This window comes from Dipodomys spectabilis, unplaced genomic scaffold (assembly GCF_019054845.1).
Source record: "Dipodomys spectabilis isolate Male_0828 unplaced genomic scaffold, ASM1905484v1 ptg000262l, whole genome shotgun sequence".
Classification (NCBI taxonomy): Eukaryota; Metazoa; Chordata; class Mammalia; order Rodentia; family Heteromyidae; genus Dipodomys; species Dipodomys spectabilis.
Genome location: NW_024870939.1, coordinates 277,433 through 349,521, shown reverse-complemented (window position 1 = coordinate 349,521; position 72,089 = coordinate 277,433). Strand labels below are relative to the sequence as shown.

The 72,089-nt window shown below is 43.7% G+C and overlaps 1 protein-coding gene across 1 annotated transcript; it reads left to right on the top strand.

Annotated features, from left to right (window-relative positions):
* Positions 1 to 14,147: 14,147 nt before the first annotated feature.
* Positions 14,148 to 64,009, top strand: Add2 (adducin 2). The gene is made up of 16 exons (XM_042699766.1): positions 14,148 to 14,190; positions 19,029 to 19,146; positions 25,610 to 25,829; positions 27,400 to 27,538; positions 32,599 to 32,750; positions 33,189 to 33,269; positions 35,314 to 35,463; positions 40,236 to 40,379; positions 42,586 to 42,684; positions 46,070 to 46,246; positions 51,516 to 51,773; positions 52,599 to 52,718; positions 54,009 to 54,098; positions 55,978 to 56,125; positions 57,372 to 57,497; positions 62,064 to 64,009. Exons 3-16 carry the CDS (start codon positions 25,644 to 25,646, stop codon positions 62,369 to 62,371), a joined length of 2,178 nt encoding a protein of 725 aa, XP_042555700.1. The 5' UTR covers positions 14,148 to 14,190; positions 19,029 to 19,146; positions 25,610 to 25,643; the 3' UTR covers positions 62,372 to 64,009.
* The last annotated feature ends 8,080 nt before the right edge of the window (positions 64,010 to 72,089 follow it).

Sequence of the window (72,089 nt, the reverse complement as noted above, 5' to 3'; positions counted from 1 at the left end):
AAAAATGAAGAGTGAACAATCCCTCCCATGCATCCTCCAGGACAAATTTCCCCATGTGATTTTCAATACAAAACCTGCTGCCTAGTTAATGATGAAAAGGTTTGGTTAAGGGTGACTGAAGGTGGTTGTACACAGGAAAGACATCCTGTGTTTTCTGATGTGACATGCGTGGGCTAGCCACTGAACAGATGCTGCCTAATGAGGAGAGTGACCCAGGGGAGCAGCCGAGAGCCAGCAGGGTTTGGCAGCATCTCTTGGGGTGGGGCGCTGGTGTGGGGGGAGGTTCTGCTGAGAGCTCTGGTTCTCCCCAGGCATTAAGACCAAGCAGCCGCACATGCTCAGTGTCCCTGGGGGCAAGACTGATTAGAAGGGCCTCAAGTGTCACCTCACTGTCAACCATTGCATTGCATTCACCGAGCCCATTCTAATGAGCATTTCTCAGGACAAATCTAGGTGTTGGGGGTACACTGATGAACAGACAGACACAGCTCTGCCCTCTGAGACTTCCAATGTAGTGGCAGAAATAGCCTGTCTGAGATCTATGCTATTCTCAGAATTTCAGAAAAGTTTTTGCACGATGAGCTTTTCCCCAATATCACGCTTTCCCCCAATATCATGCTTTCCCCGTATCACATAGTCTTTGAGGTTACTTCTGTTTCTACTTCATTGGCAGCCTTCTGCTATGTCTTCTTTTCCTACAAAGAGGAAACAGCCATGAGATGGGAGTAGCTGGGACAGTGACAGGAAGTTCCAGATACACCCTCACTCTTTGGTGCCCATCAAATTCTAAGGACCCCTGTTTCCTAACAGTCCAGGGGCCCAGGCCCTGCTGTTATGTTAAAGGAAGGAGACCCATCCTCTCTGTGTGCCTCTAATTGCTGTCTTAGTAGATTCACATTGATGTTGGATGGGTGAAGTATCTCCCTGGAACACTGGCTTTTAAAAATAGGAAATATTAGCTAAATTTGTAAATGATCAAACTTCAGGCAAAAAGGAGTGAGGGAAGATGTTTAGGTGGCTTGGTGATATTTGGGGCACAAGACTTGGGTCCCCACTCCACATCTGTGGTCAGTGAGTTTCACAGACCATGTCATTGTGTCCTCTGCAGATTCGTGTGTGTGTGTGTGTGTGTGTGTGTGTGTGTGTGTGTGTGTGTGTGTGTGTGTTTTGGAGTCTGCTTTGAAGAGTGTATTTGTCCAAGGGCTGGATGTAATGTACTCTTTCACCACATCAGCAAATCACACTCGACTTCTAACACCACTCCATTCTCACAGAGGCAGAGAGATGAGGTATTTTGCATACACTATCCCAGGGCTGTGATTTGGAAGAGAAATAGGATTCATTTTCTTGACACTATCTTTCACCAGTTACAAGTGGTAACAATTGCCTGTGGGACTCTTGAGAAATTGCGAAGTGTTAATTAGCAGAAGCACTGTGTATTTAAAATATATGGGATATTTAAATAACTATAAAATCAAGTCTACTTTGCAAAGTTACAAAGCCATCTGGTCCAAAAATCTGCAGCCTATATTGAGAGACATTTCTAAACGTTTTTAGAATGGAATTTCATCCATTTTGTGTCCTTAGAAATGGAACTGAAGGCTGGAGGCAGGCTATGAGCTGATTGTGTCAAAGCCTGGTGTACTCCAATTGCTCCTAGGTTTCCAGAGGGCCTGTTGAGAGTGGAAGGTTTCCAGAGGGCCTGTTGAGAGTGGAAGGTTTCCAGAGGGCCTGTTGAGAGTGGAAGGTTTCCAGAGGGCCTTTTGAGAGTGGAAGGACGGGCTGTGGCTGTTCCTCAGAAGTCACATGTTTCAAAATGGTTGACTCCAGTGACTCGGCTCTCCTGAATTAATAGTAAAAAGGAAGCATGCCCTTCCATATTTTGAACAAGTACAGAGGACTGACACTAAGAAGTTCAGTTCCGCCACTAACCATAAGTACCAGTTTATTTTCTTTTTACACAAATCACATCTTTTTTTTTTTTTTTTGGGTCCGGTCGTGGGGCCTGAACTCTGGGCCTGGGCGCTGTCCCTCAGCTCTTCAGCTCAAGGCTAGCGCTCTACCACTTGAGCCACAGCACCACTTCTGGCTTTTTTCTTTTTGCTTATGTGTTGCTGAGGAATCAAACCCAGGGCCTCATGCATGCAAGGCAAACGCTTTACCACTGAGCCACTTCCCAGCTCAAATCACATCCTTTTTGACCTTGTTTTTTTTCATAGGTTGAATGACAAAGCAAAGGAGGGTTGGGTTGGGCTATATCTCAACCAGGATCCAACAAGGGAAATAACTTTTTCAAGTATATCAACAGAAGGAATTTTATGCAGGCATTTTAAACACATAAGAGAAGAGCTGAAAAACAAACAGGACATGGTAAAGTCACCCAGAGAGTTGTCCCAAGGACCTCTCCACCTTGAAGCTGGGGACTAGGATGGCTGTATGGAAGCTGGAACACGGCAAGTCTCTCTATTAGGTGTTGGGGCTATTTAGATGCCACTTGAGCTTCAGCATGAGAGAGGAAATGTTCTGGCATCTTCCTCAATTCTGGGATCAGTGTCTCTCCCACTAGCCCTACCCCAGCAGCCTGGGAGCCTGCAAGGGGCAGTGGGAAGACTAGGCTGGTATAGGCCCAGGAGAGGTCACCTTTGCTGGCCTGTAACTGTGAGATTCAGTGAGAGCTGGATACTCACATATCCTTGAACGTTTATTGGGAAAAATCATACCAACAGGCCCTAATGATCTTTAATGAGACCTCCCTATTCTCACCATCAGAAATATTTCCTATGGTACCTGTGTTTTTCTGCATTGGACTTGCCTACCTGGAAGACAGGACAAGCCTTCAAGGGAAGTGTCTATGTTGGATTGTGTTGGGGGGGGGGGGGGGGGCGGGGAAGGTACAAGCTAGAGAGAAGATGAGAAAGAGGAGACAGGACAAGGATTGTGCCTGTGTGTGGAGTGGGAGAGATGAGGCCCCAAAAGCGAGAGGTCAAAGGGCTTTCCCTGAATAGAGAAGGTTACTGCTTGTGTAAGCTAAACTTCGTCACAAAGCAATCCACAATGGAGTGGTGTTCATAGCAGTTTTTTTTCCAGCATATTTAACACACTTTCACACAAAGCACCTTTTCCATTGAGTGTCTTCATACCTCTGAAACTGGATGTGATATCTGCTCACTGAATGAGGCTCTTCCTTCCAGGACTCAGGTGTGATTTGCAGCCACCCTGATATCAGCTCACGACCCACTCTTTTGGCCTGAGGGAATTCAAGGTGCTAACGCACCCCTCTTCTTTGGGTTTGTGGCTGGGTGTACTTGCTTTAAGGACGTCTTTTCAGCTCTTTCCACTTTGGAGCCATCATTTGCAGACAGGCATTAGAAATGGCCCCAAAAGCTACATGGGAAAAAAAAGCACAGAAGGTTAATATGAGGCTTATATATAAATTATATGTCATGAGGTCCAGACAAAGAGTGCTGCTGCAGCTTTAAGGATAGACTTAAATGATGAGCAGAAGTGAGTTGTAAAAACTCAAGGCCTTTGCTTAACTTTCTTCAATGTGGAGTTGAAAGTGTGTGTGAAGTGTGGAACAATACGTCTTACAAGTCCACTTTTCTTTGCTATTGTTATCCTCAATCCTGACAAAGCTTCTCTTAACACAAGGACCCTAAATTTCCACATTCTTCCTTAAAGGTTCCATCCTCTTGTTTGCCCCCATCTTACTTCCCTGTTAATTTGACCCGCGAAAGATCAAAAGAACCAATGAAACACAGCAGGCGCTTCTTAGAATTGAGGAACCATGTCCTCCTGTTCCTGCTGCTATCACAAAATATAATAGAAGTTTATTTGGCTGGAAGAAGGCACATCTGATGAAAGCCTTGCTCCCTCGTAATATAGTGGAAGGCATATCACATGGCAGGAGAACAAAGTTAGGCGGACTAAGGAGGTAGTTCAATGGTAGATGTGCACAAGACCTTGGGTTTGATCCCTAGCACTTAAAATACGTGTAAATGTATACCAAGTGAAACCTTTTTTTCTTCCTTCCTCTTTGCGTCCTGTCCTCCTTTCTTCCCTTCTCCCTTTCTTCCCCCTCTCCTCTCCCCCACCCTCCACCAGTACTGGGGTTTAAACTCAGGGTTTCATGTTCTATTTATTTAGTTGTTGTTGTTGATTTTTTTTGTTTTTGCTCAAGGCTAGTGCCTTACCACTTAAGGCACATCTCTACTCTTGGCATTTTTCTGTTTAAGATTCTCTCAAATTTCTCTCCTTAAGCTGGCTTTGAACCTTGATCCCTCAGATCTCAGTTTCCCGAGTAGCTAGGAATATAGGCATGAGCCATCGGCACCTAGCCTTTCATTTCTTTCATAGTAAGGGCCTTGCTATGTTGTCCATGGTGGAATCACACTTCTAGCCTCAAGTGATCCTCACACTTCAGCCTCCATTGGTACATGCTATCACACCTGGCTAAACTCATCCTGTTTTGTCAGAAACAATCTCACTGGATAGCCAATCCACTCCTGAAACAATTGCCTTAATCCATTCATGAAAGCAGAGTCCTGATAACCTAACTACTTCTTAGAGATATTATCTCTTAATATTGTTATGATGGCAATTAGTTTTGTTTGGTGTCCTTCCCTCCTTCCTTCCCTTCCTCCCCCCTCCTTTTCTCCTGTTCTCTTCCCTTTTTCTCTTCCTCCTTTCATCCCTTCCTTTCCTTTCTTCCTCTCTCTCTCCCTTCCTCCCCCCTTCATTTTCTTTCTTTTAGAAATAGAGACCAGAACCTCATGCATACTAAGCAATAGCTCTATCTCTTGAGGTGCACCCCCAACATTAAATAGAAATTAATTTCAACATAGGTCTTGAAGGGAGCCTTCAAATCATAACAGAAGACGAGGGGCTAAAGAGAATGGAAAAGTGGGATGCTCATACTTTAATCATTTTTTGGTCTGACTCACCTACAGAGATGAGTAACCCCAGATAAAGAAGGCAGGTAGGTGATGAATAAGAGGTCTAGAATGAAGGATGAGGTGCTAGAGATTGAAAAGACCAAGTAATAAAGGGAGTAGGCAAGGTGAGACCTGAGCCCAGCCACAGAAGCCGTGCTGTCACATGCTGGGGTAGAGGAGCTGGTCCTTGTCTGATCAGAGAGCTTCATGTGGAGCAAAAGTGAGGGCTGACACTGTGAAGCTTGAAAGCCAAGATGACTATCCTAAGAAAAGTCACAGTGCCACTGCTTGCCTGAGCCCATGGCAGTCTCTGGAGATCAATCCCAGTATTCTTCCTAATTGAATCAGAGAAGCACTCAACCTCTTTAAAGTGTCTGCTACTGATTGATTGGAGTCAGTGCCTGACCCAAAGCCTTGGGACTGTCTTGAGCATAGGCCATGAAAAGTCATGGATGATTTTTGTGAAGCATATTAGAAATACAATCCTGTGTTATATGGCATGGGTTGGGAGAGCCCATGCCGTGAAAATTCAGAGTAAGAAATATCTGCCCACTCCTGCACTAGATCAGTGGTAGGCCAGCTTTTTGTTGGTTGGCTGGTTGGTTTATTTTCTTTTCACATTAGCAGTATTAGTGGGCAAAGTTACTCCCACCTCATCCTGGGGTGTTTGTGCCTCTTCTCCCTGTCTACTTCCCTGATTATTGTCTCGTCATGAAAGAGCTCAGGTTACACTAGAGGCAAGTTCTCATCTCCTTTTTGATCAAGGGATTTTCTTTATAACTATATAAAGACAAAAACAATGGTTTATTATTTTAACAGGTGCATTGAAATTAGGAAAAGAGGATTCTATTGACAGGTTTCCCATTCTCCTAGGAGTTGTTCTGATGCTGGAGATATAAGCCAGAGATAAGGAGGGTTTTTAAAAAAATTGTTTTCCTGACTAAAAGGTCAAGACCATCCCCGGTTGACCCTGTTAGAGTGATGAGCTAGAGCAGTCAGAACTCATTAGCATTGCCTGGGTGAGCAGTTCAATTCAGAAGCATCGATTGAGCCCTGGGACAAGTGCCACAAAAGGTCAATGCCTTGCATCCACTCTTGATCCCATAGCTAAAAGCAGAGCTTCTGCATAGTCACAGTGAGTAACTACATCTACAACATCTTCCCCTCCATCCCTGCAGTTTCCTTTGTCACAACGGTGCTGCTGATGACAGGGTGCTTTTACACCCTTGCTACTCTAAATGTGGCATGGACTAACAGCAACGATTTCATCAGGAATCTTTGAGAAATGCAGAATCTTAGGCCCCACATAGACCCACTGAATCAGAATCTGTAGCTAGTAAGATCCTCAGGGGATCTACGTACACATTCATGTTGGTGAAGTTCAGGGGCCCTTCTGGAGGTCAGAAGTCAGAAATCTAGATGTCAGCAGAGGTTCACTCCCCTATAAAGGAGGGTCCTTCCTTGACTCTTCTAACTTTGGTACCTCCTTAGCCACATCATCCACTCTCTGCCTTCATGATTCTATGATATCTTCTCCTATTTGTACTGAGTCTCTCTCTCTCTCTCTCTCTCTCTCTCTCTCTGCTTGTCTCTTATAAGGACTTACCATGGATAACCTAGATAGTATTATATTAACATCCTTATTTGAATCACACTTGCAAGGACTGTGACATAAGAGGTAACAGCTACAGTGCTTGACTCCATTCCTGCACTGTATGTGGAGTCAAGTGTGGGATTGGAGAGTAGAGACATAAATATCTGACACATGTATACACCTTCATGGGGAGCTGACAGGGTAAATGTTGAATCCCCTGTGAAAAAGCCACCCAGAAATGCCGTGAGACATTTCTCAGGAGACAACTTCCAGGGCTGCTATGTAAAAATATGCACACTGTGGAAAACTCGCCCAAGGTCACACAGCTGCAGAGTTCCTCACCCAATAACACAGAGTGGACTCAAATGGGATCATAATGGGACAGGCCCTAGCCTAATGTCTGGAAATAGCCCATGCTGAAAAGTATACATTTATTCCACCTACCAGTTCTTTCATTTAACACCATGTGGGTCCACATTTCCCTGAGGTAGCATGCAGTGGCTAATGTCATGTGAATGTGCATCATCAAAGAAGTTGTTAGACGGGATTTAAAATGTCTCTATCACTTGGTCCATTTTGTCTGTTCTATTCTTTGGACTAAGACATTTCATTTGTTTACTAACTAGTACGTGAAGCCTCACTGAATTTGGTTCAAATGCTCTCTGCCCTTTCTTTGAGTGGTCAAAGGTAAGGTCCCCCTTGTATTTACCCACTTCTTACATCCTTTATGAATTTTAGTCTTAGTGTACAGGCTTTACTATTTTCTTCTCAGATTGAACAATCTCATTCCCTACTCTTGTGTTTCACACTTGTCCCCCAAGAAGCATCAGAAGCCCCTTTCAAGGCTTGAGTATGTCAGGAGATGAACCAGCCTTTCACTGACTGTAATAAAGACATTAAGGAGTTTACTGGAAAACCCTGCAGCCCAACCCAGGCATTCTTACCACTAATGCAAACAGCATTATAACCACAACTGGAGACTCTAGCCTACTGTTCTCCTTCCATTTTCTGTGTTATAACAGAATATTATACCATGAAGAATAGAAGTTTATTTAGTTTATGGTGCTAGAGACTGGGAAGTCTAAGACCATACTTGCAGCATCTGATAAAGGCCTTCTTGTTGTAGAAGGAGAAGCAGATGCTGGCACTGTGATCTTGGAGAAAAATGAGCCAATCTCATCCTTTTACCAAGAGCCCACTCTGGAGATAATGTCCTTAATCCACTCATGAGGACAGTGCTCTGACATAGTAACCTCTTAAAGCTCCTACCTCATAATACTATTACAATGTCAATTAAATTTCAGCAGGAGGCAGGGACATTCAAGCAATAGCAAGTACTCAGAAAGGCAGGTGGAACCAACAATTTAAAATGCTTATCATTTTCACTGTATTTGATGTCAGGGCCCTGCATCTTTTATATACATTTCTCTAATTTGGGGAGGGGAAGGGAAAAAACAAAATGCTTAAATAAGGATTCAGGTTAACCCATTGTAACAATGAAATATACAAGACACTATGTTGAAAGCGAACTTTACAACTTCGTCAGGGATGTGGGAGGGGTAGTTGTGGAGGTGGGAAAGCAAGGGATGGTAGGGGAAAAACAAAGGAGGAGGCAACAATGCTCAATAGGAAATGTACTCGGTACCTTGCTCATGTAACTGTAACCCCTCTGTATAATATTCTTACAATAAAAAACATACTAAAAAGAATAAATCTTTTATCTCAAAAAAATGTTCATCAGCCAAAACTGTGTTTATTACGGAAATCTAGCTGCATGCTTAACCTTCCTGATTTTATTAAGCTCCATCTCACAAATAGGTTGGCATTCCCTTGAGAACATTGACTAGGCAACCAGCCCAGATGCGTGCTTGCTGGCAAGATAGAATCCAGGCAGCAACTTACAAAATTAAGTCATTACAATATCAGTAAAGAATGATTTAATAGTAGCATCTAACATCTATTGAGTCCTTACTATTCCCCAAGCCTTGTGCAAAGCCTGAGCTTTTTGCATACTGTCTCAAACAATCCTGGAGGAAGGACTATTTTTTTTCACATTGTACAAATGAAGAACTTGGGGTTTGGAAAAATTAAGTTACAGCTAGAAGGATGTGGAGCTTGGATCCAAACCAAAGCCTTTAATGTTGGATTCGTACCATGATGCTCCATGGTAGAGCCAGTTTCCTGAGTCTTTAGGGTGGGAAGAGTTTTGGACTCCTCTTGAGTAATTTACCATCCTTTGTAGTTTTTAATTTTAGTTCCTGCATCCCAACATTGAGAAAATACAAGCAGAATTGGATGGCAGATCTGGGAGGACTTTTGGAAGGATAATACCTGTTTGGAATGACCATTGGTTGAATATCTACTATGTATTAGTCCCTCTGGAATCTTTCTATTACAACTTTTATTACCCAGTAAAGCAGCCATTGCATTTCCATCTCATCTTTTCAACTTTGGCCTTCTCATGCTATGCTAGGCTTGTCTCATGACATCATGTTCCTGTTTCACAAGGAAGAGGCTCCTTCCTCGTCAGAACATGGATGTACATTGAATGAAAACATGTTTGGGAGCTTTGTGCATAAGTCTACCTGTATCCAGGATCTCAGAATACAGCACTACAAAGGCAGATAGACAGGTAACAAACCATGTCTGCCAATAGGCTGTTGAGAAGCTCTCCTAAATTCTTCATGGTCTGTTTCTCTTGAGTCATCTTTTGGCTTCCTGACCTTGAAGATGACCTGAAGATAACACTAACATCTAACTTGGGTTCCTACACTTCATCATTTATAAGACACATGTTCCCTACATTAAATAAAATCTCCCAAACTAGAATATGTCCTCTGATCATAGTGATATAACTGGCAGCATTTTTTCTTTCTTAGCAATTTAAGATAATGGTATATCAATCCATTTATATCTTAGATTTTAAAAAAACATGGTAGTGCCAGCATTTGTTTATGTATTTGTTGATAGTCCTGGAGCTTGAACTCTAGGCCTAGTTGCTATCTTTGAGCTTCTTTGGCTCAAGGCTAGCGCTCTACCACTTGAGCCACAGTGCTACTTCTGGCTTTTTGTGAGTAGTTTATTGGTGATAAGAGTCCGGTAGACTTTCTTGCATAGGCTGGCTTCAAACTGCAATCCTCAGATCTCTCTTGTAGCTAGGATTACAGGCATGAGCCACCAGCGCCTGGCCAGTGTTTATTTTTTTATCCCTCACTATCAAATGTCTTCTTTGTGTTCACTGACTCAGTTCCACATGATCAAGTCACCAGTATCTGAAAGTCCCAAATTGTTACGAGGTTTATCTTTCATTCCTTCCTTATGTCTTACCAATAGTTTGTGGCATCTCAGGAAGTTGTGAAATGGAAGGTCATTTGTTAAGGTTTGTGGTTATTATTTCCTTGGATCTGATGTTAAAATAGCCTAATCACTCTACCACCTAGAATGAATTTGGTTGAACTTTATTAAGTCTCCTGTGGAAGAAATACTAATTTTGTTACCTGACTGTAAGATTAATCTGGCTTTCTTGGTAGTTGTCCTTTCATGTCTGACTGTTCACTAGGGCAATTGCTAGGGCCATGTTGGTGCCAAAATTGCATAAAACATCACACTAGATTTCTGAAAAACACATAGTTTCCTGATCATCTTTTGCTACAAGCCATTTTTCCCTGAAGGTTATATTTTTTTGAATGTCATATCTTATGGGACCTGATTTCAACTAATCTGAGAATAAAACTAAAAGAAAATAGAAGCATCTTGAAAAAAATTTTTTAGAGGAAAGTAAGTCTGGAAGACTCAAAAGAATCATTTATCTCTGATAATAATCTGCTAAAACAACCAGAATAAAAATGTCAGAAACTATTTGATAGTCTTTATATAGTGTAAGAAGACATAGTTTCTGAAAAATGGAAGGGAATAGTTGTAAGGAGAAAATAAACAAAAAGGCCTGAAACAAAATTAGAGATTAGGGGAAATATTAAAAAAACAAAATGTTGAATATAATAATTAAGGCTGGAAACATGGCTGGAAGCAGTAAAATATGTGCCTAGCAAGCACAAAGCCATGAGTTCAAATCCCAGTGGTGCCCCATCAAAAGAATTAAAATTTACTGCAATTTTGCTGAATTACAACAATTGAATCCTAGTATTTATGAGGCAGAGGCAAAAGGATCATGAGTTTGAGGGAGACTGTCTGGAAAAAAAATCATTGATATGAAATCTAACAACATCAAATTGTTTAGCATATAAGGAAGGGAAAATGTCAACAATGAAACTAGTGAGAAAAAAAGTAATCAGTCAGAGATTCAATGCATGGATAATTGGTGATCCTGAATAAGACAGTGGAATAAATGGAATGGAAGCAATAACTATACAGTTAATAGTAAGCTATCTCTAGCTAAAGTGAAGGTGTGATTGTAAACTATGTGCCGTAACAGCCACCTTAGAAACAGCAATGCTCAGTGGGCTTTCTTATATTTGGTGGCTACATCATCTCTCAGGCCGGGGAGCATCTACAGGAGCCTCTACATCTACAGGAGCCAAGGCCTGAGAAAGTGTGAAGACAGTACCTTTAATCTTATTGCTAGTCCGCTTTCTGTTACTGTCACAACTACTCTAGAGAAATCATCTGAGAAATAGGGAAAGTTATTGAGGTTTTATCTGTGACCAGTTGACCCCATTGCTCTGGTCCCTATGGCCACACAGTATCATGGTAGGGGTACATGATGGGTGGGGGAAGATCATTCACTTCATGGCTAGGTGCAGAAGAGAGGAAGAGAGTGTGGAGGTTCTACCTTCGCTCTTGAGGGGATATCCCCAAGTGTTCAAAAACCTCCAATTAGTCCTGGATATTTAAAGGTTCTCCCAAACCTTTAATACTTGGGCCTTTGGGAGACATAACAGATCCAAACTGGATCAGGTGAAGCTCATCACTTCTACTGTTCCATGGCTTACATTCCATATGCTCCTGTCCAGAGAGAACAGGGGCTAGGGACTGTAGATGACTAAGTAAGAGGAAGAGTGTTTTGGGGAACACATGGCGCTGTCTTTGACACCGACATGCAAATACTCAAAAATATACATTGGTAGGAATAGCTCTCCCCACTCCCAACATTCTCACAGTAAAATAATGTAAACCCTACAGATTTATCAGGGAGAGCTGTGGAAAGTCAACAACATGTACCGGATTTTCTCCATCTCATTCCTGACATCCTGTGATGTCTCCACAAGGGTATCTGCAGCTCAGCAGTTCCCATGAGAGCCCTCAGAACCTCCCACCCAAGACAGTTAGCAGGCCTGCTTCCCACCATCTTCATTTCCTGGGTCTAGCACCTGTCCCCCTCCTTGCTTCCTTCCTCAACCCCCCCCTCCTCCCCCCCCCCCCCCCCCGGCTCCTACCACCACCACCACACAAACAGCAAATTGCAAATCACCCTGGAGTTATGACTTTTCAGACTTCTCCAAGGGAGCGAGGAGAGGATGGAGTCAGAATATCCTCCTATCCTAGATGCCACGTGTCTTATTTTCTTATGTGTCCAATTAGTAAAACAAAATACTCCTAAATCCAAATAAAATGAAACCAACAAGCAACTTTGTACTTACTGTGCTAAAAGAGCATCTAGGTCCATTTCTGCTGAGCTAGGATATAGTTTATAACATTAGATATGGGGAACATATTGTCCAAGAGCTGCTTTTTAATTTCTTGGTTGTGAGTGGGGGGAAGAAGGGGATGGAAGGGCGTGAGGACTGCCTTGCCGCATGATTCAGTGCGATGCACATCTTTCTTTCTTACTGAACAAATATTCTCAGATTGAGCCAAATAGAAGAATCCTTGTTTTATGTTTATTCTTGATTGAGTTCAAACTTTTCAACATATAGCTTGACTGAGTTTAGTTACAGTTTCACATAGAGGCAACAGGTGACTGCTGAAAAGGATCTGGGACTAGATTTGCAGACATCTAGAAGTGGAGAACATGCTTCAGAGGACGGTCAGCTCAATTAGCCTTTTGCAGAACTTTTATCTGTGTGGTCTCCAAGGTCAGCTGACCTTTTCTACTGGAGGGACTGTGTTTAAGAAGGGTGAGCCCAGCTATCCTGCTTGTTCAGTGATGCCTCTGTATCCCTGGGGCATTCTGAATGCCCCCTCTTTTCCCTTCATGAAGATATGAGGACAATTTGGTTGGTTTTTGTTTTGTTTTTGTTTCTGTTTTGTCGGTTGTGGGGCCTGAACTCTGGGCCTGGGCGCTGTCCCTCAGCTCTTCAACTTAAGGCTAGTACTCTACCACTTGAGCCACAGTGCTACTTCCAACTTTTTCTGCTTATGTGGTGCTGAGGAATCGAACCCAGGGCCGCATGAATGCAAGGCAAACGCTCTACCACTGAGCCCCCTTCCCAGCCCTGACAATTTGGTTTTGAGCCACCTGGGTTAAAATCCAACACTAGAGCCCCTAGGTTGGAAACTACCTGGAACCTTCCTGAGCCTTTATTGGAGCACTGTCTACCCCTCCCCACATCAAATTTTATAACTATCTGCCCAAAAGTCCCAATCTCCACTGTGGGCCTTTGAGAGCTAGGTTTAGGAATTACACCCTTGGATCCCAGTAGTGAGACAGTACTGGCTTGGAGCAGATATTTAAAGAAAGAACTGTCTTTGAATCCAGATGAAGCAATGCTTAGAAGTGAGATCTCACCTTGCATCTCACTTAGCAGCCATGGAATCACAGGCAGGTGATCTGTGGCCATCTGACACCATTACAACCCACCTGTGGAGGGCCCGCCTCTTCCTCCTCATCCAAAAGCATGGCCCACCTTGTCAGAGTGAGTACCAGAGGAGCCGCCATGCCTGACTCTTAATCTTTGTTTGTTTTTTGGTTGGGGGACAAGCTCAGCTCTGAGACTTTTTGCCAAGACAAGAGCAGAACCAAATCCCCAGGGCATCTACCCAGGGATTAAACCTGGGATTTGGGTGGTAGCCGTTATTGATTTCCATTCCCCACTCTTCCGTCAGCCCCCTGGCTTCCACTTGCCTTCCCTTGAAGGAAGATGGAAAAACTAGTGAGAACAAGCTCTGGAACCAAACCCAGGCCCTGCCCTTAACCAGCTCTGTGACCCAAATTCAGTTACTCAGTTTCCCAGAGCCTCAGATGTCTTCCCTCTCATGTCCAGTTCTAGTTCTGAATCACTCCTGAGTACTAGTAGATACTAGGTAATGCCTGTGCTGTCCAATGAGTGGAATGGAACCAGTTCCCAGTCTGCAGTTAGGAAGCACAGCTGGATCTGATCCAGCCCATAACATACAAGTTCTAAGGAGTAAGAGAAGGAAAAAATTATTTACCAATGCACCAGAAATGCCCATAAGTCAGTCCTCCAGGAGCCCACACCAGCCAGCTAATGGGATTTCCAGAGATGAACAGAGACAGACTTTACCACCTCTCTCTTTCTTCCTTTTCTTTGAAACTACTTTTGTCCTAAGTGATCACAACAGTGAACATCTGAAGAATTCAAAAACATGTGAAGACATGATGATAAGCGGAGGTGTGAGGGCCCTCTTTATCTGGACACACCAGACTGGGTGTGGCCAGCCCCTTATTCAACTGTCTCCATGTATTTTGTAAAACAGCAGCAGCAGCATGGCCATGAGTGACTCTAGTGTCATAGTCAAGGATCGGTGAGTTTGAGTTTTGACTCCAGGCCCTTGGCTTGCAGCAGCACTGTGTTTCCTCACCCAGGGCTGACCTGGGAGGGGGCAGGGCAAGGCTGACAGGCTGGCAGCACAGAGTGGTCGTTGTGCCTATGGCAGTGGTGGGCAGCTGGGAAATGGCAGTCTGTGGCATCTTTCCTTTGGGGCTGTAGGTGCCACGTTCAGGTCTGGAGACTGAAGTCACAGGTTGATAATCACCTACCCCTCCTTGGGTACGCAGAGCTTAAGCAGATTTTAGGAAAAGGCCAGGTAACTTGGGCATCTGTTATTCTCCTTGTTGACCTTCTGTTCTTTCTACGGCAACAAGGAACAATCTGTTAAAATATGATTTCATACTCCAGTGGGCATATGTACAGGGAAGAAATTGCTCCTTGACAGGGTGTGTGTTCATGACTTACAGCCCCAGGATGCATGCCAAGCAGGGTCTTTGCTGAGGAGAGAAAGAGGTATGAGTAAGTGTTTAGATTGGTGACGAGTGTTCAGAATGGAGTTCTGGGGCCCTCTGAGCAGAGTGGTAGGTCCTGGATGGGAGAAGAGGGGGAGACAGAAGAGGGTCAGGTGGGCATTTGAAGAGCCCAGAGGGTTGTAGAGCCTGCTATGGGGTAGGTTATGTTACCTATTACTTTGTCTTCCTATGTTCAGTGTTCCATTGTGGAGTTGAACTAATTAGGTATGGTCAGATGTCAGGGTTGTGTTTCAAGGTAGAAGAGTGGCTGGAGGGCCTAAAGGCACCAAGTTTAGTAAGCTATGACATATACACCAGGTCACCTGCACACATGCCACCACCTAGCATCTTGGGCTGCTTGGGGTTCTGTAAACTCACCCAGGCCTTCCTCCTCTTTAGGAACCCAGAGCCTGGGTGGACCTCAGGCCCATTTTGTTGGACTGACCAGATCTAATTTCCTAGTGCACTCTTAGTTACATTGATGGAGTTCAGTTAGCACCCTCTCAACACCAACCTAACCTTGGATCCAGCAACTGTGTGTGTGTGTGTGTGTGTGTGTGTGTGTGTGTGTGTGTGTGTGTGTCTGTGTGTGTCTGTGTGTCCATGTGTCTGTGTGTCTGTGTGTTCATGTCCTCTAAGGTATGGACTCCAGTGCTTCTGTCAGATTGCATGTGGAATGAAAGAGGTGAGCCAAAGATGTGACTGCTTGAAGGAGGGGACTGTGAGGACAGTCTCTTAGGAGATAGAACGCCTGGGCTGAAGGAGGAAAAGGTGTTCCTGGTGGATACCAGTGCCCACAGGGAATCTATGTGGCACCTTCAGGTCCTGCAGGTAGCCCCAGAGCATGACAGGTGGAGAGGGCAGAGTGGCAGTAAAAGGTAGGCCAGTAGGCCATCATCCTACAAGTGGCCAGTCTCAAAGAGAAGGGAGCGAGCAGAGAGAGCAGTCCCCTCAACTGGGGGGTGATGAGTTTGAATTTTTACCATGAAATATGCATTTGGGTTGAAAACAGAAATTCAGAATTCAGAATTTACATTTGGAAAAGGCAAAAGCATACCTGACAAAAAGTCTTGTGGGAGAGCAGGAATTTAATAAAATGGTACAAGGAAGGAACCTCTGTACTTGTTCTTTCTGAAAGTGACTCTGGAAACTGTGGATAGTGTGTGGGAGAAAGGATGACAAAGAAGGAGAGATCATCAAAGGAGAGGAGGATAGATGAAGTCATAATTCAGGGTCCCGGATAAACAAAAATTTTGGACATAAAACCAGAAATCTTGGTGACCAGCTAGATGCACAGGGCAAAAATTGAGAAGAGTCAAGGCTGCCTTTTAAGTCCTTGAGCCTTTTTTTATTTGATGGGATTTGAACTCAGAGCCTTACACTTACGAGGCAGTTGTTCTACCACTTGAGCTATAGTTCTGGCTCTTTCAAGTAGGGTATCAGAGGATTTATGTCCAGGCCAGCCTGGACTGTGATTCTTCTATTTATGCCTTCTGTGTAGCTGGGATGACAGATGCATGCTAGATAGAACCAAGTTTTATTGATTGAGAGGGAGTCTCCTGGACAATTTTCTCTGGGCTGGCCTTTGATTATGATCTTCCTAATTGCTACCTCCTAAGTAGGAGGGTATCAGGTGCCTGTTCTTCCTACTTGGGCATCATGCATGCCTCATATTGCGCCTTGCTTCTCAGCTCTGCTCAGAGCTATGGATGGCTAGAAGCTGAGGTGAGCAGAGTATGTGCTGGGAAATCTCAAGCTGATGGGCAGTAACACTGGGCTTGATTCTGCTGCAGAATCAGAGTTCTCCTAGGCAGAGTCATCAGAGGCCCCCAGAATAGCAGCCTTATTCTTGGAGCTCTTATGGTGGAATCTCAATACTGATAGAGAATGGTATAGGAATTATTTTTTTCAGTGCTTTATTTTGTTCACCAAGGGACAGATGTCTTCCTTCATTTATTTATTTATCTATTGTTCTGGTCCTGGGGCTTGAATTCAGGGCCTGGGCACTGTCCTTGAGTCTCTTTGAGCTCAAGGCTAGCACTCTACCACTTCAGCCACAGAGCCACTTCCAGTTTTTCTTAGTTTATTGGAGGTAAGAGTCTCACAGACATTCCTTCCTCGTCTGGCTTTGAAGATGTCTGTCCTCTTATAGGAGTAGCACATGTTCCTTCTGGGGACAAAATATTGCATTATTGCACATAAGAAATTGCTCAGGAAAGCCGGGCGCTGGTGGCTCACGCTTGTAATCCTAGCTACTCAGGAGGCTGAGATCTGAGGATCGCAGTTCAAAGCCAGCCCGGGCAGGAGAGACCGTGAGACTCCTATCTCCAATAAACCACCAGAAAACCGGAAGTGGCGCTGTAGCTCAAGTGGTAGAGCACTCGCCTTGAGCTGAAGAGCTGAGGGACAGCGCCCAGGCCCAGAGTTCAAGCCCCACGACCGACCAAAAAAAGAAAAAAAAAAAGAAATTGCTCAGGAAGTGGCGCTGTAGCTCAAGTGGTAGAGCGCTCACTTTGAGCTGAAGAGATGAGGGACAGAGCCCAGGCCCAGAGGTCAAGCCCCACGACTGACAAAAACAAAAACAAAACAAAACAAAAAAACAAAACAAAAGAAATTGCTCAGGGAAGTGGCACTGTGGCTCAAGCCATAGAGCGCTTGCCTTGAGCTGTAGAGCTGAGGGCCAGCACCCAAACCCAGAGTTCAAACCCCACAACCAACCAAAAAGAAAAAGAAAGAAAGAAATGAAGTCATTACCCTCGCTCATGTAAGCTTACTGTACAGTAAGCTTTAAAGAGCACTATTTACAGTAAAGATCAAAAAACAAGACACACACATATACACACACACACACACACACACACACACACACACACACACACACACGAAATTGCTCAGGTTCTAACCATTCCAGCCTTAGCTGCTTATGACATGGACAGTCTTAGATCAGATGAGAGGAGGAAGCTGTGCTTGAACTGAAATAACTCACCTGGCTGCAGGACTGGTCTTCAGGGAGAGTAGTGTGTTTATGGGGATATAAGCAACCCCACTTGGAAGGGAGGACTCCCATGCTGGTGAGTACTAGACAGATATAGCATCAAGGGATAGCTATTCTAGCCAAAATTTAAACCACTGGCTGGGCATGTAGTACTAGATATGCTGCATGCTGAGCCTAGTTCTTAGAAATAATTACTAGTGCACTGAATATCTGTACGCAGCTGCAGGACCTGGACAGGCACCTTGTACTCACCAATTCCATTCTCCTTGCTCCTTGTTAGTGAGACAAGCTCCCTCATGACTCTACTAGGAATAGCGTCAGGTCAGGGATGGAGCAGAGCTGAGCCAGAGCTACAGGCAGGGGCACATTTGGGGGACCGTTAGGGGTGCTGCAAGCCCGAAGTGAGGTACCCCAGCATCTGTGAGGCTGAACCATAGGGCTCTCTAGTGAAAATAAAAGTTATCCCTTGAAAAAGAAAATTTTTCCTGATTAATCTTTTGAAGAACTTGGTTCCCAGTAAACTTGAAAATAGCAACATCCCTATGTTTGTAAGATGTTAACATCTTCCTTTAGGAGTATTTTATGATCTATGAACTAGGTGTTAACGAGGGGGGGCTTTCTTCTGCTTGAACTATAGGTGGAATTGTTTTGAATCCATCAATTCATGACCTATGTTAAATCTTAGGCTTTCCCATTTCCTGGAAATGATATATTTTAGGTGCTTTCTACCTCATGGGATGAATCTCAGAGTCACTGACAGCTCTGTTAGTTTAGTGATGGTTAGTGATGTGTTTCTGGGTTGGTAGGGCTGATGGGTGGTAGTACTGGGGAGAACCCTTACTCAAGACTCTCCCAGACAGGTACCTATGCTTTAGTACAATTAGCCATCCCTTTACCCTAGCATTCAGATCCCCAACTCACACTATAGGCATCTCATGTAGAAAGGAAAGGAATGTAACTATTCCTAGAGGCTCCTTTATTTATGCAATTGAGGTTCCAGACCAATTCAGGAACCCAACTATCAGGAAGAGGTCTCACCTCTTGGCCCAGCAACTTGTCAACACTAGCCTTCCTCCCTTGGTCTCTTGCAGGACTTCCTCATTCAGATCCCTCCACCATACAGAGCACTGTCTTTCATCTTAGGCCTCTGCAGCCAGCATTCAGCAAAGGGATGGAAAAGGAATATTGGTCCAAACTATAAAGATAACAAGGGTGACTTTACCCTTTTTTTAATGGACATCATTTATCGTTAAAATAAAAATTCATTTGCAGTTCATTTTTAAGCATCTCCTAGAAATCCATAAAAGAAATTAGATGAAAAGCCAAGACAAAAAAGTCCTGATGTTTGCTGTTTGTATTTTCCAGTTTCTACCTGAACGTGTGATGTTGTGTAGATGTGGCTGTCAGTCCTGAGCGACGAGCAGGGTGTGTAGACGCAGCACTGAGGGTTCAGAATCTTGGACAGGTCTGGGCCAGCCACCTGGTAAGTAGTCATGGCTTTTGGAGGTGATACATACTATGGAGTTGGGTCCATTGAGTGAAGGTGAGCTTTCAGAGACTCAGGTCATTGCTCCACACTCCCGCTATCCTGCTGACATGAGAGCCAGGGAAGTCACTAGGCCCTACCACTTAGTTCTGTTCCATCCCCAGCAAGAGCATGGGCCTCTGGTGGGCACTGCCTGCAGGAGAAAGCTCACTACCTTACAAGCAGCTGTCCTGTCCTCCCATTCCTGAGCTGTTCCTGCGGGTAGGAAATTCTCCATCACTGGCAGTAGTCTGCCTGTCTGCAGCCATCACCTGGCTTTCTAGTTCCAGTTCTCTAGACTTCAGGGTATCAGCCTAATCACTTCCACTAGATGGCCTAGCAGGTGTTCAGAGATGGTATGCTGGAGTGAAGTAAGGACCAGGAGTCAGACACCACTTTGGATGAATTCACTATTGCCTGTGCTATCTTGGACAAGTTAGTTAAGCTCTTTAAATTGGTTTCTTTACCTGAAGCTGGGACAATATTATCTTTCTCATAGAGTGCTTCTGAATATAGAAATAAATCATGAATAGAAGTGGCCTGGTGTGATGTCACTAATTCTGTGTCACCCACTGGTTGTTCTATAGTTCATTCAGTTGAAGAATTGTATGCCCAAGTTAAAGGACCCACAAAGTAGCTACCAAAAAATAAAGTTAAGGTTGTCAACAAAACTGTTCGTACTTCAGACATCAGTCACAATTTAGATCCTTAGGCCACCTGCACTTCTGTCTGCCTTAGCTATAGGTTTGCAGAGTGGTTGGGAAAGGTCCCTATAGCCCCTCTTTAGGTTCAGAAGTTCATTAGAATGACTCATAAAAAGTACTGTACTTAAATAGTTTTATTATAGAAGATGGAAGTCAGAGAGAGCCAAATGAAGACATGGAACAGGGTCTGGGCAGGGATAGGGACATACAGAGCTTTGTAATCTTCTTTTTTTTTTGGTCAGTTGTGGGGCTTGCCCTAGGTGCTGTCCATGAGCTTCTTTGTGCTTAAGGATAGTGTTCTACCACTTGAACCACAGTGCCACTTCCAGTTTTTAAGTGGCTAATTGGAGATAAGAGTCTCACAGAGACTTTCCTACCTGGGCTGGCTTCAAACTGCAATCCTCAGCTCTCAGCATCCTGAGTAGCTAAGATTACAGGCTTGAGCCACCACTGCCTGGCACTCTCTCAATGGCTGTAACGATCAAGACGCTTCTCAAAGCTCAGTGCGTAGGCTTTTACTTTTTTAAATCAGGAGGCTTTAATAGAGAGACATGGTTGATTAAATCATTTTCTCTCTGGTTGAACTCAATTTGTGAAGTGTGTGTGGGGTGGAGCTGAAGTTCCAACTTTCTAGTCATGTGCTTGGCCAGCAGCCACATGAATCACTGTAGGAAACTCAGGTCTCCTTGAAAGGCGCTCAGTATGAACAATAAAAGATATTTCTACTGTCTTGTGTACATTAGAAGAAAAAAAACTCTAAGGATTTTTGAAGTTCTATGACAGGAACTGAAAACAAAGGTCAGGTATTCTCTTTCTTTTACCACACCTGGCCTAACAATCATTGGTCTCTTTTGGACCAGGCTGTTGTGTTCCCATTACCTGATCAGAAAACTTGGCATTCTCATCAATCTTTTTCTGGAGGTTCCTCTTTTTGTTAATATAGCTGAAGACAGGATGAGTCTAAAGCCAGTAGTTTCTGTTATTTAGTGTGTATCTGTTTACAGCTCATTCACAAGCCTCTCATTACTCAAATTCTTAATGCTAAGATGATTGTAGCTCCTAAATGACACCTAATAAGAGCAAAGGGTTAATAGCACCTTTTATGTATCACAGGCCCTGTACTTAAGTACTTAAGATTCATAAAGTCTGATCCTCCTTACAGCCTCCTTTTGAGGCGAATGAGTACAATCTCTGTTTTATATATGGAGAAAATGGTACAGAGCAGTTATATTAGTTGGTCCAAGATCACCCATCTAATAGTGGCACAACTGATATTTGAACCCATTTATTTCAGGAAGGGAAAGGAGAAGCAACACAAAGATTTTTTTGGTTCATAAAGTTACAGGATCTAACCAAGTCCTGTTGTCATGGTGATGGAATCAGGGCATCTACACATGGGCCCCTCCCATGGAGTGCCTGTGGAACAGCCCTATGGGCTGAGCTTTAAGAAGGGAAGGTGTCTATGGACATGGTAGTGTGGCCTTGAACATCTTGTTTCTTTGGAGGGGTGAGTTGCTTTCCAGCCTTCCCAAACCTGTTCTTGAGCAGTGCAACCACTCCACAAAGAAGAAGAGAGAACCCAACATCTTGCCTGGATGGATAGGATTGAGGCTAGAAATGAGACTATGCTAGCCCAGACAAGCCCAATATTAGAGAACCTAAGAGTCTGGGTTGTTCTGGAGTTGGTGGCCTGAAGTCCTAGGGAACACAGGGAGCTTACATCTAATGCTCACATCAAAAGTGCCCACTGGGAATTGCTTGTTGCTGTTTCAAAAATAACACCCAAAATTCAGGTCTTTGAAAGTGCCAAAGACAATCATTTGCCTCAATGAGTCACTAAGCCAAGCATTGGTGGGGTTGAATGAGGGCAATATCCGAAGAAGAATTTGTGTCTGCGTGTTGTCTGCCCAGGAGAGCGTGGTGGTGACCACATGAAGGCACAGCTCCAATGCAATACCATTGGATTCGACCTTGTAGTCCCTTCTTGCCCCCAAGGTCCAGGGATGAGGTTGGATAGGAGCACAATGGAGGTGAAGTTATTTTAACTAACCCTACATACGTAGGATCAACCTGCTCCCACAGGGCCACTGTCAGTTGCACATGTGTGGTCTTTACACATATTTACCTGGGCATCAGGCTTGAGGGACAGGCCATGAAGGAAGCAAGGAGGTCCCTCAGTCTGGATCCCTAGATCCTCCAAACTTTTGCCTTTTCTGAACAGATATATCTGTCTCCAATTCCGACACACCCTATAGTGTCAGAGCTGGAAGGGAGTCCCAGAGGTCATTCTGTTCACTCCCTCCTTTAGAAGGATAAGGTAAGACCAGAGAGGGGAAATGACCTCTCCATGCCCATGCAGCTGTGGAGTGATGAAAGTGGCAAGATTGCAGCCATTTGATTTCTGGGCCAGAGCAAATCTACCCCTGAACAAAGAAATATTACTGACAACTCAATCACCCTCTCTCCATTTTTAGATGAAAGGCCTGGATATAAATGTTACTAACTACAACCTGAAATTGCCCTACCAACCTGCCAAATCCATTTCAATATCTTTGTACAGAGAACTGCTCCCAGCAGTTCTTTTCTTTATCCTAGTTTGTCCTTCCCAACTCTTATTACCAAATATCAACACAACTGGTAAGGGGGGTGGTTGTTGTTTTAGGAACAATCTGGTAAGGTTTTTCAGAAAATGACAGGTTAAAGAACTAAGATCAGAGGTCACAGTTTGGTGGCCTTGAAGAAGTAGGCCAGTGTGGTATATGGAACATGGCTGCCATCTCAGACCAAGTATACCATGTTTGGTGGCAGTTCGACTCTGGGCAGGTCTGGGACAAGTGTCGTATGGTATACTTTGGAGACATGAGACTTTGGGCCATCTTTGTCAGGCTTGCTAGAAATAGCCAGCACCTAGAGTAGGCATTTCATTATTTTACGTTACAACCATGTAGCCCATAATATTTCAACACTGACTGCATACTGGAATCACCCAGGGAGCTTATAAAAATCCAGAGGCCAAGTCAGCAGGGGCAGCTCATGCCTGCAATATTAACTACTCAAGAGGCTGAGATAAAAATTATTATTCCAGGCCAGCTCTGACAAAAAAAAGTTTGTGAAACTCCATCTCAACAAATAAAGAGCTGTACTTCCCACCTATGCAGGAAGTATAAATAGGAAGATAGCTGGTTCAGGCAAAAAGTAAGAAAAAAAAAAAAAAAGAAAGGTGCGAGTGGCTCATGTTTGTAATCCTAGCTATTCAAGGAGGCTGAGAGCCAAGGGTCCTGGTTTGCAGTCAGCCCAGAGGAAAAAAAAATCTGAAAAGACTCTTATCTCCAATTACTCAGAAGTGGAGGTATGTCTCAAGTGTAGAGCAAAAAAGCTAAGTAAGAATGCAAGGCTGATTTTAAGCCCCACTACCAGGACAAAAAAGGAGGGAGAATGCAAAAAAGATGTGAGTATGGCTCAAATGATAGAGTGCTTGCCTAGCAATTACAAGACCCTTTGTTTAAATCCCAGTACCCCATAACCCCTTATTCTAATGTCCAGGACACACCAGATGACTTATATCAGAATCTCTGGTATTCTTAGTTTTTAAAGTCTGCTGGTAATTCCAGTATGCAGCCAATCTTGAGATCTACTGTTCTGGAAAATGGTTCAGGCTGTCAACCAACCCTTGACGGACTCTGACAACATGCCTTCCCTTGAACTTGTTAGTCATTTTTCCCTAACAGGAAACATGGAGTAACAGCAGTAACAACGGCAAGTTCTCTGGTTTTCTATTCTAACCCAATTAGAAACTCATTTGTCCTCTTTGGATTTTCCATAGCACCATCCTCTACCCACCCCACTGAAAGATACTATAAGAGTGGAGAGTGGGCTCCTGACAGAAATGGAAGAAGAAGTCACAGGCAGCTCATATTCAACAACAAGAAGTCCTTCTGGCCACCAGCAGGGCCTCCTTTGTATGAGCTGCTGGCTGAAATAAGGGTTGAAGTTGGGTCATACAGGACTGCAGGAGATAGGAGTCAGCTGAAGGTCAAGTGCACATCAGAACTGGGAGGAATGTATTCCCAGAGTACAAGAACACACATAGTCTTCTCACATTCTGTGAGTCCAAGAATGTTTTTGAAAGAAGAAAAGCAAGAGATAGGCAGGTTACAGATGAGACCCAGAGTTCTAATTCCATTTAATGCTATTTGTATCTCCACAGATCATTCAGAACCTCATTATTGTTGCCAAAGTATATGCTGCCTTTTGCTCTTTTCTCTGTGGCACTGGGTGGTGGAGGGGCATGGCATAGACTTAAGGGCTAGAAGAATGGTAAGCAGAGATGACACTTGAAGGGAGACGGGCTTATCCCAAGTCCTGTGGCTGGGAAGTGAGGGCTAAAACTGCAGTCTCATTTCTCAGAAGGGCAACAGAAGATTTTCTCTCCCTTTTTACTCTTGTACATTTTTTTAAAAGCAAACTTTAGTAGAAATATATCAAGCTTTTCTCCAGTTTGACTCTCAAGACTTCCCTGGTCCTCACTGCAGGGGGTCAGGCTCAATGTATGGAACTCAAGAACATGACAACATGCCAGGCGCAGGTGGCTCATGCCTGTAATGCTAACTACTCAGGAGGTTGAGATCTGAGGATCACGGTTCAAAGCTAGCCCGGGCAGGAAACTCCATGAGACCCTAATCTCCAATATATCACTAGAAAACCAGAAGTGGTGCTGTGGCTCAAGCGGTAGAGCGCTTGCCACAGGGAAAGCGCCCAGGCCCAGAATCCAAGCCCCACAACCACCACCACCAACAAAAAGAACATGAAAACATGACTCTCCTCAAATCGTGTTATTTTTTTGTCTAGAGGAGAATCCATTTTCCTTTAATAAAAATTCCATATATATATATATATTTTTTTTTTTTTTTGTCAGTCATAGGGCTTGAACTCTGGGCCTGGGCGCTGTCCCTAAGCTCTTCAGCTCAAGGCAAGTGCTCTAGCACTTGAGCCACAGCACCACTTCTAGTTTTCTGGTGGTTTATTGGAGAGAAGAGTTTCACAGACTTTCCCGCCCAGGCTGGCTTTGAACCACGATCCTCAGATCTCAGCCTCCTGAGTAGCTAGGATTATAGGTGTGAGCCACCAGTGCCCGGCCCATACTTCTTTATTAACTTGGAAGAAGAATTGGATTCTTCATTTGGAATACCAAAGTTCTAAAGGAAAATGCTAAGCAGTGTTTCCCACATTTAGTAGCAGTGGTCTTTAGTAGCTGTTAGGTTTTCTTTCATTTTTGAGGACACTTTTTAAAAGAAGGGTTCTATCTATATCTAGCTAACTAGTAATGCCAGATATGAAGCAAGGGACTCCTGCATCCTAAACAAATGCTCTACCACTGAGCCACACCCCAGCCCCATTTTAAATGAATCCCAGTGAATAGCCACCCCAGGTTAGGTAGGTATGGCATCACAAAAATGCTCAAAAAGTTTTACACACCATGTTTCCACTGAGGAGCCCTACTTCACCCCCAGTGTGGCCCTTAGTTTTACTGCACCTGATGATTTCCTTCTTGTCCCCTGCCGACCAGCCTGCCTGTCCACTGTGTGTCTGCGCTCTAACCATGGTTTGCTCATACCTCCTGAGAAGTGGCACAGCCCACTGTGAATACTGCTGGACCCCAAGCCTGTGGCCCAACTGGGAGCAACCAACATGTACTTTGCCCTGTCCTTCTGCTGCAGGCTTTGGTGAGCAGATCGCATCCCCAGCAGGAAAATGAGTGACGAGACAGTCCCCGAGGCCACTTCTCCGCCACCTCCCACCCAGGGGCAGCACTACTTTGACCGCTTCTCTGAGGACGACCCTGAGTACCTGCGCCTTCGCAACCGCGCGGCCGACCTCCGGCAGGACTTCAACTTGATGGAACAGAAGAAGCGTGTCACCATGATCCTGCAGAGCCCAGTGAGTGGGCGGTGGAGAGGGCAGGGAGGGAGGCGGCGGGGAAGGAGGCGGGGAGAGGGGCCGGCTGACTCTCTAGGGAACCTGAAAGACCAGTAACTCCTCTTCCCTTGCTCAGGGTTGGTAGCATTTTAGGCCTGCTGAGCAAGAATACCTGGCTACGTGGGTGTTTGATTCCTCCCTGGTCCCTGGTGGATGGCCAGAGCCATCAACAGTTTTGCTGTGAAAGTGGGAAAACAGGACACCGGCTCCTGTTTCTGGTATCCTTCAGAGCCTGTTTCCAGTCTTCTCTCCTGTAACAAGGAACAAGCGAATCCATGTAAACTGGAGCCAGCAGGGGGTTCCCTTTACTGAGCACCACAAAGTAAGACTCCATGTAGGGGTGAGAAGGAGAGGACACAGGGGCCATGGGACAGGGACCCAGGCAGGAAGGTTAACTCGAGATTTGGGGTTCTCCAGACTTGAGATCAGGTGGTGCCTGCCTGGCATGGCTTCAGAGCGCATCCTAGAGGCCTGGAAAAGGGCAGTGTGGCCTGCTGTACTGCTTTGGCAGAGGGTGCTGCCACCCTCGGATGGGCAGGCAGACCAGTGGAGGGAGACAAGGGACTGTGGGGGCTGCGGAATGGGGGGAAGTGGTCTTTAGGCTTGGGAGGCCCAGAGACAAAGCTGGCATCCCCTGCCTACTTGTCAGAATTGGCTCTGGAGGCTAGGCCTAGCTCTGCCTCAGCAGAACAGGTTCAGGATAGCTTGTGAAAGGAATACCTGTGCAAACCTGGTAGAGAATAGACATGGGATGGGGTCTTGATGGCATTGTGGAGGAGGCCTGGAGAAAACTGCCAGGTGCTAAAGGCATTGTGGGTGAGGAGTCCCTGAGAAGATCCCAAGAGTGTCAAGGATCTTGGCTGCATTAGCACCAGCCAGGTTTCAGGGCCTCTGGTGGGTGGGGACTGGAGAAGGGTTCTTTTTGTCCTTTATAGGATCTCAGACCCTAAACAGCTTCTTTCCTCTCAAGTGTTTCCTGCTGCCACCTGGTGGCCAAGATGCCAATTTTACTGCCTGGTGGGGTGAAAAGTGAGGTGGGGTGAAGAGTAGGAGTAGAAGTGACCTCAAAGGTCATCCGATCCTTCTTAGTCTTTCATTAAGCACGTGAGGAAACATGCTCAGAAGAGCCATAAGTGTGCTAGCATGGAAGGGAAAGGTGGCACTTTTTCAAATTCAGTTCTGCTTATTTTTAAATTTTTTTTTCTTAATTTCTATAGTGAAGTTCTGCCTTGTCTGATGGACATGAGTCTTGGCCATAATACAGATGCAGGAAGGACCTGGAATCTGGATTCCATCCCACAAGGAAAAGGGAGTCATTCCTAGTATGTCCTTGGTGCTCCCAGACAGCCATCTGGAGAAGCCCCTGAAACCTTAGTGGACTTGCCCCTGAGGCCTAGATGCTCCCAAGCAGGGCCCTGTCCTAGGTGGCCCAGGAGTAGAAAAGCTCATTATTTAGCAACTATAGCTAAGTGACCTCCCGTTTCCTCTAAGAGAGGCTTTGGGTGGACTAGTCTCTTGGGGCTTTCTTCAGTCTTTCAGGGAGGAACTGGAAGGCCTCATCCAGGAGCAAATGAAGAAGGGCAACAACTCCTCCAACATCTGGGCCCTGCGGCAGATTGCAGACTTCATGGCCAGCACCTCCCACACAGTCTTCCCAACATCTTCCATGAGTAAGTGGGTGCCAAGGGAGCTGCCAGGACCAGAGGAGGAGGGATGGAGTGGGAAAGGGAACCAGAGCAGCAGCATGAAGCAGCTTGGTTGCCAGGCAACGGTGTAAGCCTACAGTTGCATTAGCAGGCCTGGGGGAGCTGAGCAGAAGCCAGGGAGGTGCCTGGCTCTGCTTCTGATGTTACTGAGAATTAAAGACCCGTAGGAGAATTATCAGTGATGCCAGAAATGGGAGGATAGAGGTGACTTCAGGAGATGAGAAGAGGCCATGGAAAGCTATCTCCATATCCCACTGCGCACCTGAACCTGTTGTCATCAATGAATGCAAAGAGCATTCAGGGCTGTGCATAGAGCTTCTAGGCTATGATGCTCTGCTCACAGCCTTTAAAAACAAATGTTAAAAAAAGTTCCACTTCAATATGATTCATACAGGATGATGGCTGAAAATTAGGAAATAGTCTAGAAAGGCAAACAAAAATCACTACCTTGTGTACCCAAACATGGGAAATAATTATTATTAATCATTTGGTATATATTCTGTCAACTTTTTCTCCTTAACATAGATAGGTGATACAAAAAATATAAAAACATGTAAATAGAAATATAAACATGAATATAAAATAAATAAATATAAAAACAAACATAAAAATCACATTACATATATAATTTCAATAGCATCCAACCATTTTTTTTCATATAAGAAAATGTTGTTCTACAATGTAAGTTTTGGTGGATGCATGTCATTTAATCAATTTCCCATTATTGGACTTCCTTTTTGCTATTAAGAACAACAGTGAAGAAAGCATCTGAAACTATTCCCTTAAAGATAAATGACAAGAAGTAAAATGTCTAGATCAAAGATGTTCAAAGATTCATGCCTGCTGGCAAATTTTATCTTTTCTTCATCCTAGAGAAAAGGAAACCAAGTTACATTTCCAACAGTAATACCATGGAGGTCCTCTTCCTCTGTTCTATCTTAGTACAATCACCGTTTGCTTTAGCCTCCTGATCTGACAGATGACAATTTATACTTTATTTTGGCTTAATGTGCATTTAATGCAGTTGGATTTCTTTTACATTTTTAGAGACATATTGGGCATGATATTCTTTTTGGTAATAAGTTGCCTGTTTATAGTCTTTGTCAATTTTCCTATTGATCTATCTTTCTCATAGACTTTTCAAATCTTTATAAATGAATGCTATTTCCCTATTATATGTCAAATGTATTACAATTATTTGTCTGGTTTCTCCTTTGCCTTTTAACTTTGTTCATAGTGAGATGTTTTTGTTGTTATTGTTGTTTTCAGAACTCTTTAATTTTTTGTACACTTGAATCGATTGTTGTTTTCCTTTGTGTGTGCTGCTTTGAGTCGCATGCTGAAAAGTACCTTCCCCAGATTTTATCACCCAGTGGAAAGTTTTCTTGTTTGTTAAAGTTTATTCTTGAAAACATTTTAGAATTATATTTGTTTTATAGAATGATTTTTTTCAAACTCCAACCCCACCTACTTTAACATATCCCCTTTGGGATTATGTGTGCATGGGTGGGTGTGCAGGAACACACATGCATTTGCCACTACCAGGGCTTGACCTCAGGGCCTACATACTGTCCCTTAGCTTTTTTAGTTCAAGGGTGGCTCTCTACTGCTTGAACAAACTCTACTTTTGAATCTTTACTGGTTAATTGAAGATAAAACTTTCTTACCCAAGCTGGTTTTTGAACCTCAGTCCTCAGATATCAGCCTCCTGTATAGCTGGAATTACAGATGTGAGCCACCAGCATACTTGGCTCCCTTTGAGATTTTGGTTGGCATTGTATTGGATGAATAGATTGACTTTGTGGAGAACTTATAAATTTATATTAGAAGATAAGCTTCCTAGGGAAGCTGTAGTATATTTGGTTCTAGAATATTATAGCTGAGAGTAGTGACTGGCACATAGGAAGTGGTTAAAGAAATTTATTATGAATGAATATTAAATCTGTCCAGTCATATAGGATGTTTAAAATTTTGTCTTTTATATCTATCAAAAAAAAAAGCTTAGTATGTACTTTCTGTTTCATTTTCTTCTGGAGATATATAAATTAGCTTGGGTTTTGCATATTGAAAATCACATAATCTGTAAATGGCTATTGGTAATTTCGACGTTTGCCTTTGGTGTATTTTTCCAGTTCTCACATTATGTCTGTAGCACTTTCAGACCTCTGTTTAATAATAGATTAGAGAATAATCATTCTCGTCTTGTTTTTGCCTCTAATGGAAATTCTCTTACCACTGAATTTGAGATAATTATTCTTTATCATGTTGAGGAAATATCTCTTTATTCTGGTTCATTAATGAGTCTTTCTCAGAAATGGGAGTTGAGCTTTATAAAATGCATTGCAGGCACATATTGATTTTTCTTTCCTTGAACAGTTGTCAGGATGAGTTACAGTAAGAGACCTCTGACTATTGAACTCCTGTTTTAAATTTCTGAAATAAATAACTCCTGATCTTCATGCATTTTTTTTCTAAAAATACTCTTCTGGATTTGATTTGCTAGAATTTTACTGAGGATTTTTTTTGGGGGGAAGGAGATTGGTCGTGGGACCCAAACTCTGGGCCTGGGCGCTGTCCCTCAACTCTTCAGCTCAAGGCTAGCACTCTACCACTTGAGCCACAGTGCCACTTCTGGCTTTTTCTGCTTATGTGGCGCTGAAGAATCAAACCCAGGGCCTCATGCATGCAAGGCAAGCACTCTACCACTGAGTCACCTTCCCAGCCCCTTACTGAGTATTTTTGTGTCCATTTGCATGCAAATGATTGTGTAGCAGTTCACTTCTTGGACAATCTTCATCTAGTCTTTGTATTAAACCTTGCAGAGTCAATGAGATGATGTCCCATCTCCACCCTGCTGCTGTATACTCCCACATTTTTGTTGACTAGTTCTGATGTTTATTTATGGATCTTGCGTATGCCAGTTCTTGGATTTACTTAATGGTTCTTATCATTTCTCCTAATTTCTAATATATCAGTTTTGTCTTTATATTCTTGTTGTTGTTGTTGTTTTTGGCTTTTGAGACAAGGTCACACTATATAGCCCAGGCTGGTCTCCAAGTAACTCTGTAACTCAGACTGGCCTCAAACTCATGATCCTTCTAACTTCAACTTTCCAAGTGTTAGAATTACAGATGTGTGCTACCACATCCAATTTATTTATTTCGTTGATTGTTTACTTGGTGGTATTTAGGTTTGAACTCAGGGCTCTGTGCTTGCCAAGCAGTACTCTACCACTTGAGTTATACTTCCAGCCATGGTTATTTTTTTTTATTTTTTTATTGTGAAAATACTGTACAATTACAGGGTTACAATTACATGGGCAAGATAATGAGCACATTTCTTATCAAGCATTGTAGCCTCCTCCTTTGTTTCCCCTTCCCATCCTTTCCCATCCTCCCCCTACCCCCAGCCCTGGTTATTTTTGAGATAGGGTTTGCCTTCTTTCCTGGGCTACCTTGGCCTTCAATCCTCATAATTTTAGACTTCTCTCTGCAGTGGGGATAGCAAGTACACACCACCAAGTCCAGCCTTTTCTTTTGAGATGTGATCTCACGACCTTTTTGGCCTTCTGAGTTCAGCCTCCCTAGTGGCTATGATTACAGGACTAAGCTACTGGTACCCCACTCCAACTCTATTTATTCTCTTCTGTAACATTTCTTTGATTATTTTGTTCTTTTCGTTTTTACAGAATTGAATAAAACAAAGTGAATTGATTTTTTAAAGTTTAATGATAAACATTTAAGGCTCTGGATTTGGGTGGGGGAGATTTTGGGTTTCATCGTATGAACTTTGATCCATCTTATTTCCTTTGTTGCTATTTTCTACATAGTTTGCAGTAAATACTTTGGTACTAGAATCAAGCCCAGGGTCTCATACGAACATATTCTGCTACTGAGTTTTCCACTCAGCCTATTTTATTTTTATTCTAAAGGCTATCAGGGAGTATGTTTTATAATTTCCAAGTATTTGAAAATGTGCCCTAATATTCAATTTCTGTGTTGGAGATTTATTGAGTTTTTTGTGGTCTAATTATTTAAATGATATATAGTCATACGCAATCACTACAGCATAGCATTTAATCTCTACTTCCATTTTCATTTTGTCTTGTCACAAATGAAAGTTGTATTTGATATCTGTTCATTATTTTGTATTTGTGATCATTTTTGCTTTATGTATCTTGATGAAATATTTAGAGCCTAAGCATTTATTATAGCTCATGATGAGTATGTAGCTAGGATCTTAGAAGCAAGGGCTTGTAGAAAGGAAGTTTCAGGTGTCATGAGTTAAATGCCAAATAGATGTTCTCTCTTCATTCGCCTTAGAACTCACTTCTTTCATTCGTTCATTCATTTATTCATTCATTCATGGGTCTTTTAGTATTAGTTTTCATTGGATTGAGAATTTTCATCTCTATATCTTCTTACATACTTTGAATAAATGACCCAGTTAGATCTGTGCCATGAACATGGCATTTGGCCATAACTGTCAAGAGACAAGACATACAAGAATTCTTTAAGATTCACAGAAGAAGAAAGGATCCAAGGCTATTCAATTTGTATTCAAAAATCATTGACTTTGAAATTGTATTGCTGTTCTTGTCTAACTAGACCTTTTGACTGTTGCTTTCCCTGTCAACAATGTTTAATGGACACATGTCCTGGAGGGGTATCATATCTTGGTTCACAAAGGCCCTTTGGGTGTATTGCCCTGACATGAGGCATCTCAGACATGCTTTAGTCTATGACCTTGAGTTTTGCATATTGTTTTTCAATCAAAAGCAATTTCATGTTTGCTCAAATATGCAGAAGACTTTATTAGGCACAAATAACCATTGTGTGGCCATTTTCCCCCTGAGTTAAGGATAAAGAATGTTTACCTTCCAGCCTAGGGATGGTTCTTAGCCAGTTGTAATGCTAGTGAAATTTGGAGAAGCCTACAGCAAGGAATAGGCAGGAAGGGGTGAGGAGCTGATGGACTCTCCTGACCATGAGAACACTGCACTGTTCCCGCTACTGTCCCTGCAGACTTCTCCATGATGACGCCCATCAACGATCTCCACACTGCTGACTCCCTGAATCTGGCCAAAGGAGAGAGGCTCATGCGGTGCAAGATCAGCAGTGTTTACCGGCTCTTGGACCTCTATGGCTGGGCCCAGCTGAGCGATACCTATGTCACGGTGAGGAGAGCACCTTGCAGTAGAGTGGGGCACTGCTTGTGGCCCCCACACAATCCAGAGATAGAACTCTTGACTCTTTGCATAGCTAGGGCCCTGTTGGTAGCCTGTCATCAAACTACATCGAACTTTTCCAAGATTTCTAGTCACTATAGTCACAAAAATAGACAACTTATGCGGTAGGGATTTCTTTGGATGGGAATGAGGAATTCCTGGCCATTGTATATAGGGGCTGTTCTCAAACATTGTGAGATTTCTCTTGGAGCTGCATTTCCTCAAGTCAAAATAAAGGCCAGGTCCCTTTATCTCTTAGGGGCAGGTAGGAGTTCTTTGGGAGAAGATGGGTACAGTGTATTTAGGGGAAGAAAGAATCCAAACACACTGTCCTCAGAAATGTCCCCTACCCCTATTTGCCCCTGAGAAGGTGTGTCTTTCTTCTAGTTGAGAGTCAGCAAGGAGCAGGACCACTTCCTAATCAGCCCTAAGGGTGTTTCCTGCAGTGAAGTCACAGCCTCCAGCCTGGTGAGTACTGCCCACCCTCTCTGCTCTTACAGTGACAGACTATCTCCAAATTAGCTACTATTGTCCTGTTCCTAGTGGAGCAGAGAAGACACATGAACATGTGTATGCACACTGCATGGAATGTTACAGAGACTAAGCAGGTGCAGGCAGCAAGCACAGCAGGAAGGAAAAAAAGAAGAGACAGGCCTGGAGTTCTCTGGGAAGACTCATAGGATGGCTAAGTCTGGGATTGGACCACACAAGTTGGCAATAGGGGGGTCCTAGATAGGGAGCCACCATTAAAACAAGAACCAACGCAGTGCAAAACTTGTCTATCACCAGGCTAGGGATTGCTTCTGGGTCTCTCTCAGACTACTCCACTTAAGTAGGGTGGGAAGAGATTCACAGAAAGTGATATCAATAAGGAAAGATTTCTGAGTGAAAGGACTGTCTTAAAGCAGAACATGACTTCAAGGTCATGCCTGTTTTTTAGACTTCATGCCAAATTCTTAAGAGGACTTCTTGAGAATGTTATTTTCACTTCTTTAGTTCATGCCAATAGCATGTTCCTCCCTCACACCAGGGGCCTGATGTATCCTTCCTCCTTCCTTTGGTCCCTATCTGGTCTGTGGGACTTTCTAGGATGGGTATGAGGATGATTTATAAAATCAGGTGATTCATTCTTAGGATCAAAGCTATGTGGTTTTTAGAAACTGTAACCCAGCTTATTCAGAGACAGCTGTAGTATATAGATTAGCCAGCAGCATAACCTGTGGGCCTATGTTAGGTGATCTGGGTCTCTCATGGGGTGTGGCCCTTGAATATGTGCTGTGAAGATAACATGACGATCTAAGATTGGCTATATGGATGTTATACCAGGTTCTATCTAAGAGAGGGATGGTGGTGGCGGTGATGGTGGTCTGTGGAGTGAGGCTTTAGCTGTCTTTGCTAGCAAATAGCAATTCCTCTGGAAGCCAGCAGAGGGGAGCATTGGCATCTTTCTACTTGCACAGTGTTGTTTTTGTGGCTTAAACACAATTAAGGAGTGGTCATTTGTATTATAGTCATAAAGTGACCTTCTCTGATGTTAATGTTCTGTGAAATTGGTTATATTAAGTAGGGAACATTATAACCAACTATTATCTTTCTTTCCACCTCCCCTCTCCTCTTGTTCTGTCTTATGCGTGTGTACATATACATGCATGTACACATAAGCATGAGGTTTGTTTTGGCCACTTGACATCAAGGCAGATGATACAACTGGTGAATTTTTTTTCTTTGTCTTTTAAGACCTGGTTTTGGATGAGTGGTAAATGGGTGTTCAGTATACTGTTCTCTTTACCTCTTATTTGGGGGTTAGAAAACTGAGGTTTAAATGCAGGGCACTACACTTGCAAGGCTGGAGCTCTATGTCTGAGCTATATTTCCAGCCCTTGTTCTCTTTAAAGATGATTAAAAACCTTGCTGAAAAAAAAAAGAAATGGCTCAGCTTAGACCAGACTTCTTCTGGAGAAGCATCTGAGTCTCCTATTCTGCTGGAATTGAAGATTCCTCATACCTGAGCACACTGGCATATACATATTATCCCAGAATTTGAGAGGCAGAGGCAGGAGGATCATGAGTTTGAGGCCAGCCTCAAAACAAACCAAATGCCCTAAAAGGAAAACAAAACAAGCCAAACCCCAGTTCTTCCTAGCTGCTTTTAGGGATTTCTATAAATGACTCCCTTTCTAGTTCCTTGCTACTCACAGTAGTATCTATGGGCCACAGCATGGGTACCACTTGGGAAACAAACATAGACTCTCCTGTGAGTCAGAGCTGTATTTTGACAGGGTCCTCAGGTCATTTCCCATGCATAGTCGTCCAAGAAAGGCTGCTTTATCAAATTTCTCTACTGCACTGTAAAGACTATATATACTCTAAGAGCAGGGCTAGTCATTGTCCCTGGATTGGCTGAGACCAGCCATTGCTCCTGAAATAAATGTTGGGCTTATATTTTTGTTGGGAGAGGAATGAAGGTCCTTTTCTGCCTTCTTGTTCTAAGCCTTTCTTCCACCCTTCCTAGATCAAGGTGAACATCCTGGGAGAGGTGGTGGAAAAGGGCAGCAGCTGCTTCCCAGTGGACGCCACGGGCTTCTGCCTTCACTCAGCCATCTATGCAGCCAGGCCCGACGTGCGCTGTGTCATCCACCTGCACACACCAGCCACGGCAGCGGTGAGTGGGGCCCTGTCAGATCCATGAGCCCTCCATTCAGATCACATCCCATACATGACTGCCAGATCCAGGGTACCTTTGTATTCTCTCTAAGGGAAGGCATAAGTCAGATGCATAAGTCACTGGACATACAGCAATTTTTTTTTTTTTTTGGTCAGTCGTGGGGCCTGAACTCTGGGCCTGGGCGTTGTCCCTGAGCTCCTCAGCTCAAGGCTAACACTCTACCACTTGAGCCACAGAGCCACTTCCAAACCAATCTTATTATTTAAAGCAGCTTTTTAGATCAGGGATGCCACAGGAAAAATTACAACAAACATCCAACAAACATCCAAACAATTATAAAGAACTATTTCCAGACTCTATACTCACTAAGGAAGGAAAACCTAGCAGAAATGGATGCATTTCTAGAGAAATCCAAATTGCCCAAACTGAACTAAGAAGAAACAAATCAATCAAAGATGCCAATAACCTGCAATGAGATAGAGGAAGCAATCAGAAGTCTTCCAACAAAGAAAAGCCCAGGACCAGATGGATTCACTACGGAATTCTGTAAGACCTTTAAAAAGGAACTAATACCCATACTCCTCAAGCTCTTCAGAGAAATAGAAACAGAGGGAGCTATCCCAAACTCATTCTATGAAGCCAATATCACACTCATCCCCAAACCAGGCAAAGACCCAACAAAAAAAGAGAGCTACAGACCAATCTCTGATAAACACAGATGCAAAACTCCTCAATAAAATTCTAGCCAACAGAATCCAGAAACATATAAAAATAATACATTATGACCAAGTAGGCTTTATCCTAGAGATGGCAGGGATGGTTTAACATACATAAATCAATAAATGGAATCCATCACATCAACAGATCCAAGGTCAAGAATCATATGATTATCTCTATTGATGCGGAAAAGGCTTTTGATAAAATACAGCACTCATTCATATTAAAAGCTCTGGAAAAAAATAGGAATAGAAGGAACATTCCTTAAAACAATAAAAGCCTTATATGACAGGCCAATAGCCAATATTATACTTAATGGGGGAAAACTACAACCAATTCCCCAAAAAAACAGGAACAAGGCAAGGATGCCCACTCTCTCCACTCATCTTCAATATAGTTCTGGAATCCTTAGCCAGAGCAAAAAGGCAAGACAAAGGATCCACATAGGGGAGGAAGAAGTTAAACTATCTCTTTTTGCAGATGAATGATTTTATATCTTAATGATCCCAAAAGCTTCATCCCCAAACTCTTAGAGCTTATAGACCACTTTGGCAAAGTAGCAGGATACCAAATTAACCCACAAAAATCAGTCACCATTCTGTACACCAACAATGTAAAAGCAGAAAGGGAAATCAAGGAAACAACCCCATTCACAGTAAGCTAAAAAAAAAAGTATCTAGGAGTTAACCTAACCAAAGATGTAAAGGATCTATTTCATGAAAACTATAAAAGCCTAAAAAAAGGAATCATAGAGGATACAAGGAAATGGAAAGACCTCCCATGTTCCTGGATAGGCAGAATTAATATAGTGAAAATAGCCAAAATCCATATACACATTCGATCAATTCCCACTCAAATCCCAATGATGTACTTTACTGAAATAGAGAAAACAGTCCAAAAATTCATATGGAACAACAAAATACCTAGAATAGCCAAAGCAATTCTAGACAAAAGAAAGAATGCAGAAGGGATCATGGTACCGGATGTCAAGCTCTACTATAAAGGCAAAGACAGCATCGTACTGGCACAAAAAGAGACCCGAAGACCAATGGAACAGATTAGAAGACCCAGAAATAATACCATATATGTACAGTCAGTTGATATTTGACAAAGGAGCCAAAGACATACAGTGGAAGAAGCACAGCCTCTTTAACTACTGGTGCTGGGAAAACTGGGCGGCCACATGCAGAAAACTAAAAATGGACCCTAACCATGCACTGACATCAACTCAAAATGGAGTAAAGACCTTAACATCAAACCTGATACTCTGAAACTACTGCAGGACAGAAACAGTTGAACTTATAAGCACAGGCAGGAACTTCCTGAACAGAGTCCCAGAATCACAACAAATTGGAGAGAGACTCAATAAATGGGACTATCTTAAAATAAAAAGTTTCTGCACAGCTAAAGAAATAGCAATGAAACTAGAAAGACAGCCAACTAATTGGGAAAAAATATTAACCAGCAATATATCAGACAAGGGCCTAATATCCATTAAATACAGGGAACTCAAGAAACTAACCTCTCCCAAATCTAACAAACAAATCATGAAATGGGCAAGGGAGCTAAAGAGAGACTTCTCAGAAGAAGAGATAAAAATGGCAAAGAAACACCTGAGGAAATGTTCATCATCCCTGGCCGTGAAGGAAATGTAAATAAATACAACACTGGGATACCACTTTACCCCACAGAATGGCCCACATCCTAACTTCAACCAACAACAAATGCTGGAGAGGATGCGGAGAAAAAGGAACCCTACTGCATTGCTGGTGGGAATGTATACTAATACAACCACTTTGGAAAGAAATCTGGAAGTACCTCAGAAAGCTAAATATAGACTTCCCCTGTGACCCAGCCATACCACTCCTAGACATCTACCCTGAACAATAGGAACCAGGATACAAAGACACATGTACCTCCATGTTCATTGCAGCACTGTTCACAATAGCCACGATATGGAAACAACCTCCAGATGCCCTACTACTGATGAATGGATCCAAAAATTGTGGTACCTATATACCATGTAATATTACGCAGCCATCAGAAAGGACAAAATAATGGCATTTGCAGGGAAATGGATGGAACTAGAGCAAATCATTTTGAGTGAAGTAAGCCAAGAACAAAGAGACAAATGGCACATGGTCTCCCTGATATGTGGATGCTAAAGCCAAAATGCAAGGAGATATGACTCCTTGTAAACAGGACTCAAGAAACAAAGGACAACCACTCATTTTGTCATATCATTGCTAAATGACTTCATGTTCTTGACCATATGTATGGTATATGATTGATATATATATACATATGCACGCAATGGAGGGAAACTAGGAGAGAACGCAGAATAAGTGGGAAATGGAACAACATACAACAAAGGAGTCCATCAGCTGCACTGGACATAGATGAAAAAGAACTAAGCAACTCAAAGACAGTGATGGGAAGGGAGGAATGACAGGGAAAGAGGGGACAGCTCACACTAAGCAAAAGGAAAGAAATGTAAACATCACCTGGTGTGGAAGAAATAATTGTATTGTCAAAGCTCATAGAATTCACAACCTTTATAGACCATGATAATGACAATGTGCCTTGTGAAGGTTAAAATGTGTTTGTGACTTTAAGTCACAATACTGTGAAATATGTAAAATTTATGTAATTACCTAATCTCAATTAAAAAAAAAAAGAAAAGTAAGAGAAGGGATGGGTTAGGAGCAATGGGTGACAGTGTTGTCAGACACCTTGTATTCATGAAAAAAAAAGCAACTTTGGAAAGAGCTGGACCCAAGACCAAAGTGAAGAGAAAATTCTCAATGTAGAAACCCTCATCCGATTCCTTTTTTTTAAACCTACTGAAGTCTTGGCATAAGGTAAGGTGTGAGATGTTCATTCTACTACATGCTTCCTACCCTGCATTTTACCACACACACACACACACACACACACACACACACACACACACACACACACACACACACACACGTGGGCCACTTGCCCAGAGGATGGTGCCTTCAAGTTTCTATTGAAGTCAATCCTGTCAGGCCACAAACTGCCTCTGACCCACATAGCCTAGACTCAAGGAAAGGATTTCTAGACAGAGGATAGCAAATTGGTGGGAGCTAGGACCTCTCCACATTTTATTGCTTAGGGTCACTAAGGGCTGGGGACGTGAGCCAGCAAATTGGGGATGAGTAGAAGGAAAAATCTTGAAGGAACAGGTTGTCCCCAAATAGTCACTGGCCATTTCTCATATGTGTGCATAAAACCTTGTACTGTCACTTGAGAGTTAGTAGACAGCCAGTTCTAGACATTGCCTCAACACACCTTCCAACTGCTCCCAGACCACGACAACAATCCAACAGACCTGCCACAAACCTGCTGCTTCCTTAGGGAAGCACGGCAGTCATGAGCACAGGGACCTCACAGAATTGAGACCAAGTTGCTACAATGAATTTGTGTTTAGCATCTCTGCAGAGCCCCGGGCTGATACATGGGGCACAGTGAGTGAAGGAGTGTCAGGGCCCTTTGACACCTCTCCATGCACATTGCTTTTTAAGGTCAGAGGTAGAAATAAAGATTATAAACTGGTTTTAAGCCTGGTCTCTGGTGCTCACACTGCCCCATTGCCGTAAGATGAGGCCTTTCCTGTTAGTGAGGCAACATGGCCATTGTGCACTGAAACCATGGCACAGGGTCTCCAAAAACCCATTCCAGGGGATGTGGATCCTGTTTCACCACAACCTGATACAGACTCTACCACCCTTGTTTCTTCCCAGAATCACAAAAGAAGAGAAAGCTTCGGATGGCAGTAATAGCTCTCCTGAGTTCATTCTCTGTCAACTGCTATGAAAGCAGTGATGGAAAGCCATGGAGACCACAACATGAAAGCATACACCTGTCAGTGGAGGAGGAAGTGGAGGAAAGGGCAATGGCCTTTCTCCTGTGCCTGCTCCCTTCACCCCACTAGCTGCAGAGCAGAGCTGGCCTATGTTACTTTGAGGGGAAGGCAGCTATGCTGTGGGGTTGAAGCTGCAGACACAGCAGCTATTGTTTCTCTACAGGTGTCAGCCATGAAGTGTGGCCTCCTGCCTGTCTCCCACAATGCCCTGCTGGTGGGGGACATGGCCTATTATGACTTCAATGGGGAAATGGAGCAGGAAGCCGATCGCATCAACCTGCAGAAGTGCCTTGGACCCACCTGCAAGGTTTGCTCAGCAATTCTGGGGAGATGATATAGAAGGGCCTTGTCCAGAACTGACACCCCCCAATGCGACTTGTGTGCATTAGGGTGTTTTTTAAAGAAAAGGAAATGAAATAAATACCCTATCACACTACTGAAGCCTTAATGCATGTTCCAAATTTATTCACATGTACTTACAGAACTGGGATGGTAAAATAAGTTCTTTCTTCTCTTTAGCAATATACAGTAAACAACTTTGTATGGCATTAAGTATTTCCTGTCACTATTTTTTTTTCTTTTTGGTACTGGGGATTGAACCCAGGACATTGCGCTTTCTAGGCAAGTGCTTTGCCACTGAGCTACATCCCACCCTTTCTGTCACTATTTTAAGTGATTAAATTAGACCTCACTTTGCGAATGGCTCTGCTACCACTCCTCTGAACAATCTTTGGTAGTTGGGCCCTGCTGCCTGCATCTTATTATACTATAAATAAAAATTGCTGCAAACCCTTTCAGCTAAATCTTTGTGCATACTGCAATTTCCCTAGAACAGATTTCTGTAGACACATACTTTAGAACCCTTAATTCATGTTGCCAAATATATCCACAAAGATTGTTCCCTTCCCCCCCCCCCCATGTCTAGTGTAAAGAATGCTATTTCTCTGCAGTCTCTTTAAACTTGAGTGTTATCACATTTATTTATTCATTGTCAACTTGCTAGAGAGAAAAAATGGGAACTCATCATTGCCTGGCTTAATGCAAAAGCATTACCTTATAACAGTACAGAATTGGGAGCATGGCAGAACTTTGAAATTGAGCCTGGAATGGTGGTCACTTGCTGCCATCGTGGCAATCCACTTATTGTTCAAGTCACTTGCTGTCTGAGTTCATCTCCCTATTTTTAATTGGGCCAAGAAATATCACCCTTCTCTTCTGACATCCAGAATATTATTAGCAGTGCTGGGCTGAGGTAGCTACATCTACGACTACAAGGATTTGAGATAGGTATTTGTTGTTTGCCAGTATTTTTAATTTTTGTGTGAGAGTTGTCTCTTTCTTTGGCATTTGAGAGGGAAAACTAGCTGTTTTTAACAAGTGTGGATGTGGTGTTTTGAGCCACAAAGCTCTAGCCCAGGCTCTGCAAGGAGAAGATCCTTGATTTCTGATCCCCCTTACCTCTTCCTATGCCTCTGTTGCTGGTTAGTTTGGAGTCTACCTCTAATTAGCTGAGAGACTTTCAATTTTTTTTTAAACTTCTATTTCCTTGCCTGTAAAATCAAGTAGATTAGAAGCTCAGAAGGCCTCTGTCCTAGGGAGGCAATGCGATCACATCTTTCTATAGAGCTACTTCTCAGAGAACTGCTCTCAGATTTTTAACCCCAAATCAACCAAGTCAGAGAGACAAAAGATTTGTTTTGTTTTGTTTTTTGTGCCAGTACTGGGACTTGAATTTAGGGCCTGAGCATTGTCCCTGAGCTCCTCTTTTGGTTTTCCTCGAGGCTAGTGCTCCACCACTTCAGCTGCAGTTGTACTTCTGCTTTTGTGATAGTTTATTGGAGATAAGAGTCTCATGGACTTTCCTACTTGGGCTGGTTTTGAACCTCGATTGTCAGCTCTCAGCCTCCTGAATAGCTAGGATTTATAGGTGTAAGCCACCAAAGCTCTGCCAAAAGATTGTTGGATTTTTCTTTTGTTTTTAGGTTGGACCCTTGTATTGGACATTAAATAGTTCGATTCACTTTAATAACACATACCAGTTTTTCAGAAAACTGAGTTCTCAAAGGCCTGGAAACCTATGCATTGCCCAAAGAAATCAATCAAGCTATATAGTCTCAGTTTAAAACTGCCTGTATAATAGTAAATGTTTATAATCCCAGCTACTTGGGAGTCCGAGGCAGGAAGATCAGGAATTCTGGGCCAACTCAAGCGAAGTTAATAAAACCCTGTTGCAGAAACAGAATAAAAATAAAAACAGACTGGTGACAGGTTGCAAGTGTGAGAGCACTTGCCTAGCACCTCTGAGGCCCTGGGTTCAATCCCCAGTACAGAGAAAACAAAACCAAAAACCCTCTGATGCTTTAGGTATTATTGGGGTATTTGGCTAGAGAGAATAAACAGAATTGAGGGAGAGGTTCTAGGCTTGGATATTGAATTAATCTAAATAAAATGAAAGTTCTCTCCAGAGTAAAGTTTTGAAGGCTTAAAGTTTACTTAGCTTTTCTCCTTCACAGATCCTGGTGCTAAGAAACCATGGTGTGGTTGCTCTTGGCGACTCCGTGGAGGAGGCGTTTTATAAGGTCTTCCACCTGCAGGCTGCATGTGAGATACAGGTGAGCCATGTCCTCTGGGAATGCTGGTGATAGCTCCACTGGCTGTGAGTCTGAGATACAAGGTGAAAGCCTTTGAGCCTGACCTATTTCTCTGCCTCAATATCATCTTCACACTTACCATAGAGTCAGTTCTAAGCAGAGGCAAACTGGATCACCATTGTCTTAACAACTACCACCCAGCTCTGGGGGCCCAGGGAGCTGCCTGGGCTTGTCCAGAGAAATTGTCATGGGCACATGAAAGTCCTTACGGTGTTCTTGCATTATCTGGTGTGCCTGCTCCACCTACTTATGCCAGTGGAGGCACAAAAGTAAGTTTGTTTGTTTGCATATTTTGTGTAAGAGAGTGGAGTGAGGATGGGGGTGTGTAAAGGCCAAGAACATAGTTAAATCCGGGAAGAGAAGTGGGAGCAGGCCAGCTGGAGTATTGACATGGAAGCCTGAACAGCCAGGGCAGCCTCCAGGTGTATGCAGGGGGCCCATCATGCAGCTGGAGACCATTAGGGATTATAGACCCCTCTAGAGCAGTTGGTGCAGAAGCAACAGGAAAACAAATGGTATTCTGTAGACAACAAGGTGGTTGTGAGGCTATGGAACACCCGCCCACTGAGGGTGTGATTCTGTGGTGGGGGAGGCCTTGCCCAGTCCTAGAAGACTTGTTAGCAGGTAGAGTGTACTCTTATCCTCAGCTCTGCCTGTGTGTCCTTGGGGAGAGGACTTGTCCTCCATGAACCCATTTCTTGTACTGTAGAGAAGATTGCTGTGAGGACGAGGCTTCTCAGACAGGGGGAGGTGGTGTGGGTGGTATTTTAGGACAGAAGGGGAGGCTGGTTGCTCCAGGATGAGTCAGTTCTTTGCAGGGCCTTTTGGTGCCCCATCTGCCCTCTTCTGGCTGGCTTGGCAGAGCCTTCCTCTCTGAGTCACGAATGAGATATAAAAAGAGTTGTGAAGCCAGGGGTGCTGAGGTGTTATAGGAAATGGTGTGAGCCTCCTCTTTCCCCAAACATCAGCAGTCAACTGGAGACCAGGGGAAGGGAGACACAGAACTCAGGTGATGCTTCTCTGTCTGATGCAGTGCTCTCCCCTCCCAACCACTGAGTGGCAGCAGGATCTGTTGGAGTTTCTGCAATGAGAGAAGGCACTTGACCTATTCATGCCTAGACTCTTTGTCTTTTGGAGCTACTGAGGTTTGAACTCAGGGCCTCACACTTGCTAGGCAGGTGCTCAATCCCTGAGCCATACCTTCAGCTCTGTTTTTTATGGGTTATTTTTGAGATTTAGTCTTTCTGCCCAGACATATGCCTGGACTGTAATTTGCCTATTTTAGCTTCCCATCATTGCTGGGGTGACAAGTACATACCACTAAGTCTAGCATCTCTCCATTTTGATGAAGTCTTACAGACTTCTCTGCTGGGGCTGGCCTACAGCTGTGATCCGCCCAGCATAAGCCTCCCACATAGCTTAGGATGGCAGTCATATACCACTGCGTCTAGCTATGGTCTGAGATGGAGTCTCACAAACTTTCTTCCTGGGCTGGCCTCAAACCATGATCTTCCTGTCCTCAGCCTCCCAAGTAGCAAGGATTGATATAAGCCACTAGCACCTGCTTCATACCTGCACCCCTAAGGGCCTCTGGAGAAGAGGCTTCCATGTAAAACAGATCATTGGAAAACCTCATATATTTGCAGAGATATCCCAGAACCTAAACATGAATGGAGAGAGACATTGTGTGTCCCCTTACTTCCTTATAGTAATTGAGGCCTCCTCTAGGCTCCAGACCCCAAAAGTGGCCACTGGAAATTTAATGAAAGGCAGAACAACCATCTATGATCAAAGGGCAGAGATGCCAGCCCCCAACTTTGTCAGACCTTCTGGTTGCTGCCACTTTCTGTTCAGGATGTGTTTAATATGACTTTGTTAAGTTACTTTAGGCAGCGTAGGCAGCCAGCCCCTAGAAACATTCCAATGCCTTTTGAACAGCCAATGGGTTAAAGGGGCTCCTAGAGAGATGAATGATTCTAGAAGATGTGGAAGATTAAGCCAGAGCTGGTTGGCTGGATCATGGAAGAGCAAAGGTAGCTCAATCTGCAAGTGTTGTTGGAATTGCACCTGGTCCTTTTGGGCAGAGCAGCCATTCCTAAAGCTCTGCTTCCATCATGAGCCCAGTCTTCTCTCTCAATGACCCTGGCTAAAAGCAGACGTGACTATGAACATGTTATGGTTCCAGGTCAAGTGCTTATTAAGCTCTCCTGGATACAGTGTTCTCTTTACTCCCCATCAAGTTGGGGCTTCAGGAAACTGTGTCATCTCTACCTGACAAAGGCAGGCTCTTGCTGATAGGCAGATGGGACCAAGTGCAGGCAGTTTTCCATCTGCTACCCATCACCATGGGAACTGGAAGAAGAAGGGGGAGTTGGAAGGACTCAGCTCTTGCAAGATTGTAGACTGTTTTCTGCCTTCTCTCCTTCTCCATAAGTGGCCAGGGCCAGGGTAAGTGGCAGCTCAGAACTCACATATCAGCCACATTCATTTAGCATTCTGAAGATACCAGGGCTATTCTGTTGCTTCACAACCATAATATGAAGGACTCCTCACAAGGTGGGTATTACTATTTTAATTTTACAGATGAGGAAATTGGGGCACAAAGATAGTAAACAGTAGCTGAAAGCCACTCAGTGAAGAAATGTCAGAGCCAGGATTCAAACACAGGCATCGTGGTGTTCAAGTCCGAGCTCTTAAACACTACTTTGGGCATATGATTGTTTTTCTTTTCCTGGGTTTTCATGACTGGCTCATCCTGTCACGGCAGATGCATTGTACCTTTAGACCTGTTAAACCTTCTATATGGGTACACGCACATTCCACTGGCCTAAAAGTCAACCTGTTTTTAACTTGTTACAAGAGAAGTGGAGAGGGAGTGGAGACTGAGATTTCAAACATGCAGAAAAATGCAGATAATAACATAATAGGCATCCTGAGCGCCCACCATTCAGATTGAACAAATAGTAATAGCTTTAGAAGGAACCTAACATTACAGAGAAAAATTCAAGTCCCCTTTGGAGCCCTTTCCAATCTCATCCTTCCTCCCTAGAAATAATAACAATTCTAAGTTGATCTCTATCCCAGAACTTTTCAGTCCTCTACATTGTTTTATTCCTAAGGTTTAACCCTTGCTATTCCTTTTTTCTTCTCTGAGGTCTCTAAGAACTATGATCAGAAAAGGATGACTAATAATGCATTTCCTGAATATGGTAGGGTTTTGTATAGTTTTTCTCAGTTTCCCAGAACTTCCTGAGTTCTGGTTCTCCTCCATGATGGTGATTGTTCAGTTGCATGCAGGAGCATATGAGAAGGTGAGGTCCCATGGGCCATCTTTTTCTTGTTGCAGGTGTCGGCTCTGTCCAGTGCAGGAGGAGTGGAGAACCTTATCCTCCTGGAGCAGGAGAAACACCGGCCCCATGAGGTGGGCTCTGTGCAGTGGGCTGGGAGTACCTTCGGGCCTATGCAGAAGAGCCGGCTGGGTGAGCATGAGTTCGAGGCCCTCATGAGGATGCTGGATAACTTGGTGAGTCCTCTGAGGCCAGTCCATGGAAGTTTAGCCTTCATTGCAAGGCTAAACTTGAGGGTAGGGGAGAGGTCATGAACACTGCCAGTGTCACAGCTAGGTTGTTGAAGGCCCCATTGATAAGCATTTTGAAGATTTGTAATTGTTCTAACAGTAGTTGAGTTGTCTTAAGTGATAGCCTTTGCCACCACTTACTCTGACTTCTAGCCATACCTGCTGAGTGCTCTAGGAAAAGTAGTAATCCAGTGAAATAAGACCTCTTGCATTCGGAGCCTCTCTCAGATTGAAGCCTAGTCTGTGACTCTTATGTAATCAATCCTGCCTTCTTTCTGAAGTGTTATGACTTCAATGCAGGAAGCACATAATGACACCAGTTTCCTTATTTCTGGGCAGCAGCTTCATGATAATATCTTATTGGAACAAGTGAATGAATAAATGAATGAGTCACATAAAGAAACAGAAGTGGTCTGATTCACTAAAGGATATCCAAAACTTTTCTAGGTATTTGTCCTTCCTCCAGGAGCTATTAATTTAGTTGATGACATAGGATATAATCAGGAGACAATTAAAAAACAAAAGACAAGCATAAACAATGAAAATCTAATTGTAAGGAAAAGAAACCTCTTCTTAGGTTGCTCAGAAAATGAAGATGAATCTATCTTCGTAACATTTCTTTCTTTCTTTTCTTTTTTCTTTTTCCTTTTTTTTTTTTTGTGTATGTCAGTCATAGGGATTGAACTCTGGGCCTGGGCACTGTACCTGAGCTCTTCAGCTCAAAGCAAGTGCTCTACCACTTGAGCCACAGCACCACTTCCGGTTTCCTGGTGGTTATTTGGAGATAAGAATCTTATGGACTTTCCTGTCCAGGCTGGCTTTGAACCATGATCCTCAGATCTCAGCCTCCTGAGTAGCTAAGACTATAGGCATGAGCCACCAGTGCCGGGCAATCTTCATAACATTTCTTTTGGGTTCTCTCTCCCTCCTTCATTGCTACTGCCCTGAGATCTTTGTAACAATTAATACTATTTATGCCTAGGATTGCAGTGATCAATACTTTTCTTCTGCTTTCTTTCCTCCAAGACATCTTTCCATTATTACCAGGCTGACCATGAGGACCACTTTATAGGGAGAAAAGATGCAGTCCACAGTGAAACTGCAGTTCCTGTTACAATCTATGTGCTAGGAAATCTATCCCTAAATAAAGCAGCAAGACTAGAGAGTTTCATACAGGAATTCCTTCAAACCTTTATGCTATTGACACTATTTTAGAGAAGAGTGAAACATTACTAAGCCATAGCAATTATACCACAGACCACCTAAAAACTGGAAAGCAACATCCATATAATATTAGAATCCTGATTTATATAATAACCACATAAGGCCTCCTACCTAGAATGTAAAAATGGCTTAATATTCTAAATCCTTTAGATATAATTCATTATTTTGGAGATTCAAAAGAAAAAATTTCTTATTTTTGTTTTCTGGTCCCGAGGCTTGAACTCAGGCTGCCCCTGAGCTTTTTTGCTTAGGCTAGTGCCCTATAACTTGAGCCACAGCTCCACTTCCAGCTTTTTGCTGATTAATTGGAGATACAAGTCTTAAAGACTTTCCTGATCTTCAACTCTCAGTGTCCTAAGTAGCTAGGATTACAAAAGTAAGCCACGAATGCTTGGCTCTTATCATTTTAATAAACATCAAAAGATAATTTGAGCCAGATACCATTGGCCTAAAGTCCTAGATACTTCAGTAGCTACTCAGGAGGTTGAGATCTAGAGGACTGAAGATCTCAACCTAGGCAGAAAAGTCTTTGAGACTCTGTCTTCAAAATAACTAGCAACAAAACAGGGCTGGATATGTGGCTCAAGTGATAGAATACCAATCAAGCAAGCCCAATCAAGCAAGGGCTGGACCCTGAGTTCAAACCAGATAATAACAAAAAATAATTTAGATATTTGACAAAAATTTCACATCAATTTATAAAAACCATCGTCACTGACTAGAAGAGAATACTTATTTAATATGAAGAAAATAATTTCCCTAAAACAAGAGCAAGTAGAAGTATGGGATTACTATAAGTATTTCCATTAAACTTTAACAAAATAATGATTCCTACTCTTAGTAATATTCTTGGATATTCTGGAATAATATTGAAACTGAAACCCAGGCAGTATGATAAAATGGTAAGAAGTATAAGGAAAATAAGGTTGCTAATCCTTACAAATAATATAGTTACAAGCCTGTGAAGTCCAAGAAAATCAACTGGAAAACAATTAGAAGCAATGAAGACATCTTGAGGCAGTTAGTATGAAAATGTATACAAAAATCAGTATCTTAGTGTTAACTGTTTTGAAAAGATAACAAGGGCTGGGGGCACGGTCCAGCTGTAGAGGCACCTTCCCAAAATGCATGATGTGTGAAGCCCTGGGTTTGAACCCCAGCACTGCAAAACAAAAACAATCATCAGAGAAAATAATCTTACATGTAAATGCAGCAAAGTTACAAAAATTAAGCAAATCTCATTTTAAGGAAACCATAAAGCTTCTAATAGAAATCAGAGAAAATTTGCAATCAGTGAAGAGGTATAATTTGTTCTTGGTTAGAAGCTTCAAGAAGGTTAAAGAAGTCATAGACCCCAAATATATGTATAATCTCAATGTGATTGAAAAGAGAAGAGAGAGAGAAAGAGAAGGTACAAGGACTTTAGTAAATATACTTCTATAATAATGACAAAAAAGCCAATACACTTCTAGCATGAAACTCAGAATGGCTAGGAAAATGCTACAGAGCCAACCTGGGCAGAAAAGTCCCTGTGAGACTCTTATAACCAATTAACCACTTAAAAACCAGAAATGGAGCTGTGGCTCAAAGTGGTAGAGTATTAGCCTTAAGCAAAAGGGTTCAGGGACAGTGCTCAGGCCCTGAGGTCAAGCCCCACAATCAATACAAACACTCATACGCACGAAATCACTGGGGATTTAATTTCACTCCATGGTAAAATGTGACAAGACTTCAATAACCAAGCAGTAGGACACGAGCAAAATGGACAGCCAACCCATTCAACAGCTGAGGCAATCCATAAATAGACCCAGGCTATATGAGAATTTGCACAGGGTAAGTACATATTTTATAAATGAGCATGGAAAAGATAGACCTCTAGCCATTCTAAAAGAAAGCTAGGTAAAAATGGCTGCCACTTTCCTCTCAAAAATTAAAGCATAAAAAAAACAGAGTTATTAAAAAACATGGATTTATATTTATGGTGTTTTGGTAGTGGGAAGACCTTGTCAGTAAGGTAAATTTCAAAAAGGATGACAAGGTAATGATAAATACTGATAGATACCGTTACATTAAAAATTCAGAACTTACATTTCTGTAATCTACTCCCTTGCCATAAATAAAGCTAAAAGATATATTGTGCAGAAAAATATTTGCAGCATCAGTTGACAGCTAAAGATTAATAATCTTAATGTGAAAAGGGTATATATCCGTGTGAAAAAGAAAACCATCTCAGTGGAAATGTGGGCTAAGAACATAAAACAATTTACCAAGAAAGAGAACCAAGTGACAACTATATGTAATTAAAACTATCCAGTTTTACATATAATTAAGTACACATGCACACATATGTTTATACAGAGCTGACAGAAGATTTTTAGTGGTTGGATTTGGAGGTGAGCTTTTGCCTAACATTTATTTTTACCCAAGTATTTTTCTACATTGCTTAAGTTTTCCACATGACCTTATATTTCATTCAAAATTAGATAAATACATTAATGCAATTTTAATTTTTTTTTCTATTTCAAAGTAAAAAAGGTTTATTACAAAAAAAAAAAAAAAAGGGACTCTCCACACAGTATAACCCCTGTTTTCACTGTATTTGATGTTGGTATAATTTGGGGAAGGGAAAAATTGTTTAAATAGGGATATAGGTGGACCCATTGCAACAATGAGATGTACAAGATGCTATGTTGGAAAACGAACTTTACAACTTTGGCAGGGAGTGGGGGCAGAGATGGGAAGGCAGGGATAGTAAGTAGAAACAAAGGAGGAAGCAAAAATGTTTGATAAGAAATGTACTCATTACATTGTTCATGTAATTGTAGCCCCTCTGTATAAAAAAACTTATTAATAATAATAAAAAGTAATTACCTGGAGGAAAAAAAAAAAGGGAACTCTCTGTCAACTTGATGTCTCCTTCTAGCTAGTGCTGTCTCTTGTATTTCACAGTTAAGGGTCTAGAGAGTATAGACTATAGTTGCTATTTCTATTTCCTGTCTTTCCACTTACTCTTTTTTTTTTTTTTTATTGTAAAGCTACTATACAGAGGGTTACAGTTACATGAGTGAGGTTATGAGTACACTTCCTCTTGAACATTGTTACCCCCTCCATTGTTTTCCCCCTACCATCCCCTCCCTCCCTCCCTTCCCCGAGGTTCTTTTTTTTTTTTTTGATTGTGATTAAATGATTACATAATTTCAAAGTCACAAGTTCATTCTAACTTCCCTGTCTACCACAGTCTGTAATATATAACAGTGTTCACATGTTATATACCATATTTGTGATCAGCAGCATGAGGATATTTAGTAGTGGTTCAACCAGATGAGCGGGAGTTCTTTGTTTCTTAAGTCCTGTTAGTTTTGTCGTATCACCTAACCTTTTGGATTTAGCATCCACTTATCAGGGAGGCAATTTTAATTTTTAAAAAAATAAAAGAAGGAAAAAGAGAGTCAAGTGTTACTCCAACAGGTACCAAAATTCCCATTTGTTCTCTCTGCACAGCCATCCACTCTGCCTTCAAGGGTGTGAGTCTTGCTTTGAGTTTTGAGTAGGGTTCAGGGCTCCTAGATAGAAATAGCTGAGAAGGTCTAGATTAAGGAAGGGAGAGGTGACTGAATCAACTGTATGCTTTGAACAATTCTTAGGCCATGTCATTGTGCCATTAAGTGGGCAACTCTGAAGTGGGGGCTCAGGCATCAGCATTTTTCTAGCTCCTCTGATAATTTCAAGATACACTAGAACAGATCAGGCTTGTGTGCAGATAGGAGCTTTGTCTATGTTCTAGGGACTCTCAGTCCTGATCAGACAGCTTGAGTTAGAGAACAGAAGGACATAGCTCTGAAATCTGCCATAAGAGTGGCAAGTTATCTCATGGAGATTTGGGTTTAAACTGAGTCTTATAACTAGAAGGACATAAAGTGTGAGTGTGTGAACATATGCATGTACTTTTTGTTTCCTCCCCACTAAGTGCTTCTGATTTTGTCTTTGTTAGGGCTATAGAACAGGCTACACATACCGCCATCCCTTTGTCCAAGAGAAAGCCAAACACAAAAGTGAAGTGGAAATCCCAGCCACAGTCACAGCCTTTGTATTTGAAGAGGATGGTGCCCCAGTCCCTGCTCTGCGTCAACATGCCCAGAAGCAGCAGAAGGAGAAGACTCGTTGGCTCAACACACCCAACACCTACCTGCGGGTCAATGTGGCTGATGAGGTCCAGAGGAACATGGGCAGTCCCAGGCCCAAGACCACAGTAAGGGGGAGCCCAGGACAGGCCTGGGGAGATACGGGGGTGGGAGAAGTTGAGGGGAGACTGGCTCCACTTGAGAGGATAAGCAACTTTACAAAGGGAACAGAGCAAATCTCCCTTTGCCTAAGATTGTATAGTTTCCTCATAAGGCTTCCTGTTGGGCCTCTGGGAGCAGCAGCTCAGCTCTGCCAAACTCCTCCACCTGTTTTTGTTCTTCTTCACTGTTTGGAGGCAGTTACAGGGTGGATCCCTCAGAGGGAAGTCAGACTAGTGTACTCCCAAGATCTGGGACAGTCATTTCTTTGCTTCTTGCTCTTTTGTCCAGAGGCAGAGAGCTTCTGAGAAATTCCTGGGATGGGCATCCAACATTTAGGCTACAAGTCTTACTCAAACTCAGGAAATGGGCACTTGCCATTTTATACCAAGTTATCTTCTTGTTATTTTACTTCCTCTCACATACAGACTCTCAATTTGATATTTCACTAACATAAAAGTAACTGGCAGCAAAACAAACTAGTTGTTCATGATGTCCTTTGAAACTCCAATCCAGCTACCTGGATTCATCCTGAAGCCCAAATGGCTTCCTGTCGAAACTGGTCACTAAGGTTCTGTCCCCTGCTCTCCCATCTTCTTTATGAGGACCTTGTTTAGAGCTGGTTCATCTGTCACCCATATCTGTTCTGGAAGACTGATCTCAAAAGGGGCCAAAGGAGAGAGAACATCTCTAATAGTCTTTCTGACCTTCCATATAGGCTGGTGGGCCCAGATCTCAAGGGGGAGGCCAGAGGTCTTATTCCTTTCTTTACCTAGCTGGTTTGCCTTGTGCAGTGGATGAAAGCTGATGAGGTAGAGAAATCCAGCAGTGGCATGCCAATACGGATTGAAAACCCAAACCAATTTGTGCCTCTCTACACCGACCCTCAAGAAGTGCTGGACATGAGGAACAAGGTAAGGTGGTGGTTATTTGTGCCACCTTCTTTGCCTGCAATGGGATTGCAGTCCTGCAAACGTAAGCGGAGCTCTCAGGAAAGGCGTCACTCACCAATACCTCCATGTATCAGAGGAGGAAGAAATGATAGTGCATAGACCATGTTTTAGACACTGTCCTGGGAGCTAGACTTACATAGTCTTGGACTGCCCTTGACACTTGCTTTACACGTACACCTGAAAGACCTAGAAACAAGTTCTTATGAGTTCTATGCTGTTTTCCTTTGGCTTACGTTCAAGATCCTTTGTAATTATTCTGGAGCTTTGCCTGAAAGTTCACTCCCTTATACTTTTAATGAGACTTTTAAGAACTTGAGTTGTAATAGACAACCTTCAGTAGGGCAGCCTGGGCAAAATGTTTCCAGGACTTTTTTTTTCAATGAACAGCTGGGCATGGTGGCACATACCTATTACCCCAACTATATGGGAGGCTGAGATTGGGAGGATGGTAGTTCCAAGCCAGCCTGAATAGGGGATTTTGTGAGACTTCATCTCAATGAAAGAAGCTAGGTATGATGGTACATACCTGACATTCCTGCTACCATGGAAATCATTAAATAGTAGCATTGCAGTCTAGGCATGCACCTGAGAAAGGGTGGAGGGGGGGAGAGAGGGAGAGGGAGAGAGGGAGAGAAAGAGAGAGAAAGAGTCCTTGTGTCAAAAAAATAACTAGTACAAAGCTCACTCCTATAATCCTAGCTACTCAGGATGCTGAGATCTGAGGATCACAGTTCAAAGCCAGCCTGGGCAGGAAAGTCCATGAGACTCTTACTTCAATAAACCACTAGAAAACCAGAAGTGGTGCTGTGGCTCAAACGGTAGAGTGTTAGCCTTGAGCTGAAGAGTACAGGGATAGCGTTCAAGCCCAGAGTTCAAGCCCCATGACCGACAAAAAAAAATAACTAGTGCAAAAAAGGGTTGGAGACATGGCTCAGCAGTGGGCACCTGCTTAGCAGGCTCAAAACCCTGACTTTATACCCTAGTACTGAAAAAAAAATCCTCAGGAGCTCCTTAGGAGTATTTACCTCTTACAAACACTTGTTAAAGCTAATCTTGTCTGGGGTTTTGCATGAACTAGGAGTCCAATTATCCAGAGGATAATTGGAAACCATCTTGTAGGATAGATCGGTTGTGTCCAGGCTCCTGCACCACTTGAGGGCCTTTCTAGATCCCAGCCACAGGACACACTGCACCCCCAACATACCCACCCACACTCTCGTGATGAACCTTCCCTCTCCCTTTTCCACACAGATTCGAGAGCAAAACCGACAAGATGTGAAGTCAGCAGGGCCGCAGTCCCAGCTCCTGGCAAGCGTCATTGCTGAGAAGAGCCGAAGCCCGGTACAGCAGAGTCCGCCCCTGGCTGGAGGGGAAGCATATTTGCCTTCTGGGTCTTCCATGCCTGAGACTGGGCAGCAGGACCCCTGAGTCCTTATGCCCACATTCCCTTGTGGTCTGGGCACCAGGGCTCCTACTATAAAATAGAGATCCACCCGCCGGGGGGGGCTGCCAGGTCCTAGAAGGACAATGGCTAATTGCCCCTGTGGGCATGGGGTGGGGAGCAGAGCCCAGCTGCCCACAGGAGTGCCGCTGGCCGGCTCCAAACTCCATACCTCCCACTGTGGAAGTCCACGAGGCCCTTCGTTAGTGCCCCACTGAGGCTGGTGGCTCCCAGGTGCCCCGGGCCTGCCCAGCTCTGAGTGTTTCAACCTGTCTGCATAGATATGGTATCATTCAGCCACAGCTCTGAGAAGATACTCCTAACCTGCCCTGAAAGGGGCATGTAGAGACAAGAGGGACACCCAGCTACCTGCACAGGCCTGCTTAGTGTTAGAAAGCATGAACTTCTGTGCTTGAGCTAAAATGTTGTTTCACCTTGTGCTTAACAGCCAGGGTAAAATTCAAAATCCTAGTCTGTGCTTGAAATCCTCACTACTCATGGCAAGGCAGCAATGGGCATGATGTTTTCCTTAGCAGTAAAATTTCAGAACTGCAGGCAATGTTCCTTTCTGTAGAGCAAATGAAGAGAAGGAGACAGTTTAGATCAGGCTGCAGCCCACAAGGTGGGGGCCCACTGTTAAGAGAAGTGTGAGCACTAGATCTTCACACCCTTGCTATCCACCCCACTCAGGGTGAATATGCCACAAGGTCAAGCATAAAATTCCCATGATTCGAAGGGAGGTGAACAATCACCATAGTGAGTAAGATTGTTTAAAACCTGTCTCTGGCCAGTTACACCAAAATCTTCCTTAGAGACCCACTCCTTGGGATCTTGGATCTTCCTTTGACCCCATGATTCTTTGCAGTAGACCTGTTGCTGTCTCCCTTTTGCAAGGAGTGTGGTCTTGTCATTAGAAGACCTGGCCAATCTAGGCTCACTTTGCCTTGGCTTTGCTTTGCTTCCTCTCAGCTTCAGAGTGCTTCGTTCTCAAAGACCAAGATGAGGGTGCTAAATTGGGTGGGGGGAAGGCTTTAGCATCTGAATTTTAGTCATTACCTTGAGCTACAGGGGCTAAAGGATTCCCACAGCTTGCACAGTGTCCAACTGGCCATCTCCCCAGAACCAGAGGCCCACAGAGCTCATGAAATGATGTGATTTTTACCAGTATCCCTGCAGGGACCTGCAGAACAGGCAGGTTGAAGATCTGAGATTCAGGACATTGGCCCCTTTGTCGTTTATGACTGCAAAACAGGACTAATCACTGGACTGAGAATGCTGAATCTGCTGTGTTTTGCATACAATTTAATGCTGTGTGTTGTGGCTTGCATTGCTGTGGAAGAGGGGAGGGTTGGGGAGGGGTAGGAATTGCTGGCATGAAGCTTGCTTGAGCTAATGCTATGCTTGCTGGACTTTGGCTGATTGATATTGGGCCACTGATTGTATTTGCATAGTGATGGCTTGGAAGTACCCAGAGAAGGGATTGTAATAAAGGTGTGTCGTCCTTCTGCTTGGGAGCATCCTTTGATTTTATTTCACGGGATTAAGGGTGATCCCCTGCATTCATCCAGGCAGTTGCAAAGTCTGGGTCTGAGGATAAGATAGCAATGGTGAGGAGTGAACAAAACTTACCCCCAAGTCCCTGAGCTGTTTCCAAGGAGCTGCATGCCACGCTATTCCTAACAAGACTGCTGGCAGCCACCTGAATCTGAAAGGAAGTGTGGGCCCAGGCCCCCACCACAGTGTTCAGAGAGCAACACACACTCTGTGGTTAACTTTCAGTCTACAGAGAGCCAGCTGATGTCCAAGGGTGATGCAGATACCAAAGATGATTCAGAGGAGACGGTGCCCAACCCCTTCAGCCAACTCACTGACCAGGAGCTGGAGGAGTACAAGAAAGAGGTGGAGAGGAAGAAACTAGAACTGGAAGGTAAATAACTCTGGGGAGCCCCGGCTTCAGAACCTCCCAGGCTGTAGGGGAGGATCAGACAATGAATGCATCAAGGATTTTCCTGCTCCCTCACCAAAAAGATCCTATTAGCAGAATGTCATTAACCACAATAATGCCCCTTTATTGCTTTGCTCTGTACCTAACATTTACACAGTGTCTTTGTGACCTCATTTGACTTTCTCACCTGGGAATAAAGGAGTTATTATTTAAATGCAAAGTACTTAGAATAGTGTCTGTAATTATGGCTTAGGTGAGGTTGGTAAACACCAGATAAATGGTAGGTGTAATAAGACAGATAAAGTAATGGTAATTATTATTAATGACTTACTATAGCTGGTGTAAACCTTTTAGCCTAGAAATCAGTTTACACCTTTATGTCTTCTCTCATTCCTCCTTTATTTCAGAGTCTTCAGTCAATCCTGTCTTCATGTTGACTCCCAGATAGGCTGATCAAGCCCTGGTTTATGTTTTTGTGCCTTTTTGGCACTGCTCCCTTCTTGACTAGCATGATTAAAAGTCATCATCACTGCAGGCTCCACCCTAAGTCCCCCTCCTGCTAGGAAGGCCTCCCCAGCACACCCAATTTGAGATGTCTCTTCTTGCTTCAAGAGCACCTAGGGTCTGAGATACATAATCCAACTTGCAGCTGTGTTCCCTAGGGTAAGCCATCATTCTCCCAGGGCAGAGTTCACCATCTGTCTTCAGCCTGGACTGGTCATCTAGGCACAACACAAAACACTTCCTGGCTTGGAATTCAAGTGTGCAAACTGCAAACATATTTTTTAAAACTATGGCTTTTTAATTGCCAGAGATTATTTGAGTAGAAAGTACAAATTAGCTAAGTTAACTTCTAAGTCCCACGAAAACAAAGCATGAACATTTTTAAGGGAAGTCTGTGACTGTTTGGGGCTCTGCTCTCTTCGGCTGAAGGTGTTTGTCTGGTGCATCCTCTTTAGAGGTAGACATAGAGTAGCCAGGCTCTGTTCAGATGGATGTTTCCTGTCATCTTTCCCTCCAGATCAGGGTGACATAGTTCATTGGGAAATGTGCTATCACCCTCGCCTCTTTCTGTTCTAGTTTTCCTTGAGGAAGTTTTAAAAGCTTAGGAGACACAGCTAACTTCAGCTGAGAGAAATGACCAAATAGAAAAAATATCATTTTTATTCCCTCCCTCTTGCCTCCTCCCCCTTCCACCCCATGCTAAAGTGATTTTCTACATTTTTAGGAGAGAAGGATACTGCCACAGAAGAGGCTGGCTCACCTGTAAAATCTACACCTGCTTCTCCAGTGCAGAGTCCAACAAAGGCAGAGACGAAGAGCCCTGCAATTTCTCCTACCAAATCTGTAGAGGGTGAGTGGAGCTAAGCATGTGGGAGGGAGGGAAGAGCATCCTTCTGGGAAAGGTACCTACAAGGAAGCAGAGGAGGTCTGCACACTGCAGACTGCACATGGCAGGTACCTGCCTTTCAATAGGTATTACCTGTGCCCTCAAAAAAGCTTTCTCCCCTGCTACTTCTGTGGGATCAGAACAAGTTTGCAACTTGTTCCACGTAAAGCTATAACAGTACACCTTACAGCGTAACCCCTGCCAAGCAATGATGAATGAGCCAATGATTGCCCAGTACCCTTCTTATCTCCAGTTAAGACACACTGGCTGATAGCCCTTTCCAGATGTGCTAGCCTGGTTCGCAGACTGTTACCTGCATAGAGGCTACCTGAGGATCTTATTAAAATGAAGGTCCTGACCCATTAGGTCTGGGATGGGACCTGAGACCCTGAATTTCCCCGGATGAGGTGGATAGTGTCTTTCTTAACGTCACCTACACATTGGAACCACACAGGGAAGGTGTTATGGTCCTGTTTCTGAGCTAAGTCATCTAGGGAGAGTGTGGGAACAGAGTACAGCTTGGAGTTGTAAAATCTCTCTGGGGATATCTAAGTGCATGCCAGGTTGGGAAAGCTTCATTAGAGACACTAGTATAGAGAGAGAAATTCAAGGCCCAACTGAACTGCTAATTTCAGCAAATCAGATACAGTTTCTGGGCCTCATTTTCCTTGTCCATCAAAAGGGGCTACTAATATTTTCCTCCTAAAGGTTCTCATATGTGTAAGGGAAATGTTGGTGAAAGCATATTTTGAAAGAGTAAAAGCATAACTTAATTGTATGATCTAATGACAGTTATGGTTCTACATATAGTGGGACAATGATGCTGTTGTGTCTCTGCCCACTAAATCATAAAAGTGCATGCAATGGGCTCCTAGACTCTCTCCTGAACTAGAAGACTGCTTCCCCTCATCCCACAGGTACCCCATCAGAGAGGGCTGTATTTCCATCTAGACAGCAGCAAGTTGCTTGGCTTGCTGAAACTTTCTCCCTCCTGGGTGAAATGACCAGATGTTTAACGCAGAGACTCTCCACCCCTGACCTCCCACCCTACCAACCACTGCTCAGAGTACCAGCCCCGCATTGCCAGAGGAAACCTATCTGCTTGAGGCCAGAGCCCCAAGTGGATGTCTACAACTGTGTGTGTTCACTGTGTCTCATTGTGATGTTGTGTTGTCTACCTGTCTCCACAACGTCTTCCTTTCTTTTCCCATTTGTGCCTTCATCAAAGGAGTTTCCTCCGATTCTGAATACTTGTCTCTGTAGTAAGTATAGAGAGGCTGCTTACTAATGCACTCCAACATGTGCAACGGGGGAGGGAGGAGTTTTCAAAAGAAATATAGTTTCCCCCTTTTTTTTTTTTTTTTACTACTCACAACTCTGCCTTCAGGAGGTTTCCTGGATATAAAATTCATGACCAGTTCCACCTGCATCATGCATGGACTAGGCTTTGATGTTAGAGACTTGGATAACACATAGATGAACAAACACAACCAGCACACACATCCAGAAGCAACCCTCTGTGATAGAACTCACCTCTGTCTCTACTCATAATGCACAGATACCTTTAAGGAACCCATAGCCTCTTCTAGGGCCATGGACCACAGCCATCACCCTTGGATGCCAGCTTCCTCCTTGGGATGAGCAGGGGTCCTGGCCTGCCTAGGAACTTCAGCATTTGTCTTTAGGGTTTGTGTACCAACTGTAGAAATGAAACACAGAGATAGAGAGGAGGTTGATGAGAGGAATAGGATAAAGGGTGGTGACTTGTCGTCAGCTTCTAGGAGGAAGAAAGGAGCAGAGTGTGTATAGGTAGATCAACTGCTCACCCATCACCTAAAAAACGCACTCTAACAGGAATCTGCTCTAGTCCAGGCAACTGAAATGTTAGAATAACATCTTGAGATGTTAGAATAACAAAAGTTATAGTCTTCTCTGAGGATCTTCTCATGCCATAGACAGAGTTGGGGAGCCTAGCTACAATGAAGCTGACCCCAGATGGTGAGGGCAAGGGCTGCAGTGGTGTGGAGTGATGTGTGGGGTGAGGCTGGATGACCTTGGCCAGTTCCCCAGGCAGATAGGGCTGATCCACTTGTGAGCAATATCTCATAAAGAGCTTACCCATCTGATCAGGGGGTGGCTTTTTAAAAAAGCAATTCAGTAACTTGTGAAAACTTAAGATGAAGCCACCTTAATGTCGTTCCTCATTTGTCCTGGCTCCTATTCTATCACCTTCTCTAAGGGAGATTCCTACATTCCTCTTCATTTTACATCTGGCTACTGTGTTAACTCCATCTCTGTGACTGTCCCCTGACTGCTTCTGCCCCTTCTGAGTCCAACCCCCAGTGAAGTCCGAGGGCTGAACCTGTCAGGAAATGTCCCTGTATTTGACATCAGCCAATCAGCTCTGCCACTAAATAATTTAGCTATCTCAAATAAGTGAAAGAAACAGGAGAATCACATGGATGTTTGCTTTCCATAGCTTACTGATCATTCTCTTCATGAAATGAGCTAAAGAATAGAAAAACACTCTGCAATGTGCTTACATCAATTAGTTATTATGTACTATTGTGTTTGCATTGCGAGAACTCATATGTTACTTGATGTTTTAATTTGGGGGTGGTTTGTTATGTAATACTGCATAATTATTAACTCATAATATGAGTTTTGTAGGAATGAGTTTTGTAGAAGTTAGTTCTTTTGTGGATTTACTAGAGCTGACTAGGCTTAGTTAGATGGTTCCTCTCTCCCTGTGATGTGGGCGGGGGCTGAAGTTGACTGGGAGTTTCACTTGGCCAGAACTTCCAAGATAGCACATTCACATGTCTAGCACCTGGCCAGCAGCAGCCAGAAGGCTCTTGGTGTGCTCTCCCACACCCTTCACACCCTTTACCATTCCTCTTCTCTCCTCTCCTACAATTTTCTTCCTTCTCTCTACATGTGGTGTGGCCTTACACCTGTTTTTATTATGGCAGTCAGACACTTTATATGGTAGCCAAACTCTTCCAAAACGATCAAAGCAGATGTTTCTAGGAACTTTTAGTCTTTGACCCAAAGTTGGCTGTAAGTACTTTGTCTGTATTCTAGTGGTTCTAGTGAACCTCTGGGCCAGCCTGATTCAGTATGGGAGGAGACCACACAAGCATGTGAAGATCTAAGGGCGCTATGCATGAGGCCATATTTGCATATCAGCTATACCATTTGGTGCTTAACTGTGTTGTCAAATTTACTCAACAGTAGTGAGTGAGTGGGAGTTACAGGGAGGTAAATGTAGGAAAAGATGTCATTCTTAAACCACATCTCTCAGTGTGTAGCCAATAAGCCTTTTATATTATAATTACCTGAAGATGTATTAAAAATGGTCGAACATCAGGAGGAGATGCACAAAGTGTGGCTAGAGCCAGCCTTTGGGGTTGGCAGGTCGAAATGGAATAGACTATCTTACATCTTCCCCTGTTGCCCATGTTCCCATGTAGTGGAGCAGATGGGGGTCATTTGTGTGCCCTGGTAACACAGCACACTCACAGTACATGCCCCACACTCTCTCTAACAAACATATACACACACACAACATGTTCTCAATATCATATACTGAAATGCTTTTCACAACACATTCTCAGACATCATATATTGAAACACCTTTCAGCTCTTGGGATGAGGACACTGGACAGGAAGTCATGACACTGGCAACCACTGGACAGGTGTGCTCTGATTTTAGCCAGGAGATGGGCAGGAAGGAGCCAGATGAGCTTCACATTGCTTTCTACTGTTCGAAGTCTGAGGCTTCACAATTCTTCCTCCTCCCTCTGCTCTCATGCATTTCCGAGTTTGCATGGACACAGGGTGGGTGGAGGGTGGGTGGAAGATTTCCTTTTTGGAGTTTAAGCAGCTCTGCCTTTGAACACGGTACTTGACAATCTCCAGGCAAAATAAGACCTGGGACCTGGTGGCACTAAAATGGTCCAAGCCCCTTTTGCCAACATCTATATCATGAAATGTGAAGTCCATACTGACCAGGGTATTTCATCCTCCCTCTGCCTTCACCTTCATGCCTCGTCGTAAGATACTCTGAAATTTCCTAGATTCCTCACTGGTGTAGGAATGAAACCCATTTCATTCCTACACCAGTTTCACCTGTGGAACTGGGCTGCTTATGATTCTCAGATGCATCCATCAAGGTGGATATGACATGCTCTCCCCTTCCAACGGCCTCTCTCTTCCCCTAGAGTTACTCTGAACTGAGTCTCGGCTGGGCCCCTGACATCTTCGGACATTTCTAAGTGTGTAGATAGGAGCACAGTTACTGCCTTGCCCACACCATGTCCCCCAGGGCTGGCCATGTAGAAGGAGCACAGGTTTGGATGAGAACCCTGTCTTCCATCTGCCTGAGAACCCTGCTCTCAACCCATAACTGCCCCACCCATAATTCTAGACTTAGCAAACAAAATTGCCTACAAGTGGTTTCATTGATCCCAAGTGGACACTCTCACCTGAATAAAACCTTACAAGTCATATCTTTTTTTCTTTTTCTAGAAGATGCCAAACCGATAGAAACAAGCAAAGCTACTACAGAACCTGAAACAGCCCAGCCAGAAGGGGTGGTGGTAAACGGGAGGGAGGAAGAGCAGACCGCAGAGGAGATCCTCAGCAAAGGCCTCAGCCAGATGACCACCAACGCCGACACGGATGTGGATACCTCCAAGGACAAAACCGAGTCGGTCACCAGCGGTCCCATGTCCCCAGAGGGCTCGCCTTCCAAGTCTCCCTCAAAGAAGAAAAAGAAATTCCGAACCCCCTCCTTCCTGAAAAAGAGCAAAAAGAAGGAGAAAGTGGAGTCCTGATGGGTGGCACCGTGACTCCCCTGTGCCTCCTCTCCCGCCTCCCCTTTCCTTTTCCCAACTCTGTCCCTGAAGCACAGGGCCAAGGAGGGATAGAATAGGACCCAGGATTATACTCAGAGGGGGACCTTAAAGATCACCACACCAACCCCTCATCTTACCGTTACCCCAGGGAAATCAGGTGACTTATACAAGGTCATTCAGCTGGTTAGTGGCAGAGCCTGCAGTAAGCCTGCACTAGAGTTCTGGCCCCCTGACTCCCAGTTCAGTGCTCTTTCTACTGTACAACACTGCCTAGTCATGGGCCACCTTTGTTAGGGTGTTGCCCTCAATCTGAGCCCAGGGCAGGAAGGCCAGGAATGGGCTGTGAACTCTCACAGGCCCAGATGGAATCAGATGGTCAAGGCTTTCCCAGGGGTAAGGTCTGTTTCTTCCCAGGAAACCCATCTCATATGGAGCTGTCTTCACATTAAGAAGCCTTTCTACTCTTTTTCCATTTGGGAACCCTGCCCTGCTGCTCCAAGTAATTAGACAAATTGACCCATCCCCTCCCATAGAAGAAGTTACCCTTTGATCCCAAGGCTGATGGCTTAGCTTATACTTCCCCAGACACTAACCCCAAGCTTTCTTCATGGAACCTCTTGAATGATGGGTGGAAGAACTTGTAAGAGTTGACAGACATAAGGGCAAGCCAAGTAAGACTGGCGATTGGGGATTCTTTAATTGATGTAAGAGGCCAGCAACTTGCCCTGTTTGGATTGTGCATCTCAAATACTCCAAAACAAATACTAAATTAGTATAAGAAAAAGTTGTCACATGCTCAGGGCAGAAATTTTGGAATGTTTAAACCCATTGGCATTGAATCATACAAAGATGCAAGTAGCATTGGAAATGCTCTGTCTGTCTAGCTTTGCATGCTATATGGAGCAGTATGCCTACATCCATTCTATGGTCAATCGCCTCCCCTACAACCCTACCTTTGAACCCAGGAGCACTTGCCCTCTGACCAGAACTAGCATCTTAATCTTGGCATCTTGAGCTTGGCTTCTTTAGGATTCCAACTCTGAGTCACTTGGGTTCAGCAGAGGGAGAATCAGAAATGTGTTCAGGATTAACCCTCGTGAATCAGCTCTCAGAGAAATAGTTGGGTGTCCTCAGCTCTGTCACTTTGTCCATCCTGGGGCCTGGGCATACTATTTCTCCATCTTCTTCCATTGGGGCACTGATTAATGAACATTTCTGGCTCCAAGACAATCCATTCTCTTGAAAGACAGTGTCTTCAAAGAATATATCTCCTTTTTATCCTAATTATTGTTAAAATGTTTTTGAAAGCTCTTCATCATAGTTTTCCATTCTAAGAACTATCTGTAGACACTGCACATATACCTACAAACCCCCATCATAATCCTGTGAGATGGGTAAAGTTATTCCTGTTTTTTGATGAGGAAGCTGAACTCACCCCCTAACCCCAAAAATCATTGACTTGCTCAGAGAGAGCGGGAGTCTAGATTTGAACCCAGGTTCTGAGCCCTGAGTTCTTGCTCTTAACAGCTATGGTAGATGGACAGTTTTAAGGGTGATTGTTTTAGTCCCTGAGCCATTTCTGTGACTGGTCTCTACTGGGCATACAAGTGTTTGCCTTGTATGCATGAGGCCCTGGGTTCGATTCCTCAGCACCACATAAGCAGAAAAGGCCGGAAGTGGCACTGTGGTTCAAGTGGTAGAGTGCTAGCCTTGAGCTGAAGAGCTGAGGGACAGCGCCCAGGCCCAGAGTTCAGGCCCCACAACCAGCAAAAAAAAAAAAAAGCCAATCCTTTGATGCCTTCTTTAAAAAAGTAGATTTTACATTCATTCCTTCATAATATTTGTTAAGCATCCACTTTGCATCAGTCATTCTGCTGACATTGAAAAAAATCAATCATTGTAACTGGGATCCTAAGTGGCAAAGAATGTTGAAAGAAAGGAGGTGTGGACACGCATGACCTTGGTACATGTTTTGTTGTGTGTGTGTGTGAGTGGTTGTTGCTCAGAGATGTCCTCGATTCAACAAATTCTTAGTCCCTTCATGGCAGCGAGGCCTCCCTCACTTAAGTGAAAATGTTGGAGCCTTGCTAGAACATCATCCTTGGAATTCATGCCATGGGTCCACCTCATAACTTACCAGTGTGTTCATTCCTCACATATTCAGAAAGTAAGCATTGATCTTGGGTTTTGGGACAGCCATAAGGATAGGACACAGCTCCTGTCCTCAAGAGATTCATAGGAGGCATGTAGACAAATTATAAAACAGGAAAGGAACAAAGGAAATGTAAGAAAGTAATGACTGACTACTATAGGGGCCAGAGAAATCTTCCTGAAAGAGCCGTGACTGAGTGAGGTTTTCAAAACAGAGAAACTTTGCAGAAGAAAAAGAGTGAGCATCAGAAGGGTATTCCATGCTGGGAGAAGATCGTGCACACGGCAAGGGAGTGGCAACTCTCTGGCATGTTCCATGACACAGTGTTCAGCAGGGGGCATTTGCTTCCTAGACACAGGACTGGCTGGTAGGGAAATTTATTGAAAGCATGGAGGAGTTGGGTTTTATCATGTAAGGACTCAGGAGCCATGGAGGACTGGCCTTGTGGAAGAATCTCTTTGGTGACTGAAGGGAGATGGGGCTGGAAATAAGGGGAAATGTGTGAAATAAGATGAGAATTTTCGGAAATGTCAAACACTGACATGCTTGATGGCCTGCCTCATGCTGCATTTATCCTCTATGACAAATAGAGTTTCCATCCTAGAATTCCTTGCCACAACATTTTTTGATAAAATGGCTTGAGATTTTTGATGAGAGCAAGGAGAAGGAAATATTCAAATAATAAGTTCCAGTTTAGTATGCAGTTTGTCTAGGTGTAGCATTGCTGGGAAAGGTGTTGAGTTATTCTGCCATATTTCTTCTTCCCTTGGACATGAAGGATGTGATGCACTTAGCACCGGGCTAGAGGATACATGCCTGGTGCCATAGAAACAAAATGCAATCCCTCCCTTCCCCAAAGCAGCAGGACTCCCAGACTATTAGTATGAAGGAAAGGTAATTTTTTGGCTTTCCATAAAATTTAGCAGAAAGGTTGGTATCAAACTGGAAAAAATAATCTGTGAGCTCAGAATGTATAAACAAAGGTTCATGTCTAGTTGAGCCATGGTGCTTGGTTTTGCCACAGGGAAGAATAAGAAAATCCTGTAGTGTGTTTGCCTGATCTGGGAACAGAGAGGGTTCTGAACCATTTCTGTGGGAAAGTGGGCAGGAGTAGAGTGGAGAAGAAAGTAAACGGTTACAGAGACAAGCTTGGCTCTGATGGCTCTTCAAGCACAGGTAGCTGGTGTCCAGGTGTAATGTTGGGAACCAACCATGTGGCCTTCCCCAGATTATAAAAAGCACTGTCAAGGGAAACCCTCCACCCCAATCCTGACAGACTGACGTCCATCTGGTCTGCAGTTAACCCAAGTAATTCTCCTACTTCATCTGGATTACACACATAAAAATGACCCCACCAACATGCTTGCAAATAAAATGAGAGGTAGCCTTTGTGGACAGCAATGTTCTTTTAAAGGATGCAGAGGATTTGGATGAGTAGCACTAGGTTCTCACAGAAAGAACCTCTTGGTAAAGCGATTTCCTTTCCCTCCGCCTCCACCTCATAAAGACTAAGCCTTGAAATCCTGGCCCCTATGGGACAGTGATGTGGCAAGATGACTTCCCAGATGCAGTAACCGAGGGCTTCTGCTCTTGTCAGCATGCACAGAAATGCTATAAATCCACTTCTTGATTGCTGTGGATTTGAAGGAATCATCCACTCAATGGCATGAGTTGCTCCCCAAAGTTTTAAGTTTGGATTTTTCTGGAAAGGTATGCATAAGCAGAGAATACATAGCCCACTGTAGGTCAGTGTGCCAGCTCTTCTGTTTCAGGTTAAAATTGTCCTAGTTCTAGGCCTAGAGTAATCAATTCTTGATTGCTGGACAGCTGAGAAGAGAGCCCTTATTCATGCACATGTGTGGGTCTACAAATGCCTTGGTTGGGTAGCAGAGTCACAGATGACTCAGCATAGAGAAACCAGTGTTTATACATTTCTCATTGAACTTTCTCACTGAATTTCCAAGACTTAAGTTCAATGAACGAGATGAAATGAGAGAGAGGAGCCACAGTAAGGACAGATCACCCCAAAAGTTAAAACCCAACAGGACATCATCATGCCTGTCCTTACCGTGAGAACCTAAGGGTGAATGAATTCATACAAAAAAGAAGAGGCCTGCAGTGACTTTACAGTCATAAAGTAAGCTCACTAGTTATCTGTACACACTCCGACTTGTGCCTCAATGTGGAAAATCATACCTATTAGTGTTATCATTTCCCAAAGCCTTGTCTAACCAACCTACTTCGATGAAGCACACATTTTGTGGGAAATGAGAGACCACACATAGCGCTCTGTCTCCAAGGCACAGCTATGTCTCGTGCCTCCTGGGAGCACACTCACCCAGCAGGCAGTGTGAGGATTTTAGGCTGAGCATCCTTCAGATGAGAAAGCACCTTTTACCTTTATATGTTGACAGTTTCCAGGATAGGTAGGCCTCTCGTAGAAACCATTAGGAAGAATCTCCAATTGGAAATATGTCTTGCATACTTAGGTGGTAGAAAGTTTTGCCAAATTGATGATTGGTGCCACTTGCCTTCAAGATTTTTTCCAAAGATGGACAATCACTGAGACTTCAGGGCCTGGAGATGGAGGAGGATGATCCTGTCTGATGCAGGCAGGGTTTGGGGACAAAGCTGGAGTTAGTCTTGGTGTGAGAAGGTACTGTAGTCTTTTTAGGTCCACGGCTCCATTCCTAATTTTCTCAAGCACAGAATGAGGCTGACCGTTACAGCACACTTCCCTTCATTCTAAGAAGTGTAGTTATTACTAGAGTTTAGGAGGTGAGAAGAGATGAACTATAGGAAGACCCTAAACTCATTTCCCCTCTAGAAAATAATTTTGCATAACTCGTACAAGCTTGAAGGCCAGCTTTTCCCTTGTAATGTGACTCAGAAGCGAACAGTTGGATCAAGGATGGAGAGACTACATGTACAATGGGAATGCATTTGAGGGAGCCCCATCCCCTCGTGTTAACTCCACCTCATGCCTATTGGTCCTGCTTTATGAGTGATTCTTTGATAAGGCAATAGTGACCACCTTTAAATTACTGCAGTTTGCTACAAGTGTTGATTGCCAATATTCACTCTCTCCTGGGAAGGGGCAAGGGGGTGGGGGTGGGGGACACAGCAGTTCAGAGCCTGGGATGGTCTGTTGGGGGGCAGGGCCACAGGAACCAGTCTAGCTAGGGAGTGTTCAGTGGGTGGTTTCAGTGAAATGTCTGTGTCTGACAATCGTCACATGAGAGTACTACTTCCTGTCTTCCCTTGTACATACATTGTCTGTGTTTAGTTCTTCCCAGTATTGTGAGGTTTCAAATAGGGGTTCCATGTAAATACTCTTTCTGCTATTGAAATGCCAGCTCCCCAGATCATGCATTGTTTCCACAAACAGTTCTGCCTTTCTCGACGCTAACACTTTTTGAGCCATTGATGTGCAGATGGATGGTTAGTCTCTTGGGCTTTTATTTTGCAATTTTATATATATATATCTATACACATATATAATATATATTTATGGGTTGGTTTTGTATAGTTTTCTGTTTGAATCTCTGAGCACCAAAGCTGCCCTTTGATTTTCACGAGAACTTTCCAAAGCCACTTCCTGAGCCCTTCTGATGCTTTGGTGTCTGACTGTGTTTCGGGGTGGTGTTTCTGCCCGTGGATTTCTGTATGTATGTGCTGTTCTTCTTCCTGCGGATATTACCTAGTAAATCGAATGTGCTTGGCTCCCCAGTGTGTGTGACTCAGCTCTGTCTGCTACTCGGTTCTTCTGGCTCCTAGGGAAGCAGAAGTCAATTTATGGAAACGTTGGCCACATAGGGCCCTTGGGCCCTCGGGTCCAGTATTCACATGTGGAAAACTGAGTAATACTCCCAGTGTGGGGAGGCCGGTCATAAAACACTCTAGGCTCTGAGAAGGGAAAAGGTAGAAGAAGATGGACTTTGTGGGTTGAAATGAGGACTTAGAAACAAACATGGTGGGAGCTTCCGTCTGTGGCAGATATGTGGGCTGGCATGGAATGCAATGGTGAGCCTGCATCAGAGAACTAGGGAGAGGTAAGATGTCACCCTGAAGGGGAATGGGGCTAGTAGGGCAGGAGAACAGAAGAAAGAGAAGAAGAAAGAGTCTATTTTGGTCCTACCCAAGTCTTCTGGTTTTGGGGTTGTTTATTTTTGTCAGTTGTAGGGCTTGAACTCTGGGCCTGGGCGCTGTCCCTGTGCTCTTCAGTTCAAGGTGAGTGCTCTACCACTTGAGCCACAGCGCCACTTCCAGTTTTCTAGTGGTTAATTGGAGATAAGAGTCTCATGGACTTTCCTGCCCAGGTTGACTTTGAATGGCTGTCCTCAGATTTCAGCCTCCTGAGGATTATAGGCGTGAGCCACCAGCACCTGGCTACTCAAGTCTTCTTTATTTAAAAAACACACACCACGCAGGATTTGTTGAGCACATATACACATGCTAGAACAAAGTATCACCAAGACCTCGTAACCCCATATTTAACCCCACTTAACTCCAGGGAGATTCTGTTAGAACTACTGACTTTACAGAAGAGAACCAGGCTCCAAAATAAGAAGCCTTTTCCTGGGCCACAAATTCATCTGTTGTGAATCCTAAATTCAAATGCAAGTTTTCTTTGTTTTTTTAAAATTTCTTTCCAGTAATGGTATTTGAACTCAGGGCCTGTGCTTGCTAGCAGATGCTCTACCACTTGAGTTATCCCCTCAGCTCTTTTTACTTTATTTTCCCAACAGAATCTCGAATTTATACTTGGGCCTGAATCTCAAGCCTTCTATTTTCTATGGGACTGGGAAGGTGGCTCAGTGGTAGAGCGCTTGCCTTGCATGCCTGAGGTCCTGGGTTCAAGCCTTCTATTTTCTGTTTCCCATGTCATGCTTCTATGACAGGTGTACACAACCATACTCAGTTTTTATTGGTTGAAAGGGGGTTTTTGTGAACTTTTTGCCTGAAGGGGGCCTCAAACTATGATCCTCCTAATCTCCACCTCCCGGTAGCTAGGATTATAGGCATAAGCCACATTATGCCTTGCTCAAATAGAAGCAAGTTCTTTCCACTACTTCCCATGGCCTGAGGGTCTTGAATAATGTTCCACAAAAACCATCCATCTCTCCCAGGCCCACTGCTCAGTTTAGATCTTTTTCCTGCAGTGCGCACATCCAAGGTCATATCCCCACCCTTCTCCACTTGTATCTGCATGCCCTGAACTTCCCTATGGTAAGCTGTTCATTCCTCCTGGGCTGAAGTCACCTAGGGAACCACCTGTAAGGAGCAGGTAGGATGGTTGCATTCTCACTTGTGTGCACCAAGCAGATCCAGGATGATAGTTGGTGTGCTGACGCTCCTTTGTAAAACTCATGGCAGCCTTAAGATGGTGATATAAACCCACCTATGTAATTTGTGTTCTCCTCCTGGTTCCACTGAGGCCTGAGGGACACACACAGAGGACAAAGTAACCTCTGCTTGCCAGAAACAATAGCAATGCCTCTGGGGCAGGAAAAAGATTAAACTAAATCCCACCAACCCACCATCACCGTGTGGAGAGATAATGCCCCCCCTGGAGGTTACAAGGGGTAATTGACCCGCATGCTGGGCAGGAAAAGAGAGCTGGGGACACTGAGAAAGAAGACAGGGTCAATCCTGGTCTCAGGAATACTGAGGAGGTCTGGTCCACCCCGAGGGACCCGTGTCTATTGCAAGTTCTAAGCTGAAAGAAAGCGGGGAGAGGGTAAGTGCTCATGGGCCTCAGAATCCTGACAGAGCCACAAGAGTGTCATGACCAAGATCATCCTGTTTATGTCCATACATACGAGTTTTAAAAGACAGTGTCATAACATCCTTAAAGCACTGAAGAAGAAAAAACCCTGCCAGCTTAGAAGCCTATGCCCAGTGAAATCTCTTTCAAAACTGGGAGAATGAAGAAAACCAGACAAACCACAATACAGGTGAGAGATTGTAACATGACCCTTTTTTCCTCACAAATAGAATAAATATTTGTTCTCTTTGATATATTCATTCATTCATTTGTATATATTCATACTATATATGAATGAATACATATGAAGAATATAATAAAAAAAACCCACCTTGATTTAGTAGACAAACATATAGCCTTTAAGCAGAGTATACATTCTATCAAATGACCATGGAATAATTACAAAAGACTATCAGCTACCAGGACACCTTGCCTACACCTGAAGCCTTAAGGAGAGGCCAGGAAGCAATTGGTTACCCTCTGCACATTCCTGAGAAGGCAGTGTGAAAGCCTCCCTCCCATTCATGCAAAACAAAACCTGACCACAGGCTTGGGTGGGAAATGCTTGCTATAAGAAGGGAAGAAGATTCTTGGTCTGATCCAGTCTGGAATGCTAGTTAGTTAGTCAGATGAATCAAGGCTGAGACACAAAGCCCCAGTTTGTGTCTTTTAGTGATACTAAAATGCAGTGAGACCTGGACCTCCTTAGAGAGTCAAACTCTTCCATGGTGAACCATTTCAATTCCCCCCACCCTTACATACACACATTTCTGGCTACCAGTGCATGGTAAATACTGGCAGGAATCAGTGTGGCCTGTTGGCTAGGTCACAACTATTCTGGCTTTCCTTCTTGTTGGGCCAGAAAACTAACTTCATCAAATCACCTAGTAGGTTCCAGCTCAGGGTTATATCTTGTTTTCCACATATTGCATCTCTGGGCAGTTAGTTCTAGTAACATGTAGAGAGGTACCTTCCTCTTTCAGCCATCACCCAAATGCTGAAGCCACTTTTAGGGAGAGATTGCTGCAGTTTCATAATCCCAGACTCCATGTGACAAATTTGGTTTCTGCTACTATAGACTATGACGTTTGCTTACTTGGCCTCTTGCTCTAGGCCTATAAGCTATAGATGACCCATGACCTACAAACCATAATCTTAGGCTACAAATGGGATTGTGCCTATTTTCTTTCTCTCCGTTGCTAGGGAATCAATCAGTAATTCCAGGACCATGCTGGCAAGCTGTCAGTATTTCCTTTTCAAAGTCTCCTCCAGTGGCATCTAGAACTGTCCTGGCACCTAGGGGTGTTTGGGACCAAAGCCCAGCAGCTAGGGACGGTCTCTGCCCCTTGTAAATACCATTACCACTATTGTTCTAAGAGAATCTCTGCCTCCTTTGATACCATTAAGGTGCTGTCCCAATATGGTTGTGCGGCTTGCTCTCTCAATCCCAAATGTCCTGGGGGATGGCTACACCTAGTTGCTATTTTCTCTTAGGAGAACTCAACCTCCTTCAGCCTGAATCTTATTCCTCCCTGAGGTGTCAAGACCTAGCAGAGTACCTTGGCTAGTACATAGCAGGGACTCAGACATTTTCCAAACAAATTTAGTACAGTGATTGGGCACTAGTAGCTTATGCCTGTAATTCTAGCTACTCAGGAGGCTGAGAGCCGAGGATCATAATTTGAAGCCATCTGGCGCAGAAAACGGAGATTTTTTTAAAATCTCCAATTAACCAGCAAAAACCTGAAAGTAGAGGTGTGACTTAGGTGGTAAAGCAC

Bases quoted from the DNA above. Each gene is read 5' to 3' on its own strand.
- Add2 (XM_042699766.1), top strand. From the start codon at position 25,644: ATGAGTGACGAGACAGTCCCCGAGGCCACTTCTCCGCCACCTCCCACC. The intron at 35,464-40,235 runs GTGAGTGGGGCC...GTTTCTCTACAG, and splicing joins ACACACCAGCCACGGCAGCG to GTGTCAGCCATGAAGTGTGG. The intron at 57,498-62,063 runs GTGAGTGGAGCT...TTCTTTTTCTAG, and splicing joins TCCTACCAAATCTGTAGAGG to AAGATGCCAAACCGATAGAA.